This window comes from Pseudorca crassidens, chromosome 2 (assembly GCF_039906515.1).
Source record: "Pseudorca crassidens isolate mPseCra1 chromosome 2, mPseCra1.hap1, whole genome shotgun sequence".
Classification (NCBI taxonomy): domain Eukaryota; kingdom Metazoa; phylum Chordata; class Mammalia; order Artiodactyla; family Delphinidae; genus Pseudorca; species Pseudorca crassidens.
Genome location: NC_090297.1, coordinates 21,886,956 through 21,947,683, shown reverse-complemented (window position 1 = coordinate 21,947,683; position 60,728 = coordinate 21,886,956). Strand labels below are relative to the sequence as shown.

The window sequence follows — 60,728 nt, the reverse complement described above, 5'->3', positions numbered from 1 at the left end:
GTGTGTGTGTGTGTGTGTGTGTGTGGTGGCGGGGGCGTGGTTGAGTCTGGGCCTGCACTGGCTGGAACCTCAGGGAAGCAGGGTTCGCCCTCTCTTTCCTTCTCCCTTTCTGCAGCCCCGCATTCATCCTAGCACATCTGTTTCATCTGTCCCCTTGCTGGAGGTCATCCACACTCCTCATTATTTGATTTAGGAATAGTGGGAACGTCCGGCGGCCCTGAGGAAAGAGCTCAGAAGGGCCTGGGAGTCACCTTGCCAAGCGCCTGCTCTGCCCCTGACTGGCTTTGTAATCCTGGCCAGTCATTTTGCCTCTGTGGGCTTTAGCTTCCTCTTCTTTAGCGAAATGAGGGTAAAAATAGCTCCTCTGTCCCTGTTCCGTGAACTCAAGTAAGATTCTGTCTATTGTAGAAAGAACAAACCTTGCAAGCGGAGGTGACAGGCCTGTGTTTGGTGTCAGGCAGACTGGAGTCTTGAAACTTCTCTGAGCCTCAGCTCCCATCATCTCTTAAATCTGTTGCCCTGAGGGTTAAGATTAGGGAACCCTCTGCCCAGCACAGCGGGGTGCACAGTGGGTACTCCTCTCCGTCCCCTCCTCCGGCAGGGTGGTCCCTGCTCCAAGATTGGGTGGAAGAGCAGAAAATGGAGGACGCCTGGGAAACTTGTTAAAAAACATTCTCGGGACTTCCCTGGTGGTCCAGTGGGGAAGACTCCGCGATCCCAGCGCAGGGGACCTGGGTTTGATCCCTGGTCGCAGAACTAGATCCCACATGCGTGCCGCAACTAAGAAGCCCGCGTGCCACAATGAAGGTTCCGCCATGCCACAACTAAGACCCGGCACAACCAAAATAAATAAATAAAATAAATAATAAATAAATATTTAAAAAAACCCACAAAAAAACATTCTCTGGTCTCCCTGAAGATTCTAATTCAGGATTCAGGCTGGAGGAGACAGACAGCTGGATCTTTAACGAGCTCCTGGGTTAACCCCACCCGCACTGGAACGTCAGGCAGGGACAGCCAGTCCACCGGGAGGTAGGGGGTGGGGAGAGCTTGGGTTCTGCTACAGATGCCAAAATCCTCGCCCTACACCTGTGGCTCAGAGCAGGTAAGCATGGCTAGAAAGAGCTCTTAGGTAATGGGGCTCTCCTTGCCCAGTCCCTGGCTCCCTCCAAGCCTGCTCTGACGTCCTACCTTGGAATCACCTGGGTGCTTGTTAAAAATTCATTTCCTTGGCCCCATGACTAGCACTGCTGATTCAGAATCTCTCTTGAAGTAGAATCTGAGAACCTGCTTTTTTTTTTTCTTTTTCGGTACGCGGGCCTCTCACTGTTGTGGCCTCTCCCGTTGCGGAGCACAGGCTCCGGACGCGCAGGCTCAGCGGCCATGGCTCACGGGCCCAGCCGCTCTGCGGCATGTGGGATCTTCCCGGACCGGGGCACGAACCCGTGTCCCCTGCATCGGCAGGTGGGCTCAACCACTGCGCCACAAGGGAAGCCACTGCTTTTGTTTTAAACCTTCATTTTTAACAAGTTCTCCGACTGAGTCTGATGTGGAGAAAGGATTTGACTTCCAGTTCTGGGACACCAGGCAGGAACTTGGGTAAATAAAGTGATTTTCACTTACCGAGTTCCTATTATGTGCCCAGGTGTCATGCCAGGTCTAACAGAGGGAATATGTGTGGCTGTTACTGACCCAGGACGCTGAGGCTCTGAGCGGGCTACAGCTGAAGACCAGAGGCAGCAGTCAAAGCCCGGTCTCGTAGATTCTTAGAGTTGGTGTTTGAGAATGTCCACCTATGCCAGGGTCCAGTTTGCTTCTCTCTGTGGCCTGACACCTCTGCTTCCTGCTAAGCCCAATCTGATATTTCAGGGAGATGGAGGTGGAGATAAGGAGTAGCTCTCAGTGCAGAATGCGCAGTCGGAGTCCCCGCACAGTCCTAGGCTTTGACAGAACTCTGGTGCTTTGCCATGGTCAGACTAGGTACTCCTCAGAGCAAGGATCTATCTTCCCTCTCAGACTGGGGGTCAGGAGAGCCGGGATGCTGCATCTCCCCTCACACGGGGCTGGCTTCAGGGGGCAGAATTTTCTCTTTCCTGACAGACTGGGCATCCCTGAGGGCAGGCCGTCTCCTCCTTGGCTGGGGGCACTTGTGGGCAGGTTGTCACACCCATTGGACCGTGGCTTCCTGTGGGCAAGACTGGCTGTGCGTCCTCTCAGACAGGGGTATCTTCTGAAAGCAGCTTTGGGCGTTTTCTAGCACCGTGGGGCTCGCTGGATTGGGGCAGCTCCCACTGAAGCTCGGGCTCCTGAAACAGGGCTGAGCCCTCCCTAGGTCAGGGCCCATCTCCCCCTCAGACCAGGAACCCCGTTCCTCCCTTCTCTACCAGCCCAGGCCCGGCCCTTCCTCCCAGAGGGGCTCTGCATTAGATGGACCAGCCCAGTGTTGCTGGCTGAGCTGATGTGCAGAGAGAGAGAGCGAGAGAGAGCGCGTGTCCCGGCTGGGTGTGAGTATTCTTGGTGACCTTGGAGTTGGGGCCCCACCCAAGGAGCTGGCTTCCTGGCCTTGTGCTCACCCAGCAGAGCCTACAGGCAGGGCTTCCCTAATCCTTCATCCGCCACTGCTAACCGGGGACGGCAGCCTCAAGTGAGTCACGCACCTGGGTCTGGGCCCGCCTTCTGCCTCCTTCCTGTTCCTTCCTCGCTTCCTGAGCTCCCTGAGAAGCCAGCAGGAAACATGCTCTCGGCGGCCCCAACCTCCCCCTCGGCCTCTTGTCGCCTCCTAGACCACTGTCCCTGCAGTTCCTCAGGTAAGAGGCTGGTGGCCTGGGGGACAGGGTCAGGTTTGGCTACTTTGTCTGGCTGCTCTGCATAATCCTTGAGGCGGGTCAGGCTCCGGAGGGGTCCGCCCAGCTGGGTTATGTCAGACTCCCCCCCACCCCCCGCCGTCAGCACCCCTCATGGACACACAACCCCCTTTATCACTCACAGACACAGCACACATCCTTTCACCCCTCATAGACATTTAACACACACAATCACCAACAGACGTGGCATTCCCTCACACACTTCACAGAAAACACACCCTCATCACCCGCAGACACCGTTCATGGCCCCTCACAAATACACGTCATACAACAGACCCTTGACATCCACTGACCCCACCCACTACACACAATACACACAGTCACAATTGACAGAATAGTCCCTTGTAGGATGTATGTTGTAACTCACAGGATGAAATACACATCCTTATAGACATACAACATGTACAATAACACTGACGCACAGAACACATGAACCCTTGCAGGACACAAGAAGCCCAGACTTGAAAGACCCTCCACTCACTCACGGCAAACAAACCTCTCCACACACACACGCACACACACCCACCCACCCATGCGGTCACACATACATATCATAGAAACTCCTCACACCCCGAAACAGGTCCCCAAGATCCTTGGGTGTTACTGCTCAGCTGGGGCAGGGGCTGGGGCCCAGCCAGCAGCATTATCCCCACTTCTCACCTCCCCCGCGTTGGACCCTGTTTGTGTACTGGGGGGCAGCCAGGAGCAGAGCTGGGGGTCTGGGTCACATCATGGAGCATGATGCAAGGGGCCGCCTTTCCCAGCGGTCTGAGTGCAGCTTCCTGATGGCCCTGGGACTCCACACAAGCTGATGATAAAAAAAAAAACCAGCTAGCATTTATCACATGCCTACTGTGAGTCAGACATACCGCTCACTGATTTTGCAAGTATTATTCTTATTTAATTATGTGATACCTTTATGAAGTAGATAGATACCATTATCCTCATTTTGCAGCTATGTTTCGATATAGGCTCAGAGAGGTTAAGAAACTTCCCCGATATGCCACAGCTAGGAGGCAGCAGCGGGATTTAGACATAAGTAAGTCTGACCTCAGACTCCACTTCTTTTTTCTTTTAAAATTAATTAATTATTGCTGTGTTGGATCGTTGTTGCTGCGCGCAGACTTTCTCTAGTTACGGCCAGTTACTCTTTGTTGGGGTGTGTGGGCTTCTCATTGCGGGGCTTCTCTTGTTGCAGCACACGGGCTCTAGGCGCATGGACTTCGGTAGTTGTGGCACATGGGCTCAGTAGTTGTGGCTCACAGGCTCTAGAGCGCAGGCTCAGTAGTTGTGGTGCACGGGCTTAGTTGCTCTGTGGTTCCCGGACCAGGGCTTGAATCCATGTCCCCTGCACTGGCAAGCGGATTCTTTTTTTTTTCTCCATTTGTTTATTTTTGTTTTTATTTCCTTTACTCTAGGAGGTAGATCAAAAAGATCTTGCTGTGATTTATGTCAAAGAGTGTTCTTCCTATGTTTTCCTCTAAGAGTTTTATAGTGTCTGGTCTTACATTTAGGTCTCGAATCCATTTTGAGTTTATTTTTGTGTATGGTGTTAGGGAGTGTTCTAATTTCATTCTTTTACATGTAGCTGTCCAGTTTTCCCAGCACCACTTATTGAAGAGACTGTCTTTTCTCCATTGTATATCCTTGCCTCCTTTGTCATAGATTAGTTGACCATAGGTGTGTGGGTTTATCTCTGGGCTTTCTATCCTGTTCCCTTGATCTATATTTCTGTTTTTGTGCCAGTACCATATTGTCTTGATTACTGTAGCTTTGTACTATAGTCTGAAGTCAGGGAGTCTGATTCCTCCAGCTCCTTTCTTTTCCCTCAATATCGCCTTGGCTATTTGGGGTCTTTTATGTCTCCATACAAATTTTAAGATTTTTTTGTTCTAGTTCTGTAAAATATGCGATTGGTAATTTGATAGGGATTGCACTGAATCTGTATATTGCTTTGGGTAGTATAGTCATTTTCACAATGTTGATTCTTCCAATCCAAGATGTCTCTCCATCTGTTTGTATCATCTTTAATTTCTTTCATCAGTGTCTTGTAGTTTTCTGCATACAGGTCTTTTGTCTCCCTAGGTAGGTTTATTCCTAGGTATTTTATTCTTTTTTTTTTTTTTTTTTTTGCTGTGGGTTTGTCATATATGGCCTTTATTATGTTGAAGTAGGTTCCCCCTATGCCCACTTTCTGGAGAGTTTTTATCATAAATGGGTGTTGAATTTTGTCAAAAGCTTTTTCTGCATCTAGTGAGATGATCATATGGTTTTTATTCTTCAATTTGTTAATATGGTGTATCACATTGATTGATTTGCATATACTGAAGAATCCTTGCATCCCTGGGATAAATTCCATTTGATCATGGTGTATGATCCTTTTAATGTGTTGTTGGATTCTGTTTGCTAGTATTTTGTTGAGGATTTTTGCATCTATATTCATCAGTGAGATTGGTCTGCAATTTTCTTCTTTTGTAGTATCTTTGACTGGTTTTCCTTCCTTGTCTCTTGTAACATTCTTTATTTTAAAGTCTATTATATCTGATATGAGTATTGCTACTCCAGCTTTCTTTTGATTTCCATTTGCATGGAATATCTTTTTCCATCCCCTCACTTTCAGTCTGTAAGTGTCCTAGGTCTGTAGTGGGTCTCTTGTAGACATACCCATACATATATATGCGTCCTGTTTTTGTATCCATTCAGCAAGCCCATGTCTTTTGGTTGAAGCATTTAATCCATTCACGTTTAAGGTATTATTGATATGTATGTTCCTATTATCATTTTCTTAATTGTTTTGAGTTTGTTTTTGTAGGTCCTTTTCTTCTCTTGTGTTTCTCACTTAGAGAAGTTCCTTTAGCATTTGTTGTAGAGCTGGTTTGGTGGTGCTGAATTCTCTTAGCTTTTGCTTATCTGTAAAGTTTTTGATTTCTCCATTGAATCTGAATTAGATCCTTGTTGGGTAGAGTAATCTTGGTTGTAGGTTCTTTCCTTTCATCACTTTAAATATATTATGCCACTCCCTTTTGGCTTGTAGCGATTCTGCTGAGAAATCAGCTGTTAACCTTATGGGAGTTCCCTTGTATGTTAGTTGTCATTTTTCCCTTGCTGTTTTCAATAATTTTTTTGTCTTTAATTTTTGTCAATTTGATTACTATGTGTCTCGGCGTGTTTCTCTTTGAGTTTATCCTGCCTGGGACTCTCTGCGCTTCCTGGACTTGGGTGGCTATTTCCTTTCCCATGTTAGGGAAGTTTTTGACTATAATCTCTTCCAATATTTTCTCGGGTCCTTTCTCTCTCTCTTCTCCTTCTGGGACCCCTATAATGCGAATATTGTTGTGTTTAATGTTGTCCCAAAAGTCTCTTAGGCTGTCTTCATTTCTTTTCATTCTTTTTTCTTTATTCTGTTCCGCGGCATTGAATTCCACCACTCTGTCTTCCAGGTCCCTTATCCGTTCTTCTGCCTCAGTTATTCTACTATTGATTCCTTCTAGTGTATTTTTCATTTCAGTTATTGTATTGTTCATCTCTGTTTGTTTGTTCTTTAATTCTTCTGGGTGTTTTTTCTTTAATTCTTCTAGGTCTTTGTTAAACGTTTCTTGCATCTTCTTGATCTTTGCCTGCATTATTTTTCCGAGGTCCTGTATCACCTTCACTATCATTATTCTGAATTTTTTTCTGGAAGGTTGCCTATCTCCACTTCATTGAGTTGTTTTTCTGGGGTTTTATCTTGTTCCTTCATCTGGTACATAGCCCTCTGTCTTTTCATCTTGTCTATCTTTCTGTGAAAGTGGTTTTTGTTCCACAAGCTGCAGGATTGTAGTTCTTCTTGCTTCTGCTGTCTGCCCTCTGGGGCAGGCAGATTCTTAAGTGCTGTGCCACCAGGGAAGTCCCTCCACTTCTTTATTATTTATTAAAAATAAAAAAAGTTTTTTTTAAAGAGGTAACAAATGAGCAAGTCAAAAGTTCAGTAGATAGAAAAGGACACACAGTGAAAAGACTCCCTCTGATCCTTGTTCTCAAAACACCCAATTTTGCTGTCTGGGGGAAACCCCCTGAGTTACCCCTTGGAGACCTCTCTTTTTTTTTTGCTGCCCTTGTGGCTTGTAGGATGTTTTTCCCCCGACCAGGGATTGTACGCATGTTCCTGGGGCCCCAGCCATGAAAGTGTGGAGTCCTAACCACTGGACTGCCAGGGAATTCCTGACCTCTCTTTTAACAACAGTTACAGGGCAGTCTAGCAGTAAGAGTTCCAAGTGCAGTGCCCAGACTCTGGGGGCTTCCTATGTCCTCCCCCTCCTCTATCTGCCGGGGTGAGGAGTGGGGCCAGAAGGTCTAAGCCTCCTTCCAACCTAAGACCTAAGTCCACTCCTGCCCTAAATCCTCAGGGAGACCCTTGCCTTTGATTCTGCTGGACCTGGATCTTCTCCCCCTTATCTCACCCCTGGGGGCCCTGCCACACCCCTGAGTCTTCCTTTCAGGATCCAGTGCAGGATGAGGTGACCCCTCTTACAAGCTGGTGGAGGGGAGCAGTTCTCACTGCTGTCAAAGGTGTGCCCAGTCTGAAGAGGGGGAGCAGGTGGGACTCAGCCCTGACCAGAGGAGGGAGAGGATGAGGGAGAAGAAGGGGGAGAGGAGGGAGGAGAATGAGGACTAGCTGCCTGGCACTGTCCTTTACAGACGTAATGCCATGATGAGGTTGGCGGTGTCATTCCTGCTTTACAAATGAAGAATCTGAGGCTCAGGGGGCCCAGTGGTTAAGAGGCAGAGTTTGAGGGAGGATGAGTAAATGAGAAAGAGAGAGAGAGAGTCAGAGAGAGAAACTGAGGTTATGATGAGGAGGAGTAAGAGGATTCAGGGCTGCCAAGCATCAGGGCTGGCCATCCCCGAGAGGGCTCTCATAGTGAACCTGCTGCCCAAGTGACTTATGGGTTCTGAGGCCTCTGGTTTTGTAGTAATCCCCCTCCTCCAGTGATTCTTTCTCTCTTCTGTTCATTTGCACTATTTGTCTATCTTTGTGCTTTTTTTCTGTCCGTGTGTGCATGGCTGACTTGCAGAATCTTAGTTCCCTGAGCAGGGATTGAACCTGGGCCCTCCGCAGTGAAAGTGCAGACTCCTAACCACCGGATCGCCAGGGAATTCCCCATCCTATCTTAATTACTTCAACTTTATAGTGAATCTTGATATACAATGTGGCATTTTCTTGGCTTATTCTCCAAATTATCTAGGCAAATCTCAGACTTAGGTTATATATATAAATACGTATTACAAATTCCTGTGCACCTACTGCTGAGTTAACTAGAATATTACAGATATAATAGGAATCTCCTGTGTATCCTCACTAAATCTGCTCCCTCCCTCTCTCCCCAGAGGTAATCATAACCTGAATATTTCTTTATATGTTGATGCATATGTAGTGTGTCCACTAATAATAATAATGTTTAAAGTCTTAGGAAATAGTATCATGCTGTATGCATCCTTCTGCAACTTGCTTTTCTAGTTAAGCATTATGTTTGTTGTCCAGGTTATTACATGTAGCTCTGTTCATTTTTACATATGTATAGGATTACATTGAGAAACATACAAATATTAATATTTCCAGTATGTAACTAGGAATAATGTGCATTTTCAACTTTATTATGAAATTAATTTCCAAAATGGTGGTGCCATTTGTAGTTTCTTTTTATCAGTGTAATGAGGGTTTCTTTTTTTTTTTTTTTGCGGTACGCTGGCCTCTCACTGTTGTGGTCTCTCCCGTTGCGGAGCACAGGCTCCGGACGCGCAGGCTCAGTGGCCATGGCTCACGGGCCCAGCCGCTCCGTGGCATGTGGGATCTTCCCGGACCGGGGCACGAAACCGTGTCCCCTGCATCAGCAGGCGGACTCTCAACCACTGCGCCACCAGGGAAGCCCAGGGTTTCTATTTTTTTTTTACATCCTTCCCAATACTTGGAATTGGCAGACTTTCATTTTTTCCAATCTGGTGGTTGGTTGTTTTAATTTGAACTCCTGATTTTTTGAAATGTTAACCATATTTTTATGGTTTCTTAGCCTTCAGACTTTTTCTTCTGTAAATTGCCTACTTCTTCTTTTACCCATTTTTCTATTGGGCTTGTCTTGTTTTTGATTTTTAGAAATTTATATTATGTTATGCCTGAAAATTCTTTGATATATATGATACAAATATCTTCTCCTGGTCTGTGACTTGTCTCTTTACTATTTTTATAGTATCTTTTGATATACACAGTTTTAAACTTTATATGGTCATATTTATCAAAGTTTTCTTTGTTATTTATAATTTCTATGTCTTAATTTAAGAAAATTTCCCAGACCCTTAGCTCATATTGTCCCCTATTTTCTCCCAAAGCTTTTTCTATTTTGCTTTTCATAGTTAGGTCTTTATGCCAGTTGGAATTTAATTCTGGATATAGTGCAAGGTAGGAATCTAATTTTATTATTTTTTTCCCCTAATGGATAGCCAATGATTTGCATCAATATCTACTCTTCTTTTATTGATCTGTAATGGCAACTCTGTCATATGTATCAAGGTTCCATATGTGTGATCTCTATTTGTGATCTCTCTTTCTGGGATCTCTATTCTATTCCTTTGGTCTATCTGCTTGTCCCTTTGTTAGTACTTAATACTACCCTGTCTTACTACTATAACTTTATAATAAGACTTGATACATCATAGGGGAAATTCTATCATGTGTCCTTATTGTTTGCATGTTCTCATTGTACTTCAGAAATTTCTTGGCTCTTTGCTTTTTCACTTGGAGTTTTAGGATCAGCTTGTAAAGTTCCTTGCAGAACTCTACTGGGACTTTTTTTTTTGAGTGCTTTACATATGCTATTTTTTCCCCAGCTTTATTGAGGTATAATTGACAAATGCAATTGTAAGATATTTAAGGTGTACATCATAGTAAACCCTAACCCTAACCCTAACATTGTAAAAGGATTCCCACCATCTAGTTAATTAACATCTATCGGGATTTTGATTGAACTGGCACTGAATTTATTGATTAAATCGGGAAGAACTTCTATCTTTATGATACTGACAGTCCCATGCATGAATATTTTACACCTATCCATCCATCTAGTTCTTATTCAATAATTTTATAAGTTCCTACATCAAGACCTTACACGTATCTTTGGCCAAGACAGTTTTCTTGGTATCATAAATTGTGTCTTGAAAATGACATTTTCTGTTTATTGCTTGTTTATAGGAACATGATTGATTTCGTTTGTTTGTTTGTTTGGCTGTGCCGTGCAGCTTGTGGAATTGAACCCGGGCTATGGCAGTGAAAACACCGAGTCCTAACCACTGGACTGCTAGGGAATTCCTGGAACATGATTGATTTTTATTATTGATTTTATATCCAGAAATCTTGCTGAAGTCTTTTGTTGATTCTAATAATTTGTCCATGGAATTGCTTTAATTTTTCTGTAAATCATATTGCATGTGAAAATGACAGTTTTGCTTTTCCTTTCCAATCTTCATAACTTTTTAAAAAATCAATTAATTTTTTTGGCTGTGTCAGGTCTTAGTTGCGGCAAGCGGCTCATTGTGGCACGAGGAATATTTTCGTTGGGGCGCTCGGGCTCTTCGTTGTGGCGCTTGGGCTTCTCTCTAGTTGTGGCACGCGGGCTCCAGGGCACGTGGGCTCTGTAGTTTGCTGCACATGGGCTCTCTAGTTGAGGCGTGAGAGCTCAGTAGTTGTGGCACGCGGGCTTAGTTGCCCTGCGGCATGTGGGATCTTAGTTCCCCGAGCAGGGATTGAACCAGTGCCCCCTGCATTGGAAGGTGGATTCTTTACCACTGGACCACCAGGGAAGTCCCAAGGCCACTCTTTAAATAAGCAATCCCTTATTTTCCTGATGATAAGATTCCCAAAATATATTTTTTTGGCTGCATGTCTTGTGGAATTTTAGTTCCCCGACCAGGGACTGAATCTGGGTCCTCGGCAGTGAGAACTTGGAGTCCTAACCACTGGCCTGCAGGGAATTCCGTCAAAAGGTTTTTTTAGGCCTACTTGAATATATAAACTCTTTAGAATGTAGATGATATAATCCTGAGTTTCTCAACCTCAGCACTATTAACATGTTGAGCCAAAGAAATGTTTTTGTTGTAGGGACTGTTCTGTACATTGTAGGTTGGTTGGCAGCCTTGCTGGTCTCTACCCACTAGATGTCAGCAGCACCCCAGTCCCCTCCTCCCCTGCCACTTGTGACAACCAAAAATGCGTCCAGACATTGACAAATGTCCTTGGAGGGCAAAGTAGCCCCTGGTGAGAATGACTGCTAGAGTCAAATGCCTGCTTATAATATTTAATTCATCCTTTTAAAAAATTATTTTATTTTATTTTTTAAATTGAAGTATAGTTGATTTACAATGTTGTGTTAGCTTCAGGTGTGCAGCAAAGTGATTCAGTTTAATTTATTCTTTTGGTTACTGACATAATCATTTTGGACAATAATTTACTATTTTATTATTTTGAGAGTGCTTCTTTACACTCTCAAGTTTCATGAGACTAATTTATTCACACTCAGTTTGTACATCATTGAAGTCAGCATCTTTATTGTTATTCTTTTCTTTCATTTAACAGAATTTTCCAGGTTACAATGTTTTTACTTCCATTTATGTTGTATGAGATACAGCACCTAACATCCTAATGAGACGCTATCATAAGAAAAGTCCATCCCAAGACACAATTATTCATTATATAGCATTGAGACAATTTTCTTTTTCACTGTTGTTCTCACCTCTAAAATCTAAACAAGCGTTGAATTATTTTAAAGAACAAACAACAAAGAAACACTTTTCTTATAAAAAATTACAAATACATACAAGAGTGCACTTAATGGTATAATGGATCCCTACATACCATCAGCCAACTTCAACAATTATCAACCCATTTTTTTCAGTTGAGGTACGTCCCATTTTATTTTGAAGCAAATCCCAAATACATAATTTCATCGGTAAATATTTCATATGTTTCTCTAAAGGATAAGAATTCTTTTTAACATAACTGTGAAGTCATTAACCTAACCATCAACATTAATTCCTTAATATAATTGAATATCTGATGTGTTCAAATTTCTGATTGTCTCATAAGTTTCTCTTTCTTTGCCTCTCTCTCTCTCTCTCACTCTCTGTCTAGTTTGTTTGAATCAGAATCCCAAAAAGGCTCACACACAGCAATTTGGCTGCTATGCCTCTTAATTCTCATAATCTATAGGTTCTTCCATCATCTTTTTTTCTCCCTTATAATTTATTTGTTGAAGAAACCATGTTGCTTGTTCTGTGCGTTCACTGCTGTCTGAATTTGCTGAGGGTACCCTATGATCTGTTCCTCTTCTCTATTTCCTGTAAACTGGTGGTTGAACTTGCTGATTCTGTTTCTTTTTCCTTGGCAAGACTATTTCATAGGTAGTGTTGTGAATTGAGCACGCACAAACACAACTTTATTAGAAAAGTTTCCAAACACACAAGAAGAGAGGGAAGAGTATAATAAATCCCTGTGCGCCTGTATTAGTTTCCTACAGCTGCTGTAACAAATGACTGCAAGCTTGGCAGCTTAAAACAACACACATTTATTCTCTTACAATTCTGGAGGCCAGAACTCCAAAATCAGTTTCTTTTTTTTTTCTTTTTGGCGTTCTCTCCAGAGGCTCTAGAGCGGAGGCCATTCCTTGTCTCTTCCAGCTTCTGGTAGCTGCTGGTGTTCCTGGCTAGTGGCCATATCACTCTGCCTCTGTGGCCACATTGCCTTCTTTTCTGTCTGTATCAAGTTTTCCTCTCTTACTCAGGTGCTGGTGATTGCATTAAGGCTCAGTTGGATAATCTGGGATAATCTCCTCATTTCAAGAGCAGTAATTCAATTGTACATGCAAAATCTTTGCCACATAAGGTAACATGTACAGGTTCCAGAGATTAGGACCTGATATTTGTGAGGACCATTATTCAGCCTACAAAATACCCATTCTCTAGATTCAATATTTTGTCTCTCTCTCTCTTTTTCTTTCCTTCGTTCCTTTCATCCTTCCCTTCCCTCCCCTCCCCTCCTCTCTCTCTCTCCCCTTATTTTACTGTAATATTTTAAACCATTTCCCTGTAATTTCATCCCTAAATATTTCCATATATATGAACATTTTCTTATATAACCACACCACCATTATGCTCTAATAAAATTTTTTAAATCCCTTAGAACCATCTAAAATCCTGCCCATATGAAATTCTCCCTGATTTTCTCAAATGTGTCTGTCCTGGATATCTTCTGTTTTCCCCTCCAGATCCACTCTCCACCCATCTCCACCCAACTCTGTGCCCCCAGAGGCTGATCTGTATGGACAACATTATCCATCTCCTTTGCTTCTGGTTGGGCTCAGCCAATGGGAGGCACTGGTAAGAAACCAGAGGGTGGAAGAAGAGAGAGATTTGGGTATTTATGTCCTGGTTCCCCCTCTGCCTGGTCATTGACGACCAGCTACAACAGCCTACACAAGGTCACAACTCGTGTCAGGCAGCCTTTTCCAAATAGCTACCCTCTTTGTCTTCCAGCAACTGCCCCCTCTCCTCAGGATGAAAAGGGCATCCCACTCTTGGCAGCCTTGGACGACTACACTATTCCTTTTGGTTCTCTAGACCTGCCTGCATCTCTTTAAGTAATCCCTTCCTCCTCAGATTGCCCACGTTGAGTGTGCCATCTCTTTCCAGGACCCTAACTGATACATGTATCTTTTTACAGTTGACTTGACTGATCCGGGTTCCAAACAAGACCCACAGGTTGCATTTGATTTTTTTTTTTTTTTTTGTCTGCGCTGCACGGCATGCAGGATCTTAGTTCCCTGACCAGGGATGGAACCCGTGTCCCCTGCGGTGGAAGAATGGTCTTAACCACTGGATCGCCAGGGAAGTTCCTGCATTTGATTTTTATATCTCTTAAGTCTCTTTTAATGTAGGGATTCCTAGATTAAAAGCCCCCTCGCCATTCCTCCCCCCGCCGTGGTTGTCGAAGGAACCGGGTCAGTTCTCCTGTAGATTGTCCTGGTCTCACATTCTGGATTTGGCAGATTGCTTCTCTGAAATGCCCTTTAATTTGTTCCTTTGTTGCCTGTATTTCCTACAAACTGAAGTTTGGATCTAAAGGCTTTATTAGATTCAGATTTGGATATATTTTGAAGTAGAACTGACAGAATTGGTAACAGAATGACGTGGGTGTGAGAGAGAGGAGTCAACCTCGGTTTCCTCATCTGTAAAATGCGGATAATAACCTCTGCCTACCTGCCCTGATTATTGATAATCTCAAAGAGTGCTGAACTGCGATTGCTCCGTGCACATACATGAGGGACTATTGAAAACCAGGCGTGAGCCTGGAGTTGAGCCAGGTGTCCTTCAGTCTGTGGTCAAGGTTGATCCTGGAGGTCCCTCTGTGCCTCTGGAACGTGGTGGCTGGGGGATGGCTGAGAAGGTGAAGCCAGTTTGGGAGAAGAGGATCTGGGTTGGGGAGCAGAGCTAGGGCCTCAGCTCTGGTGGATAGTTTGTGTGAAGGTTGAACGTGATGAACAGACCACCACGTTCTCTCCTGTCTCAGGTGCTCAAGGCTCAAAATGCCTCCAAGGGAGATGAGAAGGGATGACCAAACTGGGCCTTTTCAAAGTCCCTCTCAGGAGGCCTGGGCCACATCTTAGGATCTGAGGAGAGTGTGTGAATGAGCACGAGGAAGGAGGTGACGCTGGGCAGTTGTGAGTGAGGGCATGACAGATGTGACACCTGAGCTTGTGAGTGTGCAGGTGAGTAGGGAGATGTAATTATGACTGGGTATCTCTGCATGATGGTGTGTACTGAGTGTACGTGAGCGTGCAAGGGTTGTGTGCTTAGGTGGTTTGAGTGTGTCCACCTGTGTGTGATGGGGGTGCAGCTGGGGGAGGGGGCAGATTTTGGCTCTAGTTCTTCACATGTTAAAGGTGGTTTGTCCTTTGAGGTCCATTTTTGGCTTTGATAAGGAGCAGCAGTGGGGTCCCAAAGAGCAGGAGGGGGCCAGTCCAGACACCCAGGGCAGAGCTGAGGCCGGACCCTGCATGGGGCGTCAGGAGCCCGTACTACCACCTCTGCTTTGCACCTGCCCGGCTGTGGGACCCCGGTCCTGTCTAGACCTGTTTCCCGCCCTGTGTGGGAGGCTTTTGGGTTGGCTCTCAGCTGAGGGGCTTGCTTCCTTAGACAGTGTCCTCTGCAGTGCCCGGTGCCTGCGGGGCTCAATAAACGTTTATTGGTTAAATGAATGCATGGATAAATAGACTGGAAACTGAGGCAGGGAGCTTGGGCCCATCTCTCACCTCTGTTCACACAAAAAGCCTCCACCACCGGAATTTCACAGACACACACGCATGCACACTCACACGCACGCACGCACACTCACACACACATGCTCACACACATGCACACACACATGCACGCACGCTCACACACATGCACACTCACGCACAGGCTCACTGACAGACTCACCTGCGTTCACCTGCTCAGTTGCCCACACCTACTCACCCTCACCTATTCCCTCCAACTCACTCGCTGCCAAACTCCTGCCCCGGGTCTTGAGAGCCCTCCTCCCCGGCAATCCCAGCCCCGCAGGGCTCTGTCCCCATCGGTTCCTTGGCCTTGGTGCTCCTTGGTCGCCAGGGGAGCCCAGCCGGGCCATGGCACTGACCACAGAAGCTGTCCCGAGTTCCTCCCTTCTCCTCATCCTCTTTATATTCCAGCTGCCTCTCCCTTTCCTCCTTCTCTCCCTTTCTTTTGTCTTTTCTCTCATGCTCATGCACGCACACACACACACACACACACACACACACACACACACACACAGGCGCTCTTACTGTCTCATCTTTTTCTCTGTAACTCCCTTGGTTTTTGTCCTCAAATCTCATTCCTCTCATGCTCTCTCTCTGTGTTTACGTTTGTCTCTCTGTGTGTGCCTGTCTCCTCCATCTCTCCTTTCCCCTGACTCTCTCTCTTATTCTGTTTTCTCGCTCATGTCTCCTCTCCCCTCTCCCTCATACTTGTGCTGTCTCGAATGCACGCTCTCACCCCTCTTGCTCTCTCCCTGTCTGCTTCTTCTCTGCCTCCTCCCCAGCTCCCGGCTCGGTGGCCGCTGCCCACACCCCACCCTGCCCCTTTCTCTGCGAGAAACCTCCGAGCAGCGCCCAGGGCCTGGGTGACCCAACTCTGAGGTTTCTGTGGAGGGGCCCTGGGGTCATGACGTTTCCTCCTGTGGGTGACTTGGCAGGGATGTGCTCTGTTTCCTCACTTCTGCGATTCCAGACAGCACAGAGGCCGGGGCTGCAGACAGATACTCAGACCTGACAGAGGCGGCCGCTGCCCCGGGACAGGTAAGAGGCGTCCCAGGCCTGGCCGGGCCAGGAGGAGGTGTGTTACAATGTCCTCAGGAGACCAAGGTCATGGCCCCTAGACTGTGTCTAAGCAAACAAGTGCTTCTGTTTTGGGGTTTATTTTTAATTTTTAAAATTAATTAATTAATTCATTTTTGGCTGCGTTGGGTCTTCCTTACTGCGCAAGGCTTTCTCTAGTTGCGGTGAGCGGGGGCTACTCTTTGTTGCAGCCCACAGGCTCCTCACTGCGGTGGCTTCTCTTGTTGTGGAGCTTGGACTCTAGGCACGTGGGTTTCAGTAGTTGTGGCACGCGGGCTCAGTAGCTGTGGCTCGCAGGCTCTAGAGCTCAGGCTCAGTAGTTGTGGCGCTCGGGCTTAGTTGCTCTGCGGCAACTGGGATCTTCCCGGACGAGGGCTTGAACCCTTGTCCCCTGCATTGACAGGCAGATTCTTAGCCACTGCACCACCAGGGAAGTCCCAGTGTTTCTGCTTTTAAGGGAATGTTTTGGCATCTTCTTCAGGCCCAGAGGCTCTTGCTTAAAAAGAATTCCTCGTGACCAAACTTTCCCAGGGAATTTAATTCCCTCTTTGGTTCTCTAAGGCCAAGGCAGTGCTGAAGTGACCTCAGAGACCTCACTTGGAAGTGGTGAAGGTGATGAGAGGGGGCTACCTAGATGTCAGGGGCTGGAAGCCATCTGCTTTACTAGCTGTGTGGCCTTGACCATGTCACATCCCCGCTCTGTGCCTCCGTTTCCCAAACTGTCAAATAAGGATAACGCTGTCTCCCCAGCCTGAAGATCAGGAGAGGTAAAGGGTCTGGTACGGCGCTGCGTACTTAGGAATTCACTAGTTGCTGGGTTTTTCCAGGGGGATGATGAAGAGGATAACCAGGTTGCTGGTACAAAGTGCCTGGCTCACAACCTGCTTCCCCAGCAGGTTCCAGGGGGTAGGGACAGAGCACAGGCTGGTAGCCCCTGTCCTTCACTGGCAGGTCCAGATGTGGGTGTGGTGAATGGAGGCTGCTGCCCAGACACTTGCTCATCTGTAGAGAATGAGGGGACCAGCGGAGTCTCTCCCCAAGCATTCAGGAAGTTCTGATTTAGCTCTTGACTGAATACACAGCTGTGTTCCAGGTGCTTAGAGTGTGTGTGTGTGTGTGCGTGTGTGTGTGTGTGTGAATGAGATGGTGGTGGGGGAGACTATGTGGGGGGAAGACCACCACTCGGCAGCCCCTCCCCCCTTCTTAATTCTACAGGAGGGGACCTTCAGGGTCTAAGTTTGGAGCTGAGCTCAGCTGGCTGATGGGAGAAGCATGTCAAAAATTTCTGCAGATCTCTTCAGTTTATAAAGTCCGTTTCAATTCCCCAAATGCCTTACTCTTGACCAAACCCTTTACCACACCCAACCATCTTCCTTTTCGCAATAGTGTTTGAGGTTTGGTTGGGGAGGGGTGTGTGCAGATGAAGATCCCAAGGCTTAGAACTGGGGAGAGACTCACTCTAGGTGGTGGGTGAGATCAGAGCCCAGATCCTCTGATCGTAATTCCTGATCGTAATTCGTATTTCTCTTCAGCCACCCTTGGTTGCTGCTTCCAAAGGAGGAGATATGTGGCTGCTTTGGTACATTGCTGATTTGTTTGCTCATTCATTCATTCATTCAACAAACATTTTCTGAGGGGGAGGGAGGAGCTCACAGTTTTTGATCAATAACCTCGTGCATCAGTTGCTTCATTTTGCGGTTATAACTTACCCTATGAGGAAGGTTCTATTATCACCATTTTGCAAATGAAGAAAGAGAGGCTTCAAGGGCTGAAGATCAGCTAGGAAAGAGCAGAGCCAGGTGCAGATCTGAGTCTGTGTGACCGCAGGGCCTGTGTCCTGCAACCTACATTTTCCCTTGGGCCAGCCCCTGAAGATGTCAGAATGATTCCTGGTATAACAGAGGTGTGCCCTTGCTGGGGAAACCCAGAGGAAGAAGCACCTCCTTGGGTGCTTCCTCTTCCCTGCCCTGGCTGACTTCCAGGAGGCAAGAAGTGGGGGAGGGTGACTCACAGACAGATACTACCTGGGTATCTTGGACCCAGAAGGAGAGACTCAGGCCAGGCTCAGGGTCCCCCAACTCCACAGGGATGTCCTAGATCAGATGAGCAGAGACTGAGTCTCATCAATATAATATATAAACCTGGGATCAGGTGGGCCCCAAGTGAGAAAGAAAGTTGGGAAACTCTGATGCCCAGGCCATCCCCCATCTCTGGGGCCCTAGACCCTTTCCCTGACCTCTTCCCGGACAATGAGCTCCATTCATCCACCAATAAATGTACCTAGCGTGGTGCTAGCCTCCTTGTACTGGAAACCATGTAGAGCCTAGTGCAGAATTCCCCAGAGGTCAGGAAACTTGTTCCCTTTATTTGCCCCTCAAATCCTTCTGTTTCCTGGACAAATGGTAGTGAAACCACTCCATGAGGGGAATTTTTAGAGGATATGACCAGAAGCACAGAGGCATGGCCAAGCCAGGGCACAAATGTCAAGCATCAGGGGAGGCCAGAATAGGAGGTAACTCACTTATTGAGCATGTTAGAAGTTTACCTGCTTTCAACCTCAAAGCTATACTGTGAGGTCAATGTTCATATCATTTCTGTTTTATTGATGTGAAAACTAGGACTCACAGAAGGGAAATGATTAAACTATGGTGTTTTAAACCTTTATTTTATTTATTTATTTATTTATACTTTTTGGCCGCCGTATGGCATGCAGGATCCTAGTTCCCCGAGGATTGAACCCGTGCCCCCTGCAGTGGAAGCACGGAGTCCCAACCACTGGACCGTCAGGGAAGTCCCTGAACTATGGTGTGTTATTGGTCCCAGGGAATCTAAGGGCTGGGAGTGGCTGAAGCTGGTGTGAGAGGTTTGGAAGTGAAGGATGAGGGACAATGTGACTCTGTCTGTATGTGTGTGTGTGTGTGTGTGTGCGCGCGTGTGCGTGTGTGCGTGTGTGTGTGTGTGTGTGTGTGTGTAATGCCTGAGGACCTGTACCCAGGGAGTTCCCAGCCCAGAACGGAAAGAGAAATCAACAGCCATTATAATGCAGTGTGATTTGTTACGGGAACCAAAGGTGGCGCCTCTAACCCTTTCTGGGGCAGAGAAGTAAGACTAACAGTAGCTAGCATTCACTGAGCTCTTATTATAGATCAGGCATTTTCCATTTAATCCTTACAAAAATGCTATGATGTGGTGTTAGGATTCTTTTTTTTAAACAGATGAATGAACAGAGGCTTATGGAGGTGAAATTGTCTTGGGCGAGAATCGGCTGATAGCATTTTGCCAACTGTCTCTAGCTGCCATAAAAAGATGTGACTGGTTCCCAGAAGTTTTCAGGGTTAATGATATATCTGGAAGCTTGATATAGGTGGCTTCAAGCTGGGGTAAACTTGGGATGAGCTAGATGTGAACGGTTGCAATGACAGTGGTGCTATTTTGAGAAACGTTTGATCTGATCTAATCAGCTGATTGTCTGGATTCCCTGTAGATACAGCTTTTTAGAGCTGTTGCTCATGAATACCTGAAATTGTGTTACATTATTCATTGAATCTTCGCACCATGCTGGGAGCTATGTGCTTGAAATATTATCAGCTCCATTTACAGGGGAAGGACCTGAGGCTCAGGGAAGGATAAGCTTGACCATGGTCGTGAAGCCAGGACAGAGACAGGATTTGAACGGAGGTTTGTCTGACGCCAGAGTCTGTGATCTTAACCACTGTCCTTTCCCAAATACTTTATATCCTTTATCTTGCTGGGTGCTCACAAAAAGCTCTATAGGGTAGATGTGTTATTGTCCTCATTTTATAGATGAGACCCAAAGAGGGGAAGCAGTTTTACCAAATGTCACACAACTATTAAATAAAAAAGCTGAGCCATATGATTCCGAGTTAAAATTATACAATGTATTTTCAAATCTGCCATCTCTGAGACCCGTTAAAAATTGTTTTTATTGTGGTAAAAAACATGTAAGAGGGATTCGCCCTCTTAACAATTTTAAAGTATTGTTAACTATATGCACGTTATACCACAGATCTCTGGAACTTTTTCATCTTGCATGACTGAATCTCTGTACACATTGAACATCAACTCCCTGTTTCTCCCTCCCTCCAGCCCCTGGCAACCACCGTTCTATTTTCTGTTTCTGTGAGTTTGATTACTTTAGAAACCTCATATAAGTAGAATCATTCAGGATTTGTCTTTTTGTGATTGTTTTATTTCACTTATTAATATCCTCAAGTTTCATCCATGTTGTAGCATAGGACAGGATTTCCTTCCTTTTTAAGGCTGCATAGTATTCCATTATACCACATTTTGTTTATCCATTCATCTGTTGATGGACATTTAGGTTGCTTCTATCTCCTGGCTATTGTAACTAGTGCTACTGTGAACCTGGGTATACAAATACTTCTTCAAGATCCTGTTTTCACTTTTTTTTTGGAAATATACCCAGAAGTGAGATTTCTGGATCATTTGGGAGTTCTATTTTTAATTTTTTGTGGAACCTCCACACTGTTTTCCATAGTGGCTGCATCATTTTATATTCCCACCGACAGTGAGTGCATAAGTGTTCCAATTTCTCCACATCCTCACTAACACTTGTTATTTTCTACTTTTATGATTGAGGCCATCCTAATGGGTGATATCTTATTGTGGTTTTGATTTGCATTTCCCTGATGATTAGTGATGTTGAGCATCTTTTCATATGCTTTTTTTCCCCCCTGCCTCTTGGCAATTAAAAAAAAATTTAGTTTATTGAAGTATAGTTGATTTATAATGTTGTGTTGATTTCTGCTCTATAGCACAGTGATTTAGTTATACATATATATATATATATACATTATTTTCCATATTATTTTCCATTATAGTTTATCACAGGATGTTGAATATAGTTCCCTGTGCTATATAGTAGGACCTTGTTGTTTATCCATTCTATATATAATAGTTTGCATCTGCTAATCCCAAACTCGCAATCCATCCCTCCCCATCTTTTCATATGCTTGTTGGCCGTTTGTATATCTTTGGAGAAATGTTTCTTCAAGTCCTTTGCCCATTTTAAAATTTTTTTGTTGTTATTGAGTTGTAAGAGTTCTTTATATATTCTGAATATTAATCCCTTATATTATTTGCAAATATTTTCTACAGTTTGGTAGGTTGGCTTTTACTCTGTTGATTGTTTCCTTTACTACACAGAAGTTTTTAAGTTTGATATAGTTCCAAATGTCTATTTTTCCTTTTGTTACCTGTGCTTTTGGTATCATACCCAAGTAATCATTGCCAATTCCAATGTCATGATGATTTCCCTCTAGGTTTTCCTCTAGGAATCTTATAGTTTCCAGTCTTATGTTTAGGTCTTTAATCCATTTTGAGTTAATTTTTGTATGTGGTTTAAGATAAGGGTCCATCTTCATGCTTTTGCATGTGGATATTCAGTTTTCCAAATACCATTTGTTGAAGAGACTATCCTTTCCTCATTGTGTAGTCTTGGCACCTTTGTCAAAGATCATTTGACCATATATGTAGGGATTCATTTCTGGGCTCTCTATTGTGTTCCGTTGGTCTTCATGTCTGTTTTTATGTCAATACCACACTCTTTTGATTATTGTACTTTGTAATATGTTTTGAAATCATTAAGTGTGAGGCCTCCAGCTTTGTTTTTCTTTCTCAAGATTGTTTTGACTCCCGGGGGTACTTTGAGATTCCTTATGAATTTTAGGATTATTTTTTCTATTTCTACAAAAAATGCCATTGGGATTTTAATAGGGTGTTGAATCTGTAGATCACTTTGGGTAGTATGGACATTTTAGCAATATTAAATCTTCCAATCCATGACCGCAGGATGTCTTTCCATTTATTTGTGTCTTCTTTAATTTCTTTCAGCAATATTTTGCAGTTTTCAGTGTACAACTTTTTTGCCTCCTTGGTTAAGTTTATTCCTAAGTATTTTATTCTTTTTGATGGTATCATAAATGGGATTACTTTCTTAATTTCCTTTTCTCTTAGGCTCATTTTTAAATCCTCATTTTACCAGTGAAGAGACAGAGACACAGAGTCATGGGGTGAGTTTAATGTTTGAACCAGGATTTGATTCCAGCTTCAACGCTGCCTGGCAGGAGTTAGATGAATGCAGAGCAGTCCCTCCCCTGCCTTTGCCCTGTTCAATTCCCCACTTTGGGGAGCAAAGGTAAAAGCAGGGCCCCAGGTCGAAGGCAACTCTTCCCGGGGCCTTGCAGCCTCTGAAGCGCCTGTTCTCAGGCAATAGGACAGGTCTGTGAGTGGATGAGTTGGCCAAGGAGTCGTTTGCTTCCACCAGGGGCCACAGCTCGGCCTGGGAGAGACAGGATGGGCCTTGGAGTTCAAAATCTCACTGGCCACTTCCCAGCTATGTGACTGTGGACAAGTCTGTTTCCTTCTCTGACATCATTTTTTTGCTGGAAAAATGGTCATTTTGTAAAACTCACCTTGCAAGGCTGATTTGAGGAGGAAATACGATCATGGGTAAGAGGTGTCTGTTCATTTAATCAGTGAATGATGCCCAGTGCCCTGAGCTTAGGTGGGCTGGCTCTGGCTCCCCTCCAGTCATGCCCTCCCCCACAGAGCTCGGAGTCCTTGGATCCTGGAGGGAGTGCCCACTTGGAGCCAGTGCCCCTCCCATGCTCCCAGGCTTGCCAGGCTGCGAGGAGCTGCTGATTCATGGAATGTGCATGAAGTTAGATATGACTGATTTATAGCTTATAAATATTTAGACATTTGTACTCTTGACCCCAAATGGCCCCACAAATGTTAGGGGCCAGTCTGACTGGTAAACCCAACGTCCCAACCCACAGTCCACACTGGGGAAGTAATCAGCACGTAATTCCTTCTGCCCAGATCTCAGTGGTCCCTCTGACTGTCCAGCTGAGGATGGGAGCCCTTTCTCTAGGTCCCCTAAGGGGCTGGGATTGTTTGCAGACAGTATGGGAATGGCAGTCAGTGGGGGTTGGGACTGAATACTCTGCAGGGCAGAGGGTGGGAGATACAGGTGGTAGAATTCTTCTTGTCTCCATAAATATTTATGCCCCCCTAGCCCACCCCCCAGCTAAATGCTGGGCCTGGGCCTGCTGCCCGGCCTTGATCCATCAGGGAGCCCTGCCCACGTGTTAAGTTGAGTGGTCTGAGTCTCCTCGTCCTTCTCCCTCCGAATGCTCCTTCCCTTCCTGAGGCGTTGAAAGCTTTGTTGGCATTAGCCCAACACCCTGTCCAGAGCTGGCAGGAAAGCCAGTATGTGGGTTAGAGTCCCTGGGGTCACTGGTGATCCACAGTCCCCTCCCCTGGCTCCAAGTGACTGGGCCAGTAGTGAGAGGAAGTCCTGGCCATTTGTGGCTACTTTGCATGCTTATCTTTGGAAACATTGTTTGGCTTATAAGATTTTGCAGATGAAGAAACTGAGGCTCAGAGAGGTGAAGTCACTTGCCCAAGGTCACACAGCAAGTAAATGGCAGAGCCAGTTAAGAAGCCAGGTCTTTCTGACTCCAGAGGCCTTTTCCCTACCCTGCCTTTTCCCTCCAGAGAGACTGGACACCTTTCCTTCATACTAGTTTCCTCTGAATAATTGTCAGGGCTTGGTCATTCATTCATTCAGTCTTTAATGTCTGACACTGAAGATAAAGAGATAAAAATGATCTAGTCTCTGCCCTCAAGAAGCTCTCAGCCTGGCGAGGAAGGGCACAGAAATCAATATTTACAACATACAGTGTCAGATGCTATGCTGAGGAATGTGCCCAGTACCATGGCAACCCAGAGAAGGAGGCAACTCATTCTGCCTGGGGCAAAGAGAGAAGGCGTCCCGGGGGAAGCACTCTTTAGATTAGGTCTTCAAAGATGAGTAAGATTTTGCTAGGTAAAGCAATAGGCAAAAGGCATTCTCAGTAGGGGCCACGGCATGTACAAAGGCACAGAGGTTTGAGGAGAAATAGTTTTTAGAGAAGCAGCAAGAAGTTCATTGTGGCTGGAGTAGAGGGTGAGTGGTAGTAGAGGCTGGTGGGAGATGAGATGGGGAAGGAGCTTGCACTTGGTCCTGGGCAATGGGGAGCCATGGAAGGTGTTAGGACAGGCAAGTATGTGGCTGACAGCGTGTGGAGGCACAGCACTGCTCAACATTCAGTGTGCGCATCAATCACCGGGGAATCTTGTTAAAATACAGATGCTGAAACAGCAGGCCTGAGGTAGAGTCAGGTTCTACATTTCTAACAAGCTCACAGGTGGTGTTGCTGCTGCTGGTGCAAGGACCACACTTTGAGTAAATGAGGTTGTAGAGGGCTCACTCTGCCTTGCCTGGAGGCTGCTCTGGGGAGCAGGCAGCCACTGGTGCTCTTTTGTCACTGGAGAGATCAGGCCTCTACCATCTTCTTGGGTCAGCCCTCTTGCAGCCCTCACAAAAGAGTCAATCTTGCTAGTTGCTAGATATTTGTTCACTAGACAAATGTTTGTTAAGCTCCTACTCTGGCCAAGCTTGTGCTGGGTGCTGGGGATGGAGAGAGGAATTGGAAATGCTACTTTCTGGTCCACGTCACCACCATCTCTTGCCTCTGACATAGTCTCTCTGCTTCCACTCTTGTCCCCTACCCTCTATTCTCTGCCCAGCAGCTGGAGAGAGAGATCCTGCTGCTCATGTGCTTGACATAGTCCAGGCCCTCTGATGTTTATAGAATAAAACCCAAACTCCTTACCATGGCGTAGGAGTGATTTGGGGTCTGTTGCCCTCAGATCTCATCTTACTCTTCCCACTTCTCTGGGGACAGTGACCTTTCAGTTCCCTGAATGTGACACATTTATTTTTAGCTCAGAATATGATGAACTTATTCCCACTGCAGGCCCTTTGCACGTGACACCCTGTGCCTGGAATATGCTTCTTCTAGATTTTCTCTTGACTTGTTCCTTTTCACGTTTTAGATTTTAGCCAGGGGAAGACACAGGTTTTGTAGGACTCTGAAGCTTATACAATATGTGGGCCCCTCTTTAAGAGACACAAAATTATAAATATGCAATTAGGAACAAGGCCTAGGAAGGGGTCTTAAAGCTTAATTCCTTGGCTTCATGGTATATCTGCCTCTAGTTTCATTTATATGTCACCTCCTCTGAGAAGCCTTCCCTGGTCACTCTATTTTAAGTAGCCCTCTATCCAATCTTCATCATGTCACTATTTTTATTTCTTTTATTGAATTCATCACAATTTGAAATTACCTTGTTCATTTATCTCTGTACTTATTTTTGTCTGTTTTCCATGACTAGAGTATAAGCTCCTCAAGGGCCAGAATCTTGCCTGTTTTATTCCCACAGTGTCCCCAACACAGTACTGGGCAGTCAGCAGGATGTCAGGTGAATGAATGGACATGGGCTCATTCCTCAAGAAGCTAAGGCCTAGTGGCAGAAGGACACACACAGGCAATTTCAGTGAGCTTTGGGAGCCCAGGGGATGGGCACTTAACCAGGTCTTGGGGGAGAGGCAGGATGTGAAAGAGTCGGAGAGGCTTAGGAAAAACTACCTGGAGGAAAGGAGGCCTGAACAGCTTTAAAGGATGATCAGTAGTCAGCTGGGCAGAGAGAGGGAGGGGAGCATGAATGAAGGCGTGGATGTATGAGCCCCCAGACCCAGAGGAGACTAGGCTGGTTACATTTTGGGTGATTTCAAGGGTTCTATTGGTACAAAGGGATTATGTTTGGGATGAAGGCCAAGGGAGTGGGAGTCACCTGGGGACCTGTGACTGGAGAGAAGGCAGCAGAAGTAGGAAGGGCCTGGGTGGTGGGTATTGGAGGCGCCAAGGACGAGGCTACTGGCAAAGGCAGGGGTTCCGCCCAAGACGTCCACACTGATCCTGGTCCTGTATCTGGAAGGAAGAGGCCTACCTCTGCTGGGCCTCCTGTGAGGGCCGTGTGGACTGGGGAGGCTCTGGGTTCGGAAGGACCTGAGTACACATTGTCTCAGGTTGGGTTCCTGCTTCTCATTTGAGATTAGCACACTGGCATGTTTTTCCTGGAATATTTTAAAGCAAAACTGAGATACTGTGTAATCCTACCTATAAATTCCTCAATATGTGTGTATAATAGATAAGGAATTAAAAATCTAAAAGTATATAACCAATATATCACGATCACAGCCTCACAAAATTAGCATCAATTTCTTTTCTTTTTTTTCTGGCTGTGCCTTGCAGCTTGCGGGATCTTTGTTCCCCGACCAGTGCTGAGTCCTAACCACTGGACTGCCAGGGAATTCCCAGCATCGATTTCTTAATTCCATCTAATACTTTGTGTTTGAGTTCTCCCAGCTGTCTAACAAATATATATATATATATATATATATATATATATATATATATATATATATATATATATATTTTACAGTTAGTTTGTTTAAATCAAGATACATACAAGGTCCACACACAGCCTTTATTTGCTTAACTCAGCTTCTCAAACGAGAATTTGACATTCCACTTCCTTGCCTCTCATTCACTCCTGAACGCATACTTAGGAAACTACTGTCCATCTGATCAGGGAGATAGATTTCTGAGTGGCCCTGTGCAATGTTTGCTTTCCTGTCTTCATTGTGCTGGATCTCGCTGAGGCTTTTCACACCATTGGCCACTTGCTGCCACACTCTTGAAACTTTCTTCTGTTGGGTCTTGCGTGGTGGTCCCCTGGTCCTCCTCCTTCATCTTGACCATCCTGTTCCTACCTGCAATGAACATGGTGGTACATGACTCTTTTTGAATTATGGTTTTCTCAGGGTATATGTCCAGTAGTAGGATTGCTGGGTTGTATGGTAGTTCTATTTTTAGATTTTTAAGGAACCTCCATACTGTTCTCCATAGTGGCTGTATCAATTTACATTCCCACCAACAGTGGAAGAGGGTTCCCTTTTCTCCACACCCTCTCCAGCATTTATTGTTTGTAGATTTTTTGATGATGGTCATTCTGACCGGTGTGAGGTGATACCTCATTGTGTTTTGGTTTGCATTTCTCTAATGATTAGTGATGTTGAGCATTCTTTCATGTGTTTGTTGGCAATCTGTATATCTTCTTTGGAGAAATGTCTATTTAGGTCTTCTGCCCATTTTTGGATTGGATTGTTTGTTTTTTTGATACTGAGCTGCATGAGCTGCCTATAAATTTTGGAGATTAATCCTTTGTCAGTTGCTTCATTTGCAAATATTTTCTCCCATTCTGAGGATTGTCTTTTCATCTTGCTTATGGTTTCCTTTGCTGTGCAAAAGTTTTGAAGTTTCATTAGGTCCCGTTTGTTTATTTTTGTTTTTATTTTCATTTCTCAAGGAGGTGGGTCAAAAAGGATCTTGCTGTGATTTATGTCATAGAGTGTTCTGCCTATGTTTTCCTCTAAGAGTTTTATAGTGTCTGGCCTTACATTTAGGTCTTTAATCCATTTTGAGTTTATTTTTGTGTATGGTGTTAGGGAGTGTTCTAATTTCATTCTTTTACATGCAGCTGTCCAGTTTTCCCAGCACCACTTATTGAAGAGGCTGTCTTTTCTCCATTGTATATTCTTGCCTCCTTTAACAAAAATAAGGTGGCCATATGTGCGTGGGCTTATCTCTGGGCTTTCTATCCTGTTCCATTGATCTATATTTCTGTTTTTGTGCCAGTACCATATTGTCTTGATTACTGTAGCTTCGTAGTGTAGTCTGAAGTCAGGGAGCCTGATTCCTCCAGCTCCATTTTTCTTTCTCAAGATTGTTTTGGCTATTCGGGGTCTTCTGTGTTTCCATACAAATTGTGAAATTTTTTGTTCTATTTCTGTGAAAAATGCCATTGGTAGTTTGTTAGGGATTGAATTGAATCTGTAGATTGCTTTGGGGAGTATAGTCATTTTCACAATGTTGATTCTTCCAAGAATCCAAGAACATGGTATATCTCTCCATCTGTTTGTATCATCTTTAATTTCTTTCATCAGTGTCTTATAGTTTTCTGCATACAGGTCTTTTGTCTCCTTAGGTAGGTTTATTCCTTGGTATTTTATTCTTTTTGTTGCAGTGGTAAATGAAAGTGTTTCCTTAATTTCTCTTTCAGATTTTTCATCATTAGTGTATAGGAATGCAAGAGATTTCTGTGCATTAATTTTGTATCTGGCTACTTTACCAAATTCATTGATAAGCTCTAGTAGTTTTCTGGTGGCATCTTTAAGAGTCTCTATGTATTGTGTCATGTCATCTGCAAACAGTGACAGTTTTACTTCTTCTTTTCTGATTTGGATTCCTTTTATTTCTTTTTCTTCTCTGATTGTCATGGCTAGGACTTCCAAAACTATGTTGAATAATAGTGGTGAGAGTGGACAACCTTGTCTTCTTCCTGATCTTAGAAGAAATGGTTTCAGTTTTTCACTATTGAGAATGATGTTGGCTGTGGGTTTGTCATATTTGGCCCGTATTATGTTGAGGTAGGTTCCCTCTATGCCTACTTTCTGGAGGGTTTTTATCATAAATGGGTGTTGAATTTTGTTGAAAGGGAAGTGCAGAGTCTTAACAATTGGACTGCCAGGGAAGTCCATTCTCTTCTAATGTTGGGCTCTTCAGGGTTTAACCCTGGATCCTCCTGGGTGTTTCTCAGGCACTCCACCTGTGATATGGCCCCTACGAAGTTCATCCTCTATGCCCCACACTCTTCTTCCTCAGTGTCATCTCCGTGAAGACAGACGCCACCCAGCTCCATTCATCTGGGCCAGACAACCTGGCCATCCGTGTCTCCTCCCTTTCTCTCAACCACTATCCCGTGCATCTCTAAGTTCTGTCCATTCTATCTCCCAAATCATTCCATTTCCATCCTCTCTGCCATGTTCCAAGCTTCCCTTTGGTGCTCTGGACAGTTGCAGTTATCTCTTTGTTATCTCCCTGCCTCTGACCTGAGGCCCCTCCAATTCATTCTGTACACAACAGTCAAAGCCATATTCCATAAACCTGAAACTCCACATCCTTCAATGACTCCCCATTTCCAGCAGAATCAAATACAAACTCCTTTAGCCTAGTATGCAAGACTCTACTTCAGTTGACTGATGCTTGCTTTGTAGGTCCTGTCTCTCCTCACCACCACCCCACCCACCTTTTAAGTTTTAGCCAAACCAAACTTCTCAAGTTCCCTGAGAACAGGCACATCCTCTCCTGTTCTTCCAGACGTCTTCCTCTCTCCCAGCTGCATCTGGCTAACTCCTTGTCTTCCTTCAGCATAAGCAGGAGTCGTTCCTGACCGTCAAGTCTGGGTCACGGGCACACTCAGAATGACCCTGACATCTAGAACCTCCACCATCCTAACACTAAGCACCTATCTATTTCTGAATCTCTCTCTTGCAAAATGGCCTGTGAGCCACTGAAGGACAAAGACGAGGTCTGTTCTCAGAAGCCTCAGGGCTCTGCCCAGGCCAGCAGCAGTGAGTTTGTCCAGAGAAGGCATGAATGAGTGACTGAATGGGTGAGCTGGGCTATTCTGTGTGTGCCCCATTCACATGGTGAGACTATTTTTTTTTAAATCAATTAATACCAAAAAAAAAAACCCCCAAACCCCTCGAAATCCATGATGAACAAAATACCAAAAGTTTAAATGAAGACAGGATCATAATAGTGCCAGGTAGGGCCGTATTAGAGCCTGGGGCAAAAGGAAGCATCAGTTATACTGATTTTGATTCTTCAAATGATGGCATCCAAATATTATTTATCTTGATTACTGAGGTTTTGGGCGCTCCCTTAAATTTTGTACCCAGGTGAGCACCTCATGAGCCTTATTCAAATCCTGATCCTCATGGGAAGACTTTCTCAACAAGCCTGGGCAGGGGTGGCATAAGGGGCAGGGACCAGGAGGATGTCCTGAGTGGAGTCCTTTGCCTGGAGAAGGATAGTTTCTGGAGGACAGTTGTCCCTACTCCACTGTGCTGGAGCCTAAACCCAAGAAGAGGACAGGACTTACTTAGGGGTGGGGATAGGGTGTTGGGGGTGGATAGGGATGTGACTTCCTCAAAGACGCAGAGTGAGCACCACACACCTCCCAGCTGTGGGCTGCTCCCCACCCCCGCCTCTCGGGCCCCAGGAACAGGGTCCCCTAAGGCACAAGGGTCCAGCAGGAAAAAGAAACAAGGCCAGTCCCAGATGAATGGGCGTCTTAGGCTCAAAGGAAATGGGGGGACGGGGCGGGGTGGTGAACTGAGACTGTGGAGCATTGATCTTCAAATTTTCTGGCCTCAGGATCTCTTTATATTCTTAAAAATTATTGAGGGCCCCAGAGAACTTTTGTTTACATGGGTATACCTACCAATATTTACCGTCTTCAAAATGAAAACTAAGACATTCTAAAAATTTTTGTTTTTAAATGTAAAAACCAATAATAGACTCGTTTCATGTTAACATAAATAATGTTTTTAGTGGAAAATAACTAAAATTTTCAAAACATAAACAATTTAGGGAGAAGAGTAACATTGATTTACATCTTTTTTTTGCCCATGTCTTTAATGTTGGGTTTAATAGAAGACAGCTGGATTCTCGTATTCACTTCCACACTCAGTCTATTGTGATATGTTGTTTTGGTTAAAGTATATGAAGAAAATCTGCCCTCACACAGATGTGTGTGTATTTGTAAAGGGAGGAATATTTTAATGGCTTTTTCAGATAACTGGTGATACTTTTCTTTGATTCTACATCAGAACTCCACAAATGGTAGTTTCTTAAAAGTTAGTTGCAATGTATACTGAATCATATCAACAAACTTTTTGTCATCCGTGAACAAGGCAATGTATTGGTCTATCTTGCCCTTTGAATCTTTTACCTCTATGTAATTTTGAAACATCATGCTTTCCTCATTTGGAAAATATTGGTTCACTGAGATATACAGGTCTTCCAGATATTGACTTTTCATTATAAGATATCAAACAATTGTATTAATTAATGTCACTACCAATCTCATCAGAAAATTCTTTGGATATTGGAAAGCTGTCAAGCTCATGCTGGCAGATACAGATTTTCCAAACATTTTAATCTTTTCTTGGAAGTTCAAATTTTAATCATGGCAGCAAAATCCCATCATAGGTTTTACTTGAAGTGACAGGATCGCTTTATTTCCATAGTGACTTTTTGAGAAAAAAGTCTGCCAGATACCCAAGTCTCTGAAAAGCCATAGTTTGTCAGTCATTTTTTCAAGTGATAATGATGATCCAAAAAACAGCTCAGCTCACAGCTCAAACAGTGGCATTGGTTCTTTTTCTGAAGACAACCACTCTACTCCAGTTTGCAGCAGAGATGTTTCATGTGTATTTCCCATTCCGATACACAGATTATTAAAAGGATGTGTACTGGGCTTCCCTGGTGGCGTAGCGGTTAAGAATCCGTCTGCCAATGCAGGGAACACGGGTTCGAGCCCTGGTCCGGGAAGAGCCCTCGAGCCGCAACTACTGAGCCCATGTGCTACAACTACTGAAGCCCGTGTGCCTAGAGCCCATGCTCCACAACAAGAGAAGCCACCGCAATGAGAAGCCCACTCACTGCAACAAAGAGTAGCCCCCGCTTGCCACAACTAGAGAAAGCCCGTGTCCAGCAACAAAGACTTAATGCAGCCAAAAATAATAAGAATTTTAAAATTTATTTAAAAAAATATAATAAAAAAATAAAGTGAAATTGGCTTTTTTTTTTTTTACGCTGAATGCGTAGCTGTGAAAGATATGACTCCTATGATAGTTTGGCACCCCTGCCTTGACTGGTGCTAAGGAGCCAGCAGTTTTGCTCACCCTTTTGTAATGTCGGTGCAAATGTCAGTCAACTCAGTGAAGAAGACAAATAATGTCTTGGTATTATTATGATGATCATTTTGACCTCATGGATTCCCTGAAAGTTTTCAGAGATAGACCTCCTCTCTCATCCCTCATTTACATGGACCACCCTTTGAGAGTTACTGTCTTACACCTATGGGATCAGATGGCAGGGTCACCTTTAGGAGTGGAAAAGATCCCAGCTGAGTAGAAGCTAGCAATTTGCTGCTGAGGAAGCAGAATAAAAGTATGTAATTCAAATCAACTATGTAATTCACAATGCAACTTGAGGGTGAGTTTTTTGTTTTTAAAGGAATCGCAATGATTTCTTGGAATAATTGAACCTACATTTATTTAATTAACATAGACAAACCACTACCATATACTAAATAGAACAAAGACAAAATTTTTCTCAATCAAGAGAAAAATTCTAATTACAGCCAGTCGTTTCTTTAAACTCACCTGTAAGTATCTATAGACTTCTTCAAGTGTTTCCACTGTTCTGGGGCTCCCTAAGGGGTGGGTGTAATTAACAAGGCTTATTACCCATTCCTTTTATTTATTGATTCATGGTGCTGGGAATAGTGTTGATTAGGCAGACAAGGTTCCTGATCTGCCAGTGCTCACAGTCAAGTGGGAGAGTGTGAAACGATCATACAAACATGAATACGATTACAATTGTGCTAAGATTTAAGAAGAAGTATAGGGAGCTTTGAGATGGGACTTGACCTGACCTGGAGGTCATTGAAGACCTCCCTGAAGAAGTGAAATTCAGCTAAGGTCTGAAACATGAGTTGGAGTTGGCCAGGTGGCAGTGAGGTGTGGATAGGGAAGCATGTTCAAGGCAGTGGCATGGTATGTGTGCAGGCTGAAGCAGGAGAGTTCTGGGTGAGTTTGAAGACCCACCTGGGAAGTCCATTTTGGCTGGAACCTGGTGAGAAGGTGGCATGAGATGAGGGTGGAGTGGCAGCCAGAGGTCAGGGCAAGGGCCATCAGGTGGCCTTTTTTCCAGTTCCTGGAACCTACCAATCTCTTTCCTGCCATAGTGCTAGACTCATGCAGATCCCTCTGCCTGGAACTCTCTTCCTAGGCTCTTCTTTCAGGCCTCAATGGAAATGTCACCTCCTTTCAAACTAGATATCTTGGGACTTCCCTGGTGGCGCAGTGGTTAAGAATCTGCCTGCCAATGCAGGGTACATGGGTTTGATCCCTGGTCGGGGAAGATCCCACATGCCACAAAGCAACTAAGCCCATGTGCCACAACTACTGACCCTGCGCTCGAGAGCCTGTGAGCCGCAATTACCGAGCCCATGTGCTGCAACTACTGAAGCCCATGTGCCTACAGCCCGTACTCCACAAGAGTAGCCACTGCAATGAGAAGCCCGCTCACTGCAAAGAAGAGTAGCCCCCGCTCGCCACAACTAGAGAAAGCCCGTGTGCAGCAACAAAGACCCAATGCAGCCAAAAATAAATAATAAATAAATAAATAAATAATTTATATTAAAAAAGTAGATCTCTGTTTTCTTCTCCCTGTCAGCACCCTATTTTCTTTGTATAGCAGCTATGTTTGTTTACACTGCTTTTGTCTATCGCCCCCACGAGACTCTAAGTTCCCTGAAGGCAGGGTCCTGTCGGTCATGTTCACCCTGCCTCTCCTGTGTTTGGCAGTGAGCCTGACACGCAGTTGGTGCTCAGAAATATTTTTGGTTGAATGTATGAATGAACATATGAAGACAGAGCTAGATTTGAGATCCTGGCTCCATCCCTTAATGCTGTGTGACCTTGGACAAGTCACATAACCACCCTATACTCCGTTTCCTATTCTGTAAAATGGGGATCTTACTTCCTATCTCAAAGGGCTTTCGCGAGACTCAAAGGTAGTGCGTGTGGAAGCACTGAGCAGGGTGCCTGGCTCCAAAAGAGATGCTCTTAAGTGTTAATTGTCTTCCTTGCTTCTCACTGCCTATTCCCTGCTCTTTTCACTCTACTATGATATATGATGAGCCTTGGGCCTTGCTTAATCCCGAGTCTCTTGCCATCCCATCCCCCTCAGCTGCAACACAAACATAAGAGGGGCTTCCAGGCTCACGTGATGGCAACATAGTGGGAGGGACAAGAGGGGAGGGAGGAACTGGTTTTTCTGGACAGTGGATGGGGACAAAGAACTGTTGAAAATGAACCAGACTTTGGGTAGTGCGATTATGGCTACTTTTAATCTTTCATATATAGTTGAATCTTGAACAACACAGGAATTAGGGGCGCCACCCTCCCCGCAGTTGAAAATCTTCTTATAACTTTACAGTTGTCTCTCCTTCTGTGGGGTTCCGTATCTGTGGATTCATCCAACCATGCGTCGTGTAGTATTGTATTTTTGTATTGTATTGTATTGTATTAATCAAAAAAAAAATCCATGTATAAGTGGACCCACACAGTTCAAACCTGTGTTGTTCAAGGGTCAACTGTACTTAAAACAAACACCTTTTTGTTTTGAAATAATATTAGGCCTTCAAAAAAGTTGCAAAATAGTACAAAGAGTTCATTATATGCCCTTTACCCAACATTCTCAATTTATAAAACAATAGTACAATGATCAAAACCAGGAAATGAACATGTTTACAGTATTATCTAAATTATAGACCTTATTTGAACTTCACCAGTTTTCCCCTAACAATATTTCTGTTCCCGGGTACAATCCAGCATCCCACTTTGCACTTAGTTGTCCTATGTCTCCTTTATATCCTCTGATCTATGATAGTTCCTCCGTCTCCTTGTCTTTCGTGACCTTGACACTATTGATCAGTCATTTTGTAGAATGTTGCACAATTTGGCTTTGTCTGATGTTTTCTCATGGCTAAATTGAGATTATGCATTTTTGGCAAGAATACCACAGAAGTGGTGTTGTGTCGTTGTCAGTACATCGTACCAGGGGTACATGATGTTGACATGTCTTACTAATGATGATGCTACTCTTGTTTACTTGGTTAAAGTATTGTCTGTTGGGCTTCTCCATTGTATACTTTTCTTTTAAAATTATACTTAAAAATTTTTAATTACTAAAGCAATGCACACTCCTAAAAAGTTTAAACAAACAAAAAAAAAAGTAAAGTAATTATACTTCCCACCAAGCCCACCTCACCTTTCCAGAGGTTTCACCACTGTCATCGCTTTGAGGGGTAACCTTCTAGATCATTTTCTATATCATATACAAGTACATAACGGGGTCATACCAACTTTTTTGTTTTGTTTTGTTTTACTGAACAATATTATCCAGGGACAACTTTACATGGCAGTACAATCAGATCTAACTCTTTCTAATATATAGCTACTATTTCATTCTCTGGGTGACTCTAATATACATCTGTGTACTTTCTAGATTGTGTATGGGCATGTGAATTATTTTTTAACATAAGGCATTTTACCATCAACATTTTTATCTCAAATTTCATCACTAGACCAATATTCAAATTTTGTCAGAAATTAAAAACCATAGAATTTAAATTAAAAAAAAATTTAATTTCCATCTGTTTCATCACCAGGAATAGATTATCTAAAACTCTAAGTCAAAACAAGCTAAAGAATAAAAAAGTATATTTTTAAATGGAACAAGAGAAAAGAAACTGAACTGCCACTGATTTTATTGAATGTCAGAGGCCATTCATTTAAAAAACACACCATTATTTTATGTAGGAAGAAAAAAAATGCCAATTAATTGGAAAATGCCACCAATTTTAGAGTGTTTAAAATGTGCAAAATGAGAGTCTTGGAACTGAGTAAATCAGATAGTCCCTTGTTAGCCCTTCATTAACCGGAATCTCTGTGTGGTCTTCCAGGCACAGGTAGGATCCTATGACCAGCTGCCCACTCCAGCCCACCGTGATGGAGGCAAATGTTTCCTCTCATGTGGATTCTGAGTTCCGATACACCCTCTTCCCAATTTTTTACAGCATCATCTTTGTGTTGGGGGTCCTCGCCAACAGCTATGTGCTGTGGGTCTTTGCCCACCTGTACCCTTCCAAGAAATTCAACGAGATAAAGATCTTCATGGTGAACCTCACCATGGCTGACCTGCTCTTCCTGGTCACCCTGCCCCTGTGGATCCTCTACTACTACAACGAGGGCAACTGGATTCTTCCTGAATTCCTGTGCAACCTCGCTGGCTGCTTCTTCTTCATTAACACCTACTGCTCAGTGGCCTTTTTGGCCGTCATCACTTATAATCGCTTCCAGGCTGTAACACAGCCCATCAAGACCGTTCAGGTCACCACCCGCAAGCGTGGCATCCTTTTGTCCCTGATCATCTGGGTGGCCATTGTGGCCGCTGCATCCTACTACCTCATCCTGGACTCCACCAACACAGTGCCCAACAAGACGGGCTCAGGCAACATCACACGCTGCTTTGAGCACTACGAGAAGGGCAGTATCCCAGTCCTCATCATCCACGTCTTCCTCGTGTTCAGCTTCTTCCTCGTCTTCCTCATCATCCTCTTTTGCAACCTGGTCATCATCGTCACGCTGCTCACGCAGCCGATGCAGATGCAGCGCAATGCAGAGATCAAGTGCCGGGCACTCTGGATGGTCTGCACGGTGCTGGCTGTGTTCATCATCTGCTTTGTGCCCCACCACATTGTACAGCTGCCCTGGACCCTGGCTGAGCTGGACTTCCAGAAGAGCAACTCCCACCAGGCTATTAACGATGCACATCAGGTCACTCTCTGCCTCCTTAGTACCAACTGTGTCTTAGACCCCATCATCTACTGTTTCCTCACCAAGAAGTTCCGTAAGCACCTAACGGAGAAGTTTTACAGTATGCGCAGCAGCCGGAAATGCTCCCGGCTCACCACGGAGACAGGCACCGAAGTGGTCATGCCGCTCAAAGAGGCCCCTGTCAATTCCCTCAAAGATTAGGCCCAGATTGTTTGGAGCCCAGAGGCTTATCCTCCATGGACATCATGGAGGGACCTGGGGGAGGAAGGGGTGTCTGATGCGGCCCTGGCATCTGCTCCCTGGGCACTGGTGGCCCATTAGGTATGGAGGCTACCTCACCAAGGTGTCGATGCTGGGTAGAGCCAGACTGCTGGGAAATCCAGAACTTGAACGAGCCCTTTCAGCCACCTTTGGGCACATGCCATAATAACCTTGGTTGGTAACCTCATCCCGAGCGCCTGAGTCTGACAGCTCTGGAAGGAATGTCAGGGCCAGGGGCAGTCCTTGGGGGTTGACACTGAGCCACCCAGTTCATCCTACCAGGACAGCAGTCCCAAATGAGTAAGTTCTAAAGTTTTGGGCAACCACTCCCTTTATCACTAAAAAGTCAGAGAAGGGGTTTTGGAAAAGGGACGCTCCCCTCGCTGCGTGGCACCGTCTTTGGGATAGACTTTTAAGCTAGGATGGTGCTGCCCAGTCTCTACCTAAAGGCACAAGGTCTTTGTGGCACTCTCAGGGGAAGTGGCTTGGTGGAACCCTCTCCCGAGTCATGCAACAACCTGTATTGAGTGATGACCAGAGAAGATAAAACATGCATAGACCGAAAGCTAGGATGGGGAGCCTGTCTCCTGGGGCAGATGTGTGTTTCCGCACAGGCCTCACCTCAGGCCTGGGGCAGCTCTGGGGCAGCGGGAGAGACACAACACCCACATCCACCTTCTGTCTCAACAAGGGACCCTGAAGAAGTAACTCCTGCAGCACAGCCACCCACTGTGGGTGGGCAAAGTCCCCTCAAAGCCAAATTGGGGCCCTCCAGGCCACTGCGATGCCCAGAGGCTTCCGTGGGAAAGGGCAGTTAGGCTGAGAAGTACCTGCAAGAAGGCCTCCAGAGTGGGAGGAGTCTGTAGCCCCCCCCCCCCCCACCTCACCTTCTGAGAGGCCCCTCTGACTTAGCTGCCACGAGCTGAGAAGAGCAACTAGAATCCCAAGGGCAGGCAGGCACTTTGAGTTCTGGGTGCAGAAGAGAGGTGAAAACTTCTCTTGAGGAGTTCTAGATGCCTGAGCCTTCTCTCGCACCTTGAGCACCTGCAGTGTGAACCTGACAGCCTCAGACGCAGGGGCTAGGAGGAGCCTTCCCTGGTTTCCAGAAATCGTCTTCCCTTCCAGCCAGTGACCCCACAAAGCTGGGATCCTCGTTTCCCGCATACTGGGCTGATTTTGATAAATGCCTCCCAATGGGCCAGAGACCTGCTTGGGTCTGGGGTGGCAGTTGTGGGCTGGACTTAGCAGGTGGTGACTAGGTGGATAGTGCAGCGGACTTGAACTTCGGGGTCACACAGACCCAGGTTCAAGCTGTGGCTTTGTCACTTCCTGCCCAGGGCCTGTGAACTGAGTTTCCTACCTCATAGAGTTATGAGGAGCAGATACCTCTAGGTCAGGCTGACTGCTCATCGCAGATTCTCCCGTCTTCTGAGAATTTGTTCCCCCGACCCTCCGATAGGAGCTGAAGGGATGAGAGGTGAGCGTCTGTCTCTAGTGGGGCCAGTCAGGTTCTCGCTTGGGAATAAGCAGCAAGATTCAGGGATGCTCTTTCAGGCTCTGCAGGCCCCTTACCGGAACACATTTAAACTCTGGAGCTGTGTGTGTGTGTGTCTGCGTGTGTGTGTGAGGTGTGTGTGTCTGCATGTCTGTGTGTGAGGTGTGTGTGTGTGTCTGCATGTATGTGTGAGTGTGTGAGGTATGTGTCTGCATGTTTGTGTGTGAGGTGTGTGTGTCTGCATGTCTGTGTGTGAGGTGTGTGTGTGTGCCTGCATGTATGTGTGAGTGTGTGAGGTATGTGTCTGCATGTTTGTGTGTGAGGTGTGTGTGCATGTGTGTATGTGTGTGCGCGTGTGTATGTGTGTGAGGTGTGTGTGCACGTGTGTATGTGTGAGGTGTGTGTTTGCGTGTATGTGTGAGTGTGTGTGAGGTGTGTGTCTGCATGTTTCTGTGTGAGGTGTGTGTGCGCGTGTGTATGTGTGTGCACGTGTGTTTGTGTGTGAGGTGTGTGTGCGCGTGTGTATGTGTGTGCGCGTGTGTTTGTGTGTGAGGTGTGTGTGCGCGTGTGTATGTGTGAGGTGTGTGTCTGCGTGTATGTGTGAGTGTGTGTGTGAGAGGTGTGCGTGTGTGTGAGGTGTGTGTGTGTGAGAGGTGTGAGTGTGTGTGTGAGAGGTGTGCGTGTGTGTGTGTGTGAGGTGTGTGAGTGTGGCCAGCGGGCCAGGGTTGAGGGAGGCACCTGCATGAATGTAGTAGAGAAAACGGCTCTGCTCAAAGAGAAGACAGAGGTGTGCAGAGCAAGGCAGAGACCGGGGGGACCGCAGGGGCCTGGAGAGAGGAGGCGCCGTGCTTCCAGGGGCCTGCTGGCTCCCTTCCTCCAGGCCCAGCCCTTCTCAAAGCTCAACATCTGCGCTGCTTCCTTCGGGTCCTTGTGAGATTCCCTTTTAGGATACATTCTCTTATTTTGCTTAAGCTGATTTGAGTGATTATCTATTACTTGCAACCGAAAGAGTTCTGAATGAGATAACTGCTTGTATGCTAAAGCACAGTGTTTCTTGAATTTCAGCCGTTTGTGTACTCCCCTCGTAAATTTTGCAATATCCATGTACCATCTGTATGTTTACTCAAGAAATATATTTCTCTAAATCGAGTCACTTTTTAAAACTTTCACCTGTTTAAAAGAATGCTTTAGAACTAAATTGTAAATGAAAACAAATGCCACCTGCCACACATAGAAGGTAAAAATAAACACAAAACACAAATATTAAAATCAAGGGACTTCCCTGGTGGCGCAGTAGTTAAGAATCCGCCTGCCAATGCAGGCGACACAGGTTCAAGCCCTGGTCCGGGAAGATCTCACATGTCGCAGAGCATGCGTCACAACTACTGAGCCTGCGCTCTAGAGCCCACGTGCCACAACTACTGAGCCTGCAAGCCACAATTACTGAAGCCCGCGCACCTAGAACCCATGCTCTGCAACAAGAGAAGCCACTGCAATGAGAAGCCCGTGCACTGCAACAAAGAGTAACCTCCGCTCGCCGCAAGTAGAGAAAGCCCGCGTGCAGCAATGAAGACTCAACGCAGCCAAAAATAAATAAATAAAATAAAATAAATAAATTTATTTTAAAAAAAAGAAAAAAAGAAAATCAAAATGCTCTTGGTGTCCTGTTTACAGTCACCTCATATGCCCCACAAGTTGCATAGCACACTTTAGGAAACATTGCTATTATATAAAGTACACAGGTTCTGCATTCAGTAAGTGCTCAATAAAGAGACAGGCAGTTCCGAGATGGTATCTTGTGATTGCTCCCTTGCTTCTCTCAGAACGTTGCTCCAACACACAAGCCAGGGTCTCACTCCCATCCAGGCCCAGGGGAGGTGGTAATTTTAGGTTGTAGCTCATGCTACGGCTCTGATGATTGCCTCACCACTCTGAATACAACCACCTTTACTGCCCCTGTGACCTCTGCCTGGTTGTGACCTTCTCAGATGCTTTCTCTTCTTTTTGACCCAGCCCAGAACACCTCTTCGAGGCAGCCTTCCTGAATTCCTCTAGACAGGTTAATTGACCTAGCAGCATTTTAGGTCTGGGAGGGTGCAACTTTTTTATACCCTAATAACTATTGAAGTTTATCCATTTCAATGTATTCTTTCCTACCCTGGGGGCAGGAACTGAATCTTTCTTTGTTTTAATCGAAGTATAGTTGCAGGAACTGAATCATAATCAGTGTATCCACATTTCTCATGTGACGCCTAGAAATGAGCTGTCTATCTCCAAAGCTTCCTGCTTCCCCAGGGTGCAGCATAAGCACACATTGACGTACACATGCACTTATTGTGAAAGGGTTTAAGAGGACTCTCTACAGACAGACAAGGAAGGAATTTAATATATATTTTTCTGGAGTTCTACATCCATATTTAAAAAAAGATGTCAGGGATTTTCAGAGGATCAGAACCTTTTGAAGCTGGTAGGGTCCAGTTCCTCCATCTTACTAAGAGGAACATGGGGCTCAGAGGGGCCATGTGATTGCAGAAGTTACATAGCGTGGAATGCACTTGTGTCTCTCCCTTCTTGCAACGGTGACAGGATTACCAGAAAAGCTGAGTTATAGTTCTTTTAATGAAACATCACCAATCAGGATTTCCAACCCATGTTGGACATCACGAAATCCTCACCCTGCATTTTCCCCTGATCTCAGCCTTGACCCCAGGGAACCACCAGTGATCTCACTTAGAGAACATTCGCTCAGGCAAGACCTGGCCCCTTACCTCATCCAGATGAATCGTAGACACAAGAGTGGTAAGTGTAGGTCACAGCTGACTAGAACTGGGCACATTTATGCCTATTTTTACTCATCTATGCTATATCTGTGCTTAAGACCTGAGGCCACAAACAGATATAATAAAACCCTCTTGTTAAAACACCTGGTTTTTGTGCAGACTTGGTATTTCTGTAATGCAAATCATGTTTTCCCTATCAGCAAGCCATCCTCCCATCTACCCAGTCATCCATCCATCCATCCATCCATCCACCTGTCCATCTAGGTATCCAACAAATACCTATGGAGTACCTGTTCTGGTCCAGTAACTATGCTAACTACAGTTTTTGTCTACTGCCTCACTGTAACCTCACACCCTCCTTGAAAGTTAAGTGATTCAATCCCCACAGAAACGAATAAAATAAATAAGGACCTGAGCTGACTGAGTAAGGCAGTGGATGACTCCCAGGTACTTGGTACAGAAGGAGAGGGCCTACTTTTTGGTGAGCCCCAGATATTTGCTTGCCACTTTCACAAATCTTATCTCACTGAGTCCTCACAACTACTGTACAGAAATGATATTTTTCGTGCTCATTTTACAGATGGGGGAATTGAGGCTTAGAGGGTTTCAGTGATTTGTAAGTGTACATGAGCCAGCAAGCAGCAGAATAATATTCAAACCCAGATCTGCCTCAGTAAATATGGGTCCCTTCCCTTCTTTCCTCTCCCTGTTTGACAGTACCCTCACTCAAGCCCTTCTAGGTACTGTCCTAGCTTTGATGTGTGCTGGGGTAGGGGTCTCTTGAGGGGAATAGCAGTTGGTGAAGGGTCTACCTTGCTGTCTGAGGGCTCCTGTGCTCCCCATGCAGGCCGAAGCCCCAGCAGCAATGACTTTTTTCCAGGCTGAGGCTTCTGTGGTCAGTTAGAGAGGGCACTCCTGCAGTGGATGGTATATGTGAACGCAGTGTTACAAAGAGCTTCTGAAGCCAGAGTGCCATTGTTACTGAAGCTAGAAGGTCACCTGGATCCTGACATTTCTGCAAGAGGAGGGGAAGGGGTGAGTGAATAGTCAACAGCTGCTAAGCACAGACCGTGTGGCAGGCACTGTGAAAGGAACGTCGTGTCCTTTCCTGTGGTTGGAACTGACTCTTTCCTCTGCCTGAATTACTCTTTCCCCCACATATCCCTACGACTCACTCCCTCGCCTCCAAGACCTTTCTCAAATGTCCCCTTCTCAGTGAGGCCTGAGACCACCTCATTTAAAACAGAAGCTGAGAGAGTAAAGTGCTTCCCCAAGGCCACACAGCAATCAGCTGGGTCATGTCCAAGGGCCATGCACTTTCCATTCTATCACATTGACTTCCTCTGCAGACATCCTTCATGACATAGGATGTGAAGGCTCATATCTTCCTATTTTCCAGATAAGAAAAACAAGTATCAAGGAGGGAAATGACTTATCCAAGGCCACATAGCAATAACTTGGTAGAACTGAGATGCGTAGATTCTTTTTTTACCTCCATTTTGCAAGACACTTCTCACATCCATTTTTCCATCTGAATGCATGTTATTTCCCTTCATCACCATTCTCCAGTCCCATCCTCCATGGTAGCTCTAGCATGTTCAATATCTTTGGCTTTTATGTACCCTTGGAAAATGTAGTGTTATTTTTCATGCATATTCATTTAAAATTTACATAAAAGGTATGATTTACGTAAATTGGGCTATGGACCTCATTCTGTTTCTCATTTTTTTTCCCACTCAGCATTGCTTTTACGATGTAACCATGTTAAAGTGTGTGCATCTGGTTCATTGATGTAAACATCTGTCTTGTCCTCCATCATGGGCATCTACATTTTACTTACATATTCCCCTGGCAATGGACACTTCGATTGCCTTCAACTCCCTCTTCTACAAATGATGTTGTGAGGAGAGCCTTCCAGATGTTCCCCTATGGACCAGTGTAAGAATTTCCCCGAATGTACACCCAGTGGTGACACTTATACTTAACTGGGTAAAGAGCTGCCGAATTTCTTCTGGAACGGCTGCACCAGGCTATGCTCCCACCCATAATGACATGAGAGTTTCTATTTCCCCGAATCTTCACCCACACTTGATGTTGTCCAACTTTCAAACTTCTGGTAAGTGTAAAGTGAAAACTTGTTTTCAGTTTGAATTTCTGTCAGATTGCTAATGGGTTTGTAATCATGTTCTTGTTAGTCATTTGAGTTTGAATGCAGATTAATTCCGACTCCAAAGCCCACAAAGTGTCACACTGTGATCGGTAAAGTAGCCACTGGGTCTGCATGGCCAGGGTTCAATTTCTGGCTCCACCTAGTCTGTGATTTAACCTCTGTGGGCCTCTGTTTCTCCATCTGTAAAATGGGAATAATTTTACTGTCAACAAAATAGGGTGGTTTCAAGGATTTAAAATTGCTTAGAACAGTGCCTGGCACAGAATAAGTACTTAGTAAACGCTATATCCTGTCCTGACAGATTGTGTTGTTCTCCATGCAGCCTCCTTTTCCACTCTCCCCATCTCCTGCCACCTCCCTGACACCTTTTCATGAAGTTCATATTGCATATTCATATGAATTTTCCTTAGAATTGTGAAACCGTTAAAAAAAAGTGTTAAAAACAAGACAACAGACCCAAAATGGAGTAACTTATGTTAAACCCCAAGTCACCAAACCAAGACTTAATACCTAACTTGATTGCAGTTTCAACCTCTCCCAGGAATGGAATCTTAAACCAGTCAATCTGAAATTACCTAAACAGCACTAGTGAGGTCATCTGCCTGATACACCCTTGCCTTCCCTGGCCCCTAAAGGAAGGTGACCTTGCCACAAACAATCTGCTTTCTGTAGTAAAACTTCCTTGTCCCTGCTCCCTTCTGCCTATAAAAATCTTTCTTTTTGTACAGCTCCTTTCTGTCTGTTAGATGGGGTGCTGCCTGATTCATGAATCATTGAATAAAGCCAATAAGATCTTTATAATCTACTCAGTTAAATTTCGTTTTTTAACAAGAGGAACAGAGTGTGATTAGCCTGGCTTTCTTTCTTTCTTTTTTTTTTTGCGGTACGCGGGGCGGGGGGCCTCTCACTGTCGTGGCCTCTCCCGTTGCGGAGCACAGGCTCTGGACGCGCAGGCTCAGCGGCCATGGCTCACGGGCCCAGCTGCTCCGTGGCATGTGGGATCCTCCCGGACCGGGGCACGAACCCGTGTCCTCTGCATCGGCAGGTGGACTCTCAACCACTGCGCCACCAGGGAAGCCCAGCCTGGCTTTCTTTTTATTTAACTTCCCAAGTCATTCTAAAATACATTCAGAGAGCTTCTCTGGTGGTGCAGTAGTTATGAATCCACCTGCCAATGCAGGGGACGTGGGTTCGAGCTCGGGTCCGGGAAGATCCCACATGCTGTGGAGCAACTAAGTCTGTGCGCCACAACTACTGAGCCTGCGTTCTAGAGCCTGTGAGCCACAACTACTGAAGCCCACGTGCCTAGAACCTGTGCTCCACAACAAGAGAAGCCACCGCAGTAACAAGCCAGTGCACTGCGACGAAGAGTAACCCCTGCTCACCACAACTAGAGAAAGCCCGCTCACAGCAATGAAGACCCAATGCAGCCAAAAATAAATAAATAAATAAACAAAAATAAAATAAAATAAAATACATTCAGAGAGTGTTTTAAGAAGACCTGCCACATGCGTGAGTCAGGGGATTTTGGCCTTGGGAAGGAAATGATGAATCAGTTCCTTAAAAGAAAGGATGGGGTATTAAAGGACACTATCAACAGTGTTAAAAGGCAACCCATTGAATGGGAGAAATTATTTGCAAATCATATATCTGATAAGAGATTTATATGCAGAATATAAAGAGCTCCTACAACTCAACAATAAAAAACAGACAAGTCATTTAAGAAATGGGTTAAAGGACTTGAATAGATATTTCTCCATAGAAGATATACAGATGGCTAACAAGCACATGAAAAAATGCTCATTATCACTGATCGCTAGGGAAATGCAAATCAAAACCATGATGAGATGAAAACAGAAGATAACAAGAGTTGGCAATGCTGTGGAGAAATGGAATCCTGTGCATTGCTGGTTGGAATGTAAAACAATGCAGCTGCTGTGGAAAACAGCACGTAGTTCCTCAAAAACGTAAACACAGAATTACCATATGACCCTGTAATTCCACTTCTGGTTATATATCCAAAAGAACTGAAGGCAGGGACTTTAACACCACGGTTCATAGCAGCAATATTTAAAATAGCCAAAGATGGAAGCAACCTCAGTGTCCACTGAGGGATGAATGGGTAAACAAAATGTAGTGTATACACACCATGGGATATTATTCAGCCGTAAAAAGGAAGGAAATTCTTGGGCTTCCCCCGTGGCACAGTGGTTGGGAGTCTGCCTGCCAATGCAGGTGACATGGGTACGAGCCTTGGTCCGGGAGGATCCCACATGCCACAGAGCAGATGGGCCCATGTGCCACAGCTGCTGAGCCTGCGCTCTGGAGCCTGTGAACCACTAAAGCTGAGCTCACGCGCCTAGAGCCCGTGCTCTGTGATGAGAGAGGCCACCACAATGAGAAGCCTGTGCACCACAATGAAGAGTGGCCCCCCTCGCCACGACTGGAGAGAGACCGCACGCAGTGATGAAGACCCAATGCAGCCAAAAATAAATAAATTTAAAAAATTAAAATTAAAAAAAGAAAAAATTCCTTTAAAAAAAAAAGGAAAGAAATTCTTACACATGCTACAGTGTGGATGAACCTTGAGGACATTACAATAAGTGAAATAAGCCAGTCAAAAAAAATATACTGTATGATTCCACTTGTATGAGGTGCCTAGAGCAGTAAGTTCATAGAAACAGAAAGTAGAATGGTGGTTACAAAGGGTGGGGGAGAGGGGAATGGGGAATTAGTGTTTAATGGCTTTGGAGTTTCAGTTTGGGAAGATGAAAAAGTTTTAGAGATGGATGGTGGTGATCGGTGCACAATAATCTGTAAGTGTCACTAAACTGTACACTTAAAAATGGCTACAGTAGGGCTTCCCTAGTGGCGCAGTGGTTAAGAATCTGCCTGCCAATGCGGGGGACACGGGTTCAAGCCCTGGTCTGGGAAGATCCCACATGCCGTGGAGCAACTAAGCCCATGCACCACAACTACTGAGCCTGCGCTCTTCAGCCCATGTGTCACAGCTACTGAAGCCCACACACGTAAAGCCCATAGTCTGCAACAAGAGAAACCACCACAATGAGAAGCCCGTGCACCACAACGAAGAGTAGCCCCCTCTCGCTGCAACTAGAGAAAGCCCACGCACAGCAACAAAAACCAAACGCAACCAAAAATAAATAAATAAATAAATTTATTAAAGGAAAAAAAAGAAAAGTTATTTTTTTTAAAATGGCTGAGATTAGGAACCAAGATGGCAGAGTAGAAGGACGTGCTCTCACTCCCTCTTGTGAGAACACCAGAATCACAGCTAGCTGCTGGACAATCATCGACAGGAGGACACTGGAACTCACCAAAAAAGATACTCCACATCCAGAGACAAAGGAGAAGCTGCAATGAGATGGTACGAGGGGTGCAATCACAGTAAAAGCAAATTCCATAACTGCTGGGTGGGTGACTCACAAACTGGAGAACACTTATACCACAGAAGTCCACCCATTAGAGTGAAGGTTCTGAGCCCCACGTCAGGTTCCCAACTTGGGGGTCCGGCAACGGGAGGAAGAATCCCTAGAGAATCAGACTTTGAAGGCTAGTGGGATTTGATTGCAGGACTTCGACAGGACTGGGGGAAACAGAGACTCCACTCTTGGAGGGCACACACAAAGTAGTGTACGCATCAGGACCCAGGGGAAGGAGCAGTGACCCCAGGGGAGACTGAACCAGACCTACTTGCTAGTGTTGGAGGGTCTCCTGCAGAGGTGGGCAGTGGCTGTGGCTCACTGTGGGGACAAGGACACTGGCAGCAGAAGTTCTGGGAAGTACTCCTTGGCATTAGCCCTCGCAGAGTCTGCCATTAGGCCCAGCAAAGAGCCCAGGTAGGCTCCAGTGTTGGGTCGCCTCAGGCCAAACAACCAACAGAGAGGGAACCCAGCCCCACCCATCAGCAGACAACCAGATTAAAGTTTTACTGAACTCTGCCCACCAGTGCAACAGCCAGCTCTACCCAACACCAGTCCCTCCCATCACGAAACTTGCATAAGCCTCTTAGATAGCCTCATCCACCAGAGGGAAGAAAGCAGAAGCAAGAACTACAATCCTGCAGCCTGTGGAACAAAAACCACATTCACAGAAAGATAAACAAGATCAAAAGGCAGAGGGCTATGTACAAGATGAAGGAACAAGATAAAACCCCAGAAAAACAACTAAATGAAGTGGAGATAGACAACCTTCCAGAAAAAGAATTCAGAAGAATGATAGTGAAGATGATACAGGACCTCGGAAAAAGGATGGAGGCAAAGATCAAGAAAATGCCAGAAATGTTTAACAAAGACCTAGAAGAATTAAAGAACAAACAAACAGAGATGAACAATGCAATAACTGAAATGAAAACTGCATTAGAAGGAATCAATAGTAGAATAACTGAGGCAGAAGAACGGATAAGTGACCTGGAAGACAGAATGGTGGAATTCACTGCCGCAGAACAGAATAAAGAAAAAAGAATGAAAAGAAATGAAGACAGCCTAAGAGACCTCTGGGACAACATTAAGCGCAACAACATTCACATTATAGGGGTCCCAGAAGGAGAAGAGAGAGAGAAAGGACCCGAGAAAATATCTGAAGAGATTTTAGTCGAAAACTTCCCTAACATGGGAAAGGAAATGGCCACCCAAGTCCAGGAAGCACAGAGAGTCCCAGGCAGGATAAACCCAAAGAGAAACACGCCGAGACACATAGTAATCAAACTGGCAAAAAGTAAAGACAGAAAAAATTATTGAAAGAAGCAAGGGAAAAACAACAAATAACACACAAGGGAACTCCCATAAGGTTAACAGCTGATTTCACAGCAGAAACTTTGCAATCGAGAAGGGAGTGGCATGATATACTTAAAGTGATGAAAGGGAAGAACCTACCACCAAGATTACTCTACCTGGCAAGGATCTCATTCAGATTCGATGGAGAAATCAAAAGCTTTACAGACAAGCAAAAGCTAAGAGAATTCAGCACCACCAAACCAGCTCTACAACAAATGCTAAAGGAACTTCTCTAAGTGGGAAACACAACAGAAGAAAAGGACCTACAAAAACAAACCCAAAGCAATTAAGAAAATTGTTATAGGGACAAACATATTGATAATTACCTTAAATGTGAATGGATTAAAGGCTCCAACCAAAAGACACAGGCTTGCTGAATGGATACAAAAACAAGACCCATCTATATGCTGTCTACAAGAGACCCACTTCAGACCTAGGGACACATACAGACTGAAAGTGAAGGGATGGAAAAAGATATTCCATGCAAATGGAAATCAAAAGAAAGCTGGAGTAGCAATACTCATATCAGATAAAATAGACTTTAAAATAAAGAATGTTACAAGAGACAAGGAAGGACACTACATAATGATCAAGGGATCAATCCAGGAAGAAGATAAAACAATTATAAATATATATGCACCCAACATAGGAGCACCTCAATACATAAGGCAACTGCTAAAAGCTATAAAAGAGGAAATCAACAGTAACACAATAATAGTGGGGGATATTAACACCTCACTTACACCAATGGACAGATCATCCAAAATGGAAATAAATAAGGAAACAGAAGCTTTAAAAGACACAATAGCCCAGATAGATTTAATTGATATTTATAGGACATTCCATCCAAAAACAGCAGATTACACTTTCTTCTCAAGTTTGCATGGAACATTCTCCAGGAGAGATCACATCTTGGGTCACAAATCAAGCCACAGTAAATTTAAGAAAATTGAAATCATATCAAGCATCTTTTCGGACCACAACACTATGAGATTAGAAATGAATTACAGGGAAAAAAAGTAAAAAACACAAACACAAGGAGGCTAAATAATATGTTACTAATAACCAAGAGATCACTGAAGAAACCAAAGAGGAAATCAAAAGATACCTAGAGACAAATGACAATGAAAACACAACGATCCAAAACCTATAGGATGCAGAAAAAGCAGTTCTAAGAGGGAAGTTTATAGCTATACAAGCCTACCTCAAGAAATAAGAAAAATCTCAAATAAACAATCTAACCTTACACCTAAAGGAATTAGAGTAAAAAGAACAAAGCCCAAAGTTAGCAGGAAAGAAATCATAAAGATCAGAGCAGAAATAAATGAAATAGAAACAAAGAAAACAATAGCAAAAATCAATAAAACTAAAAGTTGGTTCTTTGAGAAGATACGCAAAATTGATAAACCATTAGCCAGACTCATCAAGAAAAAGAGGGAGAGGACTCAAATCAATAAAATTAGAAATGAAAAAGGAGAAATTACGACACCGAAGAAATACAAAGCATCCTAAGAGGCTACTACAAGCAACTCTAGCCAATAAAATGGGCAACCTGGAAGAAATGGACAAATTCTTAGAAAGGTATAACGTTCCAAGACTGAACCAGGAAGAAATAGAAAATATGAACAGACAAATCACAAGTAATTTAATTGAAACTTTGATTAAAAATCTTCCAACCAAAAAATGTCCAGGACCAGATAGCTTCACAGGTGAATTTTTTTTTGTGTGTGTGGTACGCGAGCCTCCCACTGCTGTGGCCCCTCCCGTTGTGGAGCACAGGCTCTGGACGCGCAGGCTCAGCGGCCATGGCTCACGGGGCCAGCTGCTCCACGGCATGTGCGATCTTACCGGACCGGGGCATGAACCCGTGTCCCCTGCATCAGCAGGTGGACTCTCAACCACTATGCCACCAAGGAAGCCCTCACAGGTGAATTTTATCAAACACTTAGAGAAGAGCTAACACTCATCCTTCTCAAACTCTTCCAAAAAATTGCAGAGGAAGGAACACTCTCAAACTCATTCTATGAGGCCATTATCAACCTGATACAAAAACCAGTCAAAGATACTACAAAAAGAGAAAATTACAGACCAATATCACTGATGATCATAGATACAAAAATCCTCAACAAAATACTGGCAAACAGAATCCAACAACACATTAAAAGGTTCATACACCATGATCAGGTGGAATTTATCCCAGTGATGCAAGGATTCTTCAATATACACAAATCGATCAAGGTGATAAACCTTATTAACAGACTGAAGAATAAAAACCATATGATCGTCTCAAGAGATGCAGAAAAAGCTTTTGACAAAATTCAACACCCATTTATGATAAAAACTCTCCAGAAAGTGGGCATAGAGGGAATCTACCTCTACATAATAAAGGCCATATATGACAAACCCACAGCCAACATCATTCTCAATTGTGAAAAACTGAAAGCATTTCCTCTAAGATCAGGGACAAGACAAGGACGTCCACTCTTGCCACTATTATTCAACATAGTTTTGGAAGTCCTAGCCATGGCAATCAGAGAAGAAAAAGAAATAAAAGGAATCCAAATTGGAAAAGAACAAGTAAAACTGTCACTGTTTGCAGCTGACACTATACATACAGAATCCTAAAGATGCCACCAGAAAACTACTAGAGCTAATCAATGAATTTGGTAAAGTTGCAGGATACAAAATTAATGCACAGAAATCTCTTGCATTCCTATACACTAATGATGAAAAATCTGGAAGAGAAATTAAGGAACCACTCCCATTTACCATTGCAACAATAAGAATAAAATACCTAGGAATAAACCTACCTAGGGAGACAAAAGACCTGTATGCAGAAAACTACAAGACACTGCTGAAAGAAATTAAAAATGATACACACAGATGGAGAGGTATACCATGTTCTTGGATTGGAAGAATCAATATTGTGAAAATGACTATACTACCCAAAGCACCCTACAGATTCAATGCAATCCCTATCAAATTACCAATGGCATTTTTAACGGAACTAGAACCAAAAATCTTAAAATTTGTATGGAAACAAAAAAGACCCCAAATAGTCAAAGCAGTCTTGAGGGGAAAAAACGGAGGTGGAGGAATCAGACTCCCTGACTTCAGACTATAGTACAAAGCTACAGTAATCAAGACAATATGGTACTGGCACAAAAACAGAAACATAGATCAATGGAACAAGATAGAAAGCCCAGAGATAAACCCACACACCTATGGTCAACTAATCTATGACAAAGGAGGCAAGGATATACAATGGAGAAAAGACAGTCTGTTCAATAAGTGGTGCTGGGAAAACTGGACAGCTACATGTAAAAGAATGAAATTAGAACACTCCCTAACACCATACACAAAAATAAACTCAAAATGGATTAGAGACCTAAATGTAAGACCGGACACTATAAAACTCTTAGAGGAAAACACAGGAAGAACACTCTTTGACATAAATCACAGCAAGATCTTTTTTGATCCACCTCCTAGAGTAACAGAAATAAAAACAAAAATAAACAAATGAGACCTAATGAAACTTCTAAGCTTTTGCACAGCAAAGGAAACCATAAACAAGACAAAAAGACAACCCTCAGAATGGGAGAAAGTAATTGCAAACAAATCAATGGACAAAGGATTAATCTCCAAAATATATCAACAGCTCATGCAGCTCAATATTAAAAAAACAAACAACGCAGTCCAAAAATGGGCAGAAGACCTAAATGAACATTTCTCCAAAGAAGACATACAGATGGCCAAGATGCACATGAAAAGCTGCTCAACATCACTAATTATTAGAGAAATGCAAATCAAAACTACAATGAGGTATCATCTCACACCAGTTAGAATGGGCATCATCAGAAGAGCTATAAACAACAAGTGCTGGAGAGGGTGTGGAGAAAGGGAACCCTCTTGAACTGTTGGTGGGAATGTAAATTGATATAGCCACTATGGAGAACAGTATGGAGGTTCCTTAAAAAACTAAAAATAGAATTACCATATGACCCAGCAATCCCACTACTGGGCATATACCCAGAGAAAACCATAATTCAAAAAGATATATACACCCCAATGTTCATTGCAGCACTATTTACAATATCCAGGTCATGGAAGCACCCAGATGCCCATTGACAGACGAATGGATAAAGAAGATGTGGTGCATTATATACAATGGAATATTACTCAGCCACAAAAAGGAACAAAATTGGGTCATTTGTAGAAACGTGTATGGATCTAGAGACTGTCATTCAGAGTGAAGTAAGTCAGAAAGAGAAAAATAAATATCGTATATTAACGTATGTATGTGGAACCTAGAAAAATGAACCTGTTTGCAGGGCAGAAATTGAGACACAGATGTAGACAACAAACATATGGACACCAAGGATGTAAAGCGGCGGTGGGGGAGGGGTTGGTGTGATGAATTGGGTGATTGGGATTGACATGTATACACTGATGTGTATAAAATTGATGACTAATAAGGACCTGCTGTATAAAAAAATAAATAAAATAAAATTTAAAAAAAAGAATTGGATAAAGTGTCAAAGGGAGAATTGTTTTAGAATTCAATGTCAGGACTTCAATTTCCTTTGAATAGACCCCTTATTGAGTTCAAAGAAATCAGAATAATGCCAGAGGATTATTACAAGAGCAGGTCATTTTCCTCTGGGAGTGAGAAGAAGAGCTATCTAAAATAATTTAAAAGTCTAAAACGTCCGAGCAGCAAAACAGCAGGAAATAAAGTGAAGGATTGAGTAAACTAATATTAATAATTTTAAAAGTATTAAAAATTATAATAGATTCTAGGTATGAAGATCAAGATTAAATTTCCATAAAAAGCAATAAAATTCCTTTGCAAAACTTAATAAATCAAATTACAAAATGACCCCAAAAAATGGCTACAATAGTCAATTTTATGTTAACACACACACACAAAAGTTGGAAAAAAGTGGGGGGAGGATGGGGTAGGAAGAAGTGAGGTAAGGGGAGAGAAATTCAGACTTCCAAAGGAGCTGTTCTTACAGTGGGTCCAGCATGTTCAAGGTGGGGTTGCCTGCCATGGAGTCAACAAACTCTGCCTGAGTTACTGTGTGTGAAAGAGCTTAGTCAGTAAAATTCTATACATATGTAATATTTTTGGTACATGTGGCTGTCTGAGGCAGCATGGCCTCATGAAAAGAAAATGGGTGTGGGCATATATATATGTATATACACAATGGAATAGTACTCAGCCACAAAAAAGCATGAAATGATGCCATCTGCAGCCACATGGATAGACCTAGAGATTGTCAGACTGAGTGAAGTAAGTCAGAGAAAGATAAATATCATATGATACCGTTTATATGTGGAATCTAAAAAAATGCCACAAATGAACCTATTTACAAAACAGAAATAGGGTCACAGATGTAGAAAACAAACTTATGGTTACCAAGTGGGGGAAGGGGGGTGGGAGGGATAAATTGGGAGATTGGGTTTGATATATACAGGCTACTATATATAAAATAGATAACTAATGAGAACCTACTGTATAGCACAGGGAACTCTACTCAGTACTCTGTAATGACTTATATGGGACTAGAATCTAAAAAAGAGTGGATATATGTATATGGATAACTGATTCACTTTGCTGCACAGCAGAAACTAACACCACAGTGTAAATCAACTATACTCCAATAAAAATTAGTTTAAAAAAAAGAGAATGGGTTTCCTTCTTTCATTCCCCAATGTTTAATGATTGCCCATCATAGGTAGCACTCTGCCATGTGCTGTGGGGACAGAAAAAGATAAAGTCTCTGCCTTCACACTCCAGCAAGTGGCAGATGTGTTAAAAATGCAATAGTATGTTATGTCTGCTATTCAGTGGTGCTAGAGCTGGGTCATCCTGGCTTGTGAGGGTCTACTGTGAGCATCTCTTCCCAACTCTGTGTTCAGAGATGTCATGTTGGTAGCTTGACTGAGTATTTACACCACAGAAATTAGCAAATGCTACAAATCTTTTGAATCTCAGCTCCGTCACTGGCTGTGCAATCCTGGGTGAATCACTTCACCTCCCCAGCCTTGGTTTCCTTATTTGTAAAATGGATATAGTAAATGTTGGTTCTTTTCTCTTTCCTAGGGAGAGGATGATTTGACACTTGGAATGCAAATCGGTTGTTCTTGGATGACAGGAAGCTCATTTCTCCTCAGATCAACTGCTGATACCCCTACCGTATCTCCTCAACCGGCACTGATGTTGCCCCAGGCTGGGCATTGTCCAGGGAGGGCAGTAACTTATAGTGCCCTGGCTTATTATGTACCCTGTGGGCACTAGGGAGAGGGAGGGGGAGACTAGAAACGGAGGAGATGGTCATTGCTCTCTGCAGTTCATTGTTTCATTGTTTATAGCAATACTTGATCTCACGGCCTGCAACATTATGGATGTTTCACAACGAATGAATTCTAATTACAGCAGCAGCCAAAAATTGTTCAGGAAGGCAAGATGGGGAATGCGGAAGAACCCTGGCCTTGGAGTTAGATCTAGATTTGTCTCCCACTTCTGTCATCACTAGTTGTTTGGCCTTAGGTAACTGAATGCCTATCTCTGAGCCTCATTTTCTCCAATTGTAAAAATGGGGGTGATGACAACTACTGCAGCGATGTGTTAGAAGGTGAGGGGGAGGCAATGGAGACAAAACCATTTTGTAACCTGTCAAGGACCATTACATGGGCCATCGAATGTGAGCAGTTAATTGCGGCAATATTGCCGGTTACCTAATATCTATTCTCTCCCTACTCCAAAACAGAACCCCTATTTTTAAAAAATAAATTTATTTATTTTTGGCTGCATTGGGTCTTCGGTGCTGTGCATGCTTTCTCTAGTTGTGGCGAGCAGGGGCTACTCTTCGTTGCGGTGTGGTGGCTCTAGGCGCACGGGCTTCAGTAGTTGTGGCACGTGGGCTCAGTGGTGTGGCGCGCGGGCTTTGGAGCGCAGGCTCAGTAGTGGTGGAGCACGGGCTTAGTTGCTCTGCTGCATGTGGGATCTTCCTGGACCAGGGCTCGAACACGTGTCCCCTGCATTGGCAGACAGATTCTTAACCACTGTACCACCAGGGAAGTCCCAGAACCCTTATGTTATTGGCAGTAACAATGCATCCAGCTTAAAGACTATACTTCCTTACAGCCTCGGGGAGCCAGCCTTGTGACTAAGTTCCAGCTAATGAGATGTAAGTAAAAGGTTTTTATGGAGTGTACTTGCTTTACAATGTTGTGTCAGTTTCTGCTGTATAGCAAAGTGAGTCAGTTATACATATACATATATCCACTGTTTTTTAGATTTCCTTCCCATTTAGGTCACTACAGAGTGTTGAGTAGACTTTCCTGTGCAGTATACACAGTATTCTATACAGTAGGTTCTCATTAGTTATCTATGTTATATATAGTACTGTGTATATGTCAGTCTCAGTCTCCCAGTTCATCCCACCCCTCCTTCCCCCCTTGGTAACCATAAGTTTGTTTTCTACATCTGTGACTCTATTTCTGCTTTGCAAATAAGTTCATCTGTACCATTTTTCTAGATTCCACATATAAGTAATATACGATACTTGTCTTTCTCTTTCTGACTTACTTTAGAGATGTAAGTGAAAGAGCTGATAGGACTTCTGGAAATGTTACTTCAAGGGAGTTGACTCAGCTAAGTGAGCCTCTTCTGCCTGTGCCTCCTTTCTCTTCTCACCTGGAATTTGTTACTCCAACGGCTGTCTTTGGCCTTGAAGTGACCTTGAAAATGGAAGTTCTTTGCCGTGATGGTAGAAGAGAATGATACAAGGAGCCTGGGCCCGTGATACTGGTGGCGTACCATCCCCGCCCTCTATTGCCTACTTCTGGGCCACTTCTATTTGAGAGAGAAATAAAATTCTCTCTTGTTTAAGTCTCTGCTGTTTTGGATTTCCTGTTACATGCAGCTAAATCTAACCTATATGAATATTTCTGCATGGAGCTGTAGGAGACTAGAGGGGAGAGGAACCACCTCTGGGAGCACTTGCCCTGGGCTCAAATGGTTTACACGTTTATGAGGTTTCAGTGTTTCCACTTCTCAGCAGCATTTGACTCTGTTAACCATTCCTTTCTTCTTAAAACTCTTATCACCTGGCTTCTGTGACCTCACATCTCCTGGTGTTTGTGGGGTCTCTTTTATTGTTTGTTTTTTGTTTAGTTTAAATGCATTTCGTGTTTTAGACAACCTACATGACATGTTTTGTGGTTTTCTTCCTCAAAAACAATGCCTCTACTCCAAATAAAACAATGTCAAAATAAATGAAGAGTTCAAGGTGACATCAGTCCCATTTGTCTAAGTCCTGGTGTTGTGTGGATGAAAGGCAGCAGCCAGCCAGTTATGACGATAGGTGATAGATCTGAAGTAACAGCCAAATCTGTTCACATTTTTCCATCCCTAAGCCTTCCCTAAAGAAAATCATACATGGGGTCACACCATCCTCACGGTAGTCCAGCAGAGCAGCCATGCCATCTGGACTTATGTTTTCACCAGTAAAGAACTGATCGTTTTTGAAATTAGCAAGGATGTGTTTGATTTGTTCTGCAGCCCCTGTCGTAAAGGTTTTACTCTTTCTGATCTCTGTTCTTCAAGTTTCCCTTTGATTGACTTCATATAATTTTGATGTACATTTTTTAAAAAAAATAAATTTATTAATTTATTTTTGGCTGCATTGGGTCTTCGTTGCTGTGCGTGGGCTTTCTCTAGTTGAGGCGAGCGGGGGCTACTCTTCGTTGTGTTGCGTGGGCTTCTCATTGCGGTGGCTTCTCTTGTTGTGGAGCACGGGCTCTAGGTGCGTGGGCTCAGTAGTTGTGGCTTGTGGGCTCTAGAGTGCAGGCTCAGTAGTTGTGGCGCACGGGCTTAGTTGCTCAGTGGCATGTGGGATCTTCCCGGTCCAGTGCTCGAACCCCTGTCCCTAGCATCGGCAGGTGGATTCTTAACCACTGACCCACCAGGGAAGTCCCTGATGTACTTTTTGTGGGCTTCTCTTGTGAAGCTGGTTTCCTGCAAGTGACGGTTCATAACAATACCCACACCAGTGATTACTGTGCTTTCGGTACCTTCGCCCTCCCGGCCTTCAGCGGAGGCATTTCCACCAATGAGCAAGTCATCAGTGTTACCCTCTGTCCTACTATCTTCCCCTCCACCTGCAGATACAGCCCCCCACCCCACCCCCGTGACCTCCCGGATCTTGTAGATATCAGAGATCATCTCATCATGGTTGATGAGGTCCCGGTAGATGATCATGATGGGAAGGAGAGGGAGGCGCTAGCTTAGTAGGAGCCCAGAGCTCAGGGCAGCAGCGCACGGCAGAGAGTGGAGAGCGGTTGGAAAAGTGTGGCATCTCTTTGGGTTATCAAGTGACAGAAACCTTGACTTCTACTGGTTTCAACAACACCATCAAAAGAACATATTGTCTCAGTAACTCCAGAATAGTCCAGGAGTAGATGTTTGGACCCAGTTGAATAGAGGGGTTCAAACCATAGTATGAGTACTGGAATGACATTGAAAATATTTAACAACTGGCCTTGCTTTGTCATTGACCCTCAGAACAGTAAGAGGGAGTGTCCTGGAAGTCCCCTGCTGGTTCTGACATTAATTCTTCAGTTACCGGATCATGGGGAAGTTCAGGGATTGCAGAAGGGTGGCTAGGAGGAAGTGGCAAAGTCACTCTTATTCCCAGGGGGGTCTGGGCAGCATTTACTTACCAACAGAAATATTTCAACAATAATCAGCCATTCCAGTGCGTACCAGGTGAACAGCAGCCCTGTGTTAGGATCCGGTTACTCTTTTTCTTCCCTCTCTCAGCCGTACTATTCCATATGGACTCGGTTCTCAGACAGTCTCTCTCCCCTGGTTGTGAGATGGCTGCCAGTGGCTCCCAGGGCTGCGTGCTTCCTCCTTCACATTCAGCAAAGAGGGGTGAGGCCCTTTCCCCCAGCAGCCCTAGCGTAAATCCCGAGATTTGCTCTGATGGGGCTGGCTGAGATCATATGCCTGATTGATCAATGTGGCTGGCGGGGGAGGGGGTGGGATGGGAGACTGGCTTAGGCTATGTCACCTACCCCACCATTGGAGCCCCAGCTTAGAGTTAGCTTCTTTGGAGTATATAGGCTTAGAATTGAGCTGCTTTCCCCAAAGCAAAATTGGGGTACTGTTGTCAAAAGAAGAGGGGTCATGTATTGATTTCCTGCTGTATGTAACAAGTTACCACAAACGCAGTGGCTTCACACAACACAATTTATTCTCTTATAGTTCTGGAGGTCAGAAGTCTGAAATGGGTCTCATGGGGCTAAAACCAAGGTGTTGGCAGGTTGTGTTCCTAGGGGAGAATCCCTCCCCTTCCTTTTTCTAGCTCCTTGGCTTATGGCCACATCACTCCAGCTCCTGGTTCTGTTGTTAAGTTTCTTTCTCTGGCTCTGACCCTCTTTCCTCCCTTATATAAGGAGCCTTGTGATTTCATTGGGTCCACCTGGATAATCCAGGGTAATCTCCCTATTCAAAAATCCTTAATTTAATCATATCTGTGCAGCTCCTTTCACCATGTAGGGTAACATATTCACAGAGTCCAGGAATTCGAACATGGACATCTTTGGGCCAGGGAAATGGGGTAAGGGGGAGACTTTATTCTGCCTACCATGGAGTGCATGCTGGAAGGCAAAGGCAGTAAGTATCTATTTTCTCTGCTTTGTCCACCATCTGTCTGGCTACTCTTTTGTATCTTTTGCAGATTCAGCCTTCTTTACCTGACTTTACTTATGTATTTTTCTTGGCTTTTCTTTTCTTCTTTCTTTCTTTCTTCTTTTTTGGCTACGCAAGCAGCATGTAGGTTCCTAGTTCCCTGACCAGGGATTGAACCTGCACCCCTGCAGTGGAAGCATGAAGTATTAACCACTGGACCTCCAGGAAAGTCCCATGGCTTTTCTTTCTTTCTTTTTCTCTCTCTCTCTTTCTTTCTTTCTTTCTTTCTTTCTTTCTTTCTTCCTTCCTTCCTTCCTTTCTTTCTTTCTTTCATTTTATTGAAGTATAGTTGGTTTGCAATGTTGTGTTAATTTCTGCTGTACAGAAAAGTGATTCAGTTACACAAATACATATTCTTTTTCATATTCTTTTCCATTATGGTTTATTATAGGATATCAGATATAGTTCCCTGTGCTATACAGTAGGACCTCATTGTTTATCCATCCTATATACACTAGCTTGCATTTGCTAATCCCAAACTCCCAATCCTTCCCTCCCCCACCCCTCTCTGCTTTACTTGACTTTAAATATTGTTTCTCAAGTTTCAGCTCTAGACTTCTTCTATCCTCACTCTATATTCTCTCCCCAGGCAAGCCCACTGAGTCCAAGGCATAATTACTAACTATGGTTACCTATCCACATCTCTAGCCCAAACACCTCTGAGTCCAGACCAATTTATCTAAATGCCCACTTGACATCTCCACTTGGCTATCTTGATGGCCCTCCAAATTCAAGATGTCTCAAAGCTTCTCTCCAAACCAGGCCCCAAGTCAGTAAATGGCCCCACCATCCCTCCAGTTATGGCAGCCAGAAACCTGGACAATCATCCTTAATGTCCATCCTCTACCTCCCCTCAATCCAATCTTTGACTGAGTCTTTTCTTTTTTCTATTTATTTGATGGAATTTTATTTGTAGCAACAACAATCATTAAAACCAAGCAACAAACAAAAACAAAAATACCCTCCACTGAATGGGAATGGTACCTATTATTTGTCAAAACCCTTTCAGTGGAGTTTGACTGAGTTTTTCCATTTTACCTTCTTGATCTTAAATTCATCGATTTCTCTCAGTCTTCTCATCTTCCACTCCAAGCCGCCACCTCTGTCTAAACTGTTAACTCTTCTTGCCTGGACTTCTGCATTGGCCACCTAAACCAGTCTCTTGGGTCCATTATGACCTATCTCCAGTTTGTTCTCCATACCATTGCCAGGGTTATTTTTCCAAAATGCAAATCTGATCATTTAACTCACCCACTCAGAACACTTCACTGGCTTTCCATTGCTCTTAGGAGAGAGACCAAAACCCTTCCCATGGTAGCTAAGGCTTTGTGGGGTCTGCTCCCTGTCTATTTCTCTAGTCCTGCCTCTCTTCAAGAATCTATTGGTCTTTTACTTCTTTTTGTTCCTCAAACTTGCCATGTTATTTTTCATCATTTAACCAGGGCATACTCTGTGCAGTCTGCCAGACCTCTAACTCATCTTTTATATTTCCCACAGACCCTATTCAACCTCCTGGACTAGATCGAATTCTCCCATTATAAACTGTCAGTGAATTCCATTATAGACTCTGCATTTCACCTAGGTAGTGCTAACACAATTCCAATTTTCCGTTTACTTGTCTATTCATTTGATTAATACTTGTTGTCCCCAACACAACCACTATTAGTCTGTAAGCTCCAGGGGAGCAAGGGCTTTGTCTGTATCTGTTC

At 44.2% G+C, this 60,728-nt stretch overlaps 1 protein-coding gene and 1 pseudogene across 9 annotated transcripts; one reads left to right on the top strand and one right to left on the bottom strand.

The window, feature by feature from the left end:
* Positions 1-2,569: 2,569 nt before the first annotated feature.
* On the top strand, positions 2,570-39,675 carry PTAFR (platelet activating factor receptor). Of its 9 annotated transcripts, XM_067725062.1 has the most exons (5): positions 2,570-2,807; positions 35,879-38,704; positions 38,805-38,833; positions 38,941-39,038; positions 39,145-39,675. In XM_067725062.1, exon 2 carries the CDS (start codon positions 35,895-35,897, stop codon positions 36,951-36,953), a length of 1,059 nt encoding a protein of 352 aa, XP_067581163.1. In that variant the 5' UTR covers positions 2,570-2,807; positions 35,879-35,894; the 3' UTR covers positions 36,954-38,704; positions 38,805-38,833; positions 38,941-39,038; positions 39,145-39,675. The 9 variants fall into 9 exon arrangements, with proteins under 9 accessions (XP_067581163.1, XP_067581162.1, XP_067581154.1 ...); XM_067725061.1 differs by having other exon boundaries at positions 35,879-38,967; positions 39,015-39,088; positions 39,169-39,675; XM_067725053.1 differs by having other exon boundaries at positions 35,879-39,038.
* Positions 39,676-56,617: 16,942 nt separating this feature from the next.
* On the bottom strand, positions 56,618-57,525 carry LOC137208735 (translationally-controlled tumor protein pseudogene; annotated as a pseudogene).
* Positions 57,526-60,728: the final 3,203 nt, after the last annotated feature.

What these genes read in the sequence shown, in the direction of transcription:
- PTAFR (XM_067725062.1), top strand. Translation starts at nt 35,895, where the DNA reads ATGACCAGCTGCCCACTCCAGCCCACCGTGATGGAGGCAAATGTTTCC.